Source organism: Pistacia vera, unplaced genomic scaffold (genome assembly GCF_008641045.1).
Source record: "Pistacia vera cultivar Batoury unplaced genomic scaffold, PisVer_v2 Contig77, whole genome shotgun sequence".
Lineage (NCBI taxonomy): Eukaryota > Viridiplantae > Streptophyta > Magnoliopsida > Sapindales > Anacardiaceae > Pistacia > Pistacia vera.
Genome location: NW_022196634.1, coordinates 1117521 through 1189201, shown reverse-complemented (window position 1 = coordinate 1189201; position 71681 = coordinate 1117521). Strand labels below are relative to the sequence as shown.

Here is a 71681-nt window from a genome sequence, read left to right as displayed (position 1 = left end):
GACAAAGTCATAGGCATCATCTTGGATTTGGGGCCAATAGTACCCCTGACGAACAACTTTGTTCGCAAGAGATCGTGCGGCGGTGTGATTACCGCAGATCCCTTCATGTATCTCCCTCATGATGTAATCCGTTTCTTTGCTGGTCACACATCGGAGGAGAGGGGCACTAAACCCTTGCCTGTACAGCTGGTCTCTGATAAGGGTGTAGCGAGCAGATCTCGTTCGTAGAACCCTTGCCTCGACCTTATCGTCAGGCAAGATCTCATCCTTGAGATACCGAGTAATAGGGGTCATCCATGAGTCCGAACCCGTTACATTCACGGCCTGTTCGATTCGACTGATACTGGGGATTTCGATGAATCGAACAGGAATGTTCTCCGGTGCATCCGAGTCTAATGATGAGGCTATCCTTGCCAAGGTGTCTGCCACATAATTGTTCTCTCTAGGGATCTGAGTGATCGCAAAGTGCTTGAACGGCTCGAGTGTGGCCTTAGCTTTCTTCAGATAATTGATCATGTTATCTTCCTTGGCTTGATACTCTTCCAAAATCTGGTTAACGACCAGCATGGAGTCACTGTGGACGATGATCGTGGTTGTGCCCATTTCCCTGACCAACCTGAGTCCAGCGAGCAGAGCTTCATACTCGGCCTCATTATTAGTTGCTTTGAAACCGAACTGGAGAATGCTATGAATGCGGGCCCCTTCGGGACTCAACAAGAGAAGGCCCGCTCCGGCCCTCTTTCTGTTCGATGATCCATCGACATAGAGGGTCCAATTCAAGAGATTTTGAATAGTTTCCTGGATGACTTCGTTGGGCTGTTCTAACTCGCTCGCTGGATGATACGAGAACTCTGAGATGAAGTTGACAACAACCTGCCCTTTAATAGCTGCTCTTGGTTTGTAATGGAGATCGAACGGGCTGAGTTCCATGGCCCATTTGACCAATTTTCCCGATACCTTCAGTTTTTAGAGGACATGCATGAGCGGGTAATTAGTCAATACGTGAACTGTATGGGCATGGAAGTAAGGTCGCAACTTCCGGGAAGCGATCAGCAAGGCATAGGCTAATCGTTCCATTTTCGGATACCACATCTCGGCATCCAACAGACGCTTGCTCGTGTAATATACTGGCCATTGCGTTCTATTCTCTTCCCGAACCAGAGCTGCACTAACTGCGAACTACGAGACGGACAAGTACAAAAGGAGGATCTCTTGTGGGAGAGGTTTGGACAGAAGTGATGGCTTCCCGAAGTGTTCCTTTATTCTCTGGAAGGCTTGTTCACACTCGGGAGTCCATTCGAACTTCTTATTGGCCCTGAGTACATTGAAGAATGGCAAGCAGCTATCTGTTAGCCTCGATATGAAGCAACTTAGCGCCGCTATACGCCCGTTTAGGCTCATAACTTGTTTTTTGTTGGTCGGGCTCTTCATATCGAGGAGAGCTTGGATCTTTTCGGGGTTGATCTCAATTCCTTGCTGGTTAACCATGTACCCTACGAATTTTCCCGAGGATACTCTGAATGAACATTTGAGGGAGTTCAACTTCATTTGGTACTACCGGAGGATGCCGAACATCTCAGTGAGATGTGCTACATGATCTGTAGCTACATGGGACTTCACCAGCATGTCATCTACGTAGACCTCCATCGATCTGCCTATCTATTTAGAGAACATCCAGTTAACCAGTTGCTGGTAAGTTGCACCAACGTTCTTGAGGCTGAAGGGCATAACTTTGTAGCAATACAGTCCCTGATCTATAATAAAAGATGTATGCTCTTCGTCTGGCCCGTGCATCAGAATTTGATTATACCCCGAGTACGAGTCCATAAAACTTAATAGCTCATGCCTCGAGGTGGCATCCACAAGCTGGTCAATTCTTGGTAGGGGGAAACTATCTTTCGGACACGCCTTGTTGAGGTCGGTGAAGTCAATGCAGGTCTGCCATTTTTCGTTAGGCTTCTTTACTAGAACTGGATTGGCAACCCACGTCGAATAAAGTGCTTCTTGGATGGACCCATTTTGGAGGAGGTTATCCACCTCAAGCTTCAGGTCCATCGCTCTACTCTTTTGGTGAACTGGCTTGGCTTCACTGTCGATGTTTAATACATGGCAAATAACATTCGGGCTGATCCCAACCATATGTGCTTGCGACCATGCGAACACATTGATGTTTTCCCTAAGGAAGCTGGTCAGGTCGATAGCGAGCTAGGGATTGAGATTTTTACCGATCCTTAACACCCTACTTGGTTCGGTCTGGTCGACCAGTACTTCAGTCAGATCCTCAACTGGCCCATTGGAAGGGCAGTCTTGAGTGCGAGGATCTATATTATCCTCCGCCGGGCTAAGCTGTGGCTCTATCTGACTGATCGCCATTGTCTGGTTGTGATCACCGTGCGAGGTGCCTTTGCCTTTGCACGCCATCTAAACTGCTTTCACATAACAGTCCTGAGTTACGCGCTAAGACCCGCTAACTTCCCCAATCCCCGTCGGGGTGGGAAACTTCATCTTCAAATGGTATATTGAAGTGACTGCCTTGAAGTGTCTCGGCAGAGGTCGCCCCAGAATTCCATTAAAGGCGGATGGGCAATCCACTACCAAGAACTCAATTACTCTGGTCACCTCGTCGAAGTCACCCAACGTGACTGGGAGTGAGATCGTGCCCTTAGGGAGTAGGTGGTCCCCTGTGAAGCCATATAGAGGGAACGAGCTAGGCTTCAGGTCTGTCTCGTCCAAATTCATTCTTTCAAAAGTTGAAGCGAATAGGATGTTCACAGCACTTCCGTTATCCACTAACATTCTTTGGACATTATGGCACCCTATGAGGGGCGTTATCACAAGGGCATCTTCGTGAGGATGATGTAGCTGGGCTGCATCTTTTTCGGAGAAGGAAATTTCCTCCTCCTGTCGAACCTTCTGTGGTCGCTGTGCCACGCTCATCGCTCTGATGGGCTCGTGATGTGCCTCACGCGCATACCTTTCTTGGGCACCTCGCAAGTTTCCCGCGAAGTGCGGTCCCCCGAAAATTAAATTGAGGGTGCACACTCCTTTCTGATCGCGGTGCTTCTTACTTGACTTTCCCTGATTTTTCTCTTGTGAGGGAGTAGAGTCATCAATATACTCCTTGAAATGTCCCTGCTTGATAAGGTTTTCAATCGCCTGCTTGAGAGTTCGGCATTCATCGGTATGGTGCCCATTGTCCCGATGATAGCGACAATATTTTTTATTATTTCTGGTTGTCGCTGGAGTTTTCATAGGCTCGGGCTCTTCGAGCAGGCTGGCCTCCTCGGATTTATCGAGAATAGCTGATACAGATGCATTCAGTGGAGTATATTGGTCTCTGTCGCGATGGCGACGAGGGACGGGGGCATAGGACTTTTTGGGCTCATAACGAGGTTTCTTCCCTCTTTGCTGATCGTCTGCGTCCCCCCTGCGATCAGCTCTTCTACTATCTCGTCGACTAGGTGCACTGCCCGAAGCGCCGTGGTCGCGATGGTGGAGTGCCGCCATTGAATTTTCTATTCGAAGGTACTTCTCTGCGAGATTATAGAATTCAGTGAGGGAAACATCGTCCTCAGCCTGTAATTCTTTCCACGGGTCAGTCTGTGGACGGACTCCGGCTATGATGAGAGTCCAAACAGACTCTTCAGGAGCATGAGCCACCTTGTTGAGTTCTCTGTGGAAACGGTCAATGTAGGACTAGAGGGATTCATCCCTTTCTTGCCTTATATTGCTGATGTAGCTCAAAGGCATCGAGAACTTTCGATTTGCTTGAAAATGCCTTAGGAACGTCGCGCTCATCTGAGGCCATGAACTAATCGATCCCGCTGGGAGCGACCTGAACCATCGTTTGACATGGGAGGTCAAAGTCACTGCCAAACAATGACATTTTGCTAGATCTGAGACCTGGTAAAGCTCTATCAGGTTGTCAAATTCATACAAATGATCCTGCGGATCGGAGTTCCCATCAAACGCCCATATATCGGGCATTCTGAATCCTAGTGGGAGAGGAGCGGCTAACACTTCGGTAGAGAAGAGGGACGCAGATGCGACCTACCCCTACTTTTTTGTTGAGCTCGCAGTCTGTCTAGAGCTCGCTACAGCTCCTCAATTTGCGGCAATGGAGCCGCTTGGGGATTGCTTTCACCCATGCGAGTTTGACCCTCGCGATTACGGTTGAGAAAAGTTTCGAGGTCGGGTTCCTCTTCGCCTCGGCTAGCAGTTCTGGCCACTCTCGACACACACCGGCTAAAGGCGTGTGATGGCGATGAAAGGTTCGAGGTATTTTCACGACCTTCCCATTGGTAAGAACCGGCCCGCGAAGTGTGGGACCCTCTCATATGGTGACGATCAGGATCGTTTTGCTAGCAGTGATAGGAATCGCCCTGTCCAGCACTTTTATGGGTATACGCTTGCGACATGGCATGGCACAGCTCGGGCTGCGTCCTTTCACCGAGTCTCAACGAGACTGGTATTCTGCTCGAGACGCAGTCAGAGTTTGCTGGCACTTTGGAGCCCGTGGGCTTGCTTTTTGCCACTTGTTTACCCTTTTGTCTATGCGCTGCAGTGCTCGCGGCACGAGCTATTTCCCTTTGCCTCGCTTTCGCATGACTTGCAGACGTTTTCGGCGGTTGCACCGCCGTAGCTGACTTGGATGGTAAGCCTTGGTCCAAACGGTCTAGCCTTCGGTTGACCGTCTTAAGAGTATTGTCAAACCTCTCTAGGTAGCTTCTAATAACAAGGTCAAGCTGTGAACTTGATGTGATGTCTCCTGCAAAATTTTGCGGGGCCGAAGGTTTTTTGGAAGAAGTGTCCCCCTAAACTTGGGGGACCCCTCAGCGCCCTACTTGGTTTGCTCAGGTTCTGGTTGGCGGGCCATTTGTTACTATAGGACCGGTAGGTTGGAGATTATCCTGATGAATGATGAACACTAAACCAAGCCGCCCTCATTCTATCGCCAAACTGTTGATGCATGATTTTGACACCAACAAAATGCACGTATGAAATGTTGAGTTGGCCCAAAAGACACACGTGAATGGAAAGTAAAACGACACTAAATGCAGTGAGAGAGGAGTTTTAAAGTGGTTCGGATGCTAGGGAAGCAAATCCTACATCCACTGATGTTTTTATTAATGATACTGGTCAGGTCACTTTAGACGACTGACTTTACACTGATGATACAAGGTATCAAAGACTGTCTTTTCTAGAGAGAGAGAGAGAGTTTTGTCAAGAGTAAAATGTGCGAATCCCCTTAATGAGAGAGGAGCTCCCATTTTATAATGGGACCTTGAGGTAATGATCACTGAATCTGTAAGTTGGTGGGATGATCCGTGCAAATCTTTCTTTTAAAGCAATTCACATGATTTGCTGCAGGGATTGGACACACGGGATCATCACAACTCCTTGCTGGCCTGACGTGCACCCATTATTCTGACGGAAGCAAGCTGTGGGGTGCAACCATGATCACACGACGTAGCCGCGCCAGAATGGCAGTAGACTCTTCCTGAGGTCTGACCTTTCGCACTTAACCGGGTGCCACGTCAGCCCTATGTTCCCAGGCATAACATATATTATTTGAATCAATTTCTAATCAAAACAGCTCATCCATTATCTTTTCTAATTTGCTGGGTACAAATAAACAAGAATTAAGAAAAATCGAATGGATGTTACATATTTATTGACAGACAAGGGACAATTTAATACCAAATACTTACTACACTTTTTTTTAATTAAAACAGATAACTCAAGAGGCTTCATCAACTCTTGCCACGTTGTCCACACAATAAAATACCTCTTTCTATGTATATTAATATAGAGTAATGCTACAGTCACCAAAAATAGTGTATCGAATGACGTAGCACAATCTTGACCGTTGATTAATATTAATTCATAATTAATCAACGGTCAGTATTTCACCACGTCATTCAGTGCATGAATTCAGTGCACTGCTTTCGGTGACTGTATTATTTTCCATTAATATAAAGAGTACACAACATTTTCCCCGCCAAATAATAGTTTAATGATATTTTCTCATCTATAGACTTTTAAAATACTATTTTACTATACAAATTTATATCATGTTTCCGATTCTGACATTGTTGCTACCCCACACCACCGACATTCTCTTCCCTGATCATCATTCACCAAAACCTCTCAAACTTTACTCATGTCGACTCTGCCAATCGCTGAAAATCGAGCGATTAAGGTTTGCATAACTGCCCCTCCCAAGTCAAATTCCGATCAATCTCAACCACCAAAAGACTCATCGGCCTCTCCTCTTTAAAAGCTCCAACAGCTTAAACTAAGTTTGTTTTATGGTTGCCGCCGAAATATAAATTTGGATAGTAAAGTGATATTTTAAAAGTTTGTGGGTAAAAAAGTGTCATTAAACCATTATTTAGGTGAGAAAAGGTCCTTAACTCTTATAAATTAGGAAATGATATAATTTGAATCAATTTCTAATAAAATCAGCTAATTCATCATCTTTTCCAATTTGCTGGGTATAAATGAACAATAATTAAGAAAAATTGAATGGATGTTACCTATTTATTTTTAATTAAAACAGATAACTCAAGAGGCGTCATCAACTCTTGCCACGTTTTCCACTTAATAAAATAGGAAATTATTTATTTAATTCATAAATATTGTTTTCTTCTTCGCTATGTAAAAGGGATAATGAGCAAAGAAATTAGGATAATTTTAAATAAAAAAAAAAAATTAAATTAAATAAAAATATATGAATGTCTATGAAAATGAAAAGAGAAAATTAAATTGGAAAAATATGGTTTTGGTTGATGAAAATATTTATTTATTTAACGAAAACAAGAAATTTTTTTTTAAATAAATAACTTATTTTTTTCAATGAAATCTTAATTACGTACTTGAAAAAAGAATTATAAAAATTAATATTAAGAAAAAAGAGTAGTGGGCTTAAAATATGAGCTTCATGATATCGTAAGTGGGCTGTAATAGTAAGAAACAAAACTAGTAGGTCTAAAATACGGGTTTCATTTTCATAATAGTGTAAATGGGTTCAAATATCGAGAAACACTATTTAATGGGCTTTACGTATAAGCTTCATAATATTGTAACAGGAAATGATTTTTGAACCTCATCTATTTTATCTTTGGAAAATGGTACAGTTACCGAAAGTAGCGCATTGAATTTATGCACCGAATAATATGGGATAATCATGACCGTCGATTAATTATAAGTTAATATTAATCGACGGTCAGGATTGCACCACGTCATTCGGTGCATGAATTCGATGCGCTACTTTCGGTAACTGTAGCATTACTCTTTATCTTTAGCCCCCACTTCCTTTTTACGTAAGGATAAAATTGTAAAGTAAGGATAAAATTACAAATTTATAATTCGTCATGATTAATATCAATAAAACTACACTTACAACTTTTTCATACAACTTCTTTATACAACCCTAATGTGGCAGCTCACATTTGGGCAGACGGACCTATTATGAAATAACCAATCATGAGCTGCCACATCAAGGTTGTATGAAAATGTTGTAAGAAATAATTTTAAGTGTAGTACTGTTCGATTAATATATGAGTTTACGGGAGTTGTAGTGGTTTGTGATTTTTAGATAATTGGGAAGAAGTAAGTTGTAATTGGAGTCTTGAGAGAAAAGAAGTCGTTGAAGGAGATTCAAATTGTAAATTTGAGGGAGATAGAGTTCAAAATAGAAAGGAAAGTCATTGGTTTTACTAGGATTACTTTAACTGGTTTTTATTAATTTGAAGTTTTGAACTTCCCTTTGTTATTTATTGTAGAGTTGTTAAAGATTATTTTTAATCATAAACAATTTTCTACCATCTTTCAGTTTGGAGAAAGGTTAGATAAGGGGATCCGATAAAGTGTGAGTCAGATATCTTGGATTCCAGTTTGAGGTGGAAGTACGGTTTTTTAAAGAAGAATCATTGATTAACTTTATTTATTTATTTTATTTGTGTTACCGTGGGTATTCGGGTCAGCTTACGCGCACCTTGACTAATCTTCCGACCCCAAACAAGGTTTCCAAAACAAGGGAAGCCCTACAGTCCGTGGGCAATCGTTAATTACTTTGTTTCTTCTTCTTTTTTCTCCTCAACATATTTTCAATAGAAAATTATTTTATGCGGTCCAAAAATTACTAAACGGCTTAGGGGTAATTAGGTAATTTCCCACTCTACCAACACCAACTATCACCACCACAAATTCTTCTCAGAAAAATGCAACCATCGCGACCCAAACACCACAAGTACATCACCACAACAAATTCAGGAAAAATTCGACCATCAAATCATACATTTACTCATAAAGCAAATTGATTTGTTTTTCCAAATTGAAAAAAAAAATTAATAAACACCCAAATAAACAAAATCTCGTGCGTACAAATAAACCCACCTATAAACAAGTGATGAAAAAGTAAACAAAAATTAACCCAAATTTAATCACTTTTCATAACCTATAACACCCACCCCAACAAGCAATTAAACCAATTGTGTACCACCTCAACAAAAAAAAAACAAATCGCGATGGGGTTGGGGAGGTTAGATCGAGATGCGAAGGGGTACGAGGGGTGGGCTGTTGTCGAACGAAAGAGAAGAAGAAGTTGTGCGACGACTTGGGGAGGGCAAAGGAGTGATTTCCTTAATTGCATTTAGGATATTATAGTCATTACTGTTTTCCTACCATCATAAAGGCTAAAATAATAAAATAGTACTTATAAATTGTTACTATTTCTTTGACGACATCACGCGTAAGAGAAGTGTTAATTTTTAGATAATTTTGGGTAGTAAGTGATGGACTTGTAACGCAGGGTTATGATTTGAATAGTTATACATAAAAAAGTGACGTCGTATCGTATCTAAAAACGCCAGCTTTTACAAAATTTTCAGAGCAAAGCGGTAAAATACTATAAGTCCCCAAAAGTTTATAATATTGATAGTAAGCCTTGTAAATATTAATTTTAACTTTTAGATTAAAAGAGCTTTAATTAAGAGAAGAAAAATTAAATAGAACCATGAATAATTGGCATTGCATGTGGCAACAAAATAATTTGAACAATACTAAATATATATGATTTTATAAGTTACGATATAAAACTTTTTTATTAAATTAATCATGTACAAAATGAACGGGAAAAGTATGTATATAAAAACCAACTTTAAATTATTTCAATAAATGAGAATGAATGATATCGCATCGATATAATATATTTATATATGTCACCTCAATTTGTACCTTCTAAGTTTTGATTATATTTTAGTTTTCATATCTTATCTAACTGCTATGACTAGGGGCGGATGGTACTCTAATTTTGGCCCACCCTAAAATATTTTTAAAAAAAATATTAATACATAAAAATTTTAGATTTTGGTATATCCTAATAAAAATATTAATATGTAATTAATTTTTATTTTAGTCAAACCTAATAACAACTTTTGGATCCCTATAACTATTCTCTAGTCTCATTCAAACATTTTTTTGACATTTTTTACTATTATATAATAACTCTATCAAATCAAGTTAATATTGTGATCACTCTAACTCTAATCCATATCGTAATTGACTAATATCCATCTCTCAAAATTTTAGATTTTTTTTTTTATTAGCATTATGGAAGAACGACTAAACTTAATTGATTGAAAAGAGGAATTAGCCAGGGGACACAAAGAGCTTTACCCTTGATATCGAATAATTAATACAAATCAAACAAAACAAAATAGACAAAATGCATGAACAAATGAAAAGAATCTTTAGATCATTCTAGCAAAAGAACATTAGATATTAAAAAAGAAGTAAGAATAAATTAAACTTTGTCTCTTAGCCTTACAATAACGACCAATATAATCAACAGTATAAATAAAAACATTCTTTAATGTTGTTGAATATAAAAGACCCCATCAATTTCACCTTATTATCGTTTTTTTTTTCATTTTCTTGGGTATGTAATTTCACCTTATTATCGTTGCTGACCCCACCTCTCGCCGGCCTTATTGCCTTTTGTGATGACCAAAAATGCCATGAAATTCCAAGTCAAGATGCCCCACTTTCCACTTCGGGGACCTTTAATTTGAAGGTTTTATGCAATTTCTCTACCTCCTGCATGCCAATGCTTCAGATTTATCCTAATCTTGACAGGAAAGTTTTTAATTTAAATAGACGAACTACGGCATTGAGACGTATACTAATAAAAGTTTACTTTAATATTTTTGTATTAACTTAATTTTTTTCTCTTTTATTTGTACTGCTCAATTTATTACATAATTGGTATTTTGTTAATTAATCTAACATTTGGCAAAGTCTCAAATGAGACTGGAAAACCATATCATTCGTATACATATTTGATAATATTAGAACATTATACATATTCGATATATATAAACTTTTTATATAAACTGATTCACGCAAACTAATTTGTTTTAATTATATTTGAATGGATTTAAATTAAGGATAAATTAAATGAATTATAGTAGATAATATGTCAATCATATAAGATTGTCCTATCTATTTGCATGGAACAATTCGAATTAAATGAATTATAGTAGATGATATGTCAATTATGTCACCTTACGCATTAATTTTTTTTTTTTTAAAAAAATCATTGTTTTTGTTGGTAATTAGATGAAATCAAAATAATCAAATGACTTGGTACATCCATTTCACCAAAAAGTTTCTTAAACTATGAATGATGTGATATATATGCCACTGAAAAAAATTAATAGAATATAATATATACTATTTGTAGATGTTAAAATCTACGATTGACTCGGAAGGGACGGATGACGGATCTTGTGAAGAATGAGCCATTGACAATCGTGTGGACTTGCAGGGACAAAAAGAACGAATGTGAAGGCTAGGGGGACACCAGTGTGGTGTCTGTTGTAGGCACTCCGACGCTCAAGTCAACATGATTGAAGGTATTTTAGTGAGGGCTAAAAGCGGGAAAGTGTTTACCGTAATAGTGTGGCTAGGGCAAGACTATCATAAAGTGGCTGGAGCACAACTTTACGAAGGCTAAGAGAGGTAAAGTTAGTCAGAACTAAGCTTTATAGTGGGAGAGGCGACATTTCTTGGGAGCAAGAACTTTGAGAACTAAAGCTTTAGGCTATTTGTGAATGAATAATGAGAGGCTTGACCTCTGTTTATATAGTGAGCCTAGAAGGCTTGTGTCCTAGTAGAACTCTGAGTTTGTGAAGTCGGTACTGACTCACCACTTCCCATTCTTCTATCAGACTACCACAACATTTGTGAGCTAATCGGGGTAATGTACTTCTTGGGCCGACCCATTGTTTAACAACTTCTCTACCTCCTCATTGATCTTTTGGTTCTGCTCGAGAGCAAACTTTCTTCTCTTTTGGTTCTGCTCGAGAGCAAACTTTATTCTCTTTTGTTTCATAGGAGGGTAGTCTAATCGACATTCACTAATGAACAATTGCATTGGGGATGATCCCCATCATATCCGAGTGGGACCATACAAAGCAGTCTTGGTTTTGCTTAAGGAAGTCTAAGCTTCACATGAATATCTGGTCTTAGTTGGGCTCCTACTTGGGTCTTTCGGTGTGGATGAATCTGGACCTCATCCAACTCTTCCATGGCCGACTGATCTGACTCATCTCCTCTAGCTGAACGAGTCTATAGTTGCTTTAAAGTCGAAGGCTTTGTTTTAAAGGTGTTCTGGTAGCAATCTCTCGAGACTCTCTGATTACCCCTTATTTCTTTTACTCCTCACTTTGTGGGGAACCGAATGGTTTGATGGAATGTGGAGAGTACAGCTCGTATGCTCTAGATCTATGGGTGGTGAAGGATAACATTCTAAGGCGATGGGTTGTCAATCACCATGAAGGTGGTTTAGAGGTTGACTTCACCCGCATAGATTAGAAGGGTGAATTCCCCGATGATGTACTTTTACTCCGAACTGAACCCAATGAGGATGGTGGACCAACAATTGATGTTTGTTTCATCAATACCCATAACCTTAAGTGCTTCAAGGGATAAGATGTTGGCTGAGGATTTGTTATCCACGAGGATCCTCTTGAAGAGAATGTTGGCAATTTGGAGGGAGATGACAAGAGCGTCATGGTGGGGATTGACAAGGGTCATGGTTTCATTGTCTACAAACTGTATGGTTTGGTCAATTGGTACTTGTGATGGTGGTTAGGATGAGCAGGCTTTTGGGTTAACTGTTGATCGGGCATTTCTCTTAGCAGAGGAGTAGCTTACCTCACTTACTTCCGAGCCGCCAGAGATAACGTTGCACATTCCATTTGGTATGGTATCCTTTACTGGTGGTGTGACTCAGCAATCTTTGTTGGTGAGGGTGTTTTTTCCCTTCTTAGTCAAGAGGTCTCGTAGATGGCCTCTTTTTAATAACTATGTGCCTCTAGTCAGAGAGCAATGCAATCGGCGGTATTATGGTTGTGGTTGCTATAGAACTCACACCACTTGGTAGTGTCCCATTTGGCCCCAGTATATTTTAACTTAGCTAGCCATCTGACGGTGTTCCCCATTCCCTTCATGATGGCTACTACCCCAACCAACTCAATACTTTGATTATAGTCTAGGATTCTAGTGTGGTTGATACGGATGGGTGCTCTCTCGATGAGCCAAGTTGGCTGGTGGTCAAGTGGATGTCTGGTGTCATGATTAGGAACTCATCTTGCTGGGGGGTTATGGCTCGGTAAGGCAAATGTCATAGCATCGGTCGACTGGCTTAGAGTGACGAACATTATAGGATGAGTACATGGCTTGGTTCACTTCATCCTCTTCCCACCTTATCTCAACCAAGGCCCGAGCCAAAATATTTTTCATGGTGGTGCAATTGAACTTGGTGAGTTCCTCCTAGAGCTCACTATCAGGAATGAGTCTTTTTTTAAAGGCATCGATCACCGTCTCTTGGTTACAGTAAGGAATGAAGATCTTCTCCTTGTTAAAACGGTCAACATATTCTTGAAGTGACTCTTTACGGTGCTGATACACTTTGTAGATGTCATAATTTCTCAAGTCTCTTACTACTGGCAAACTGCTCGATGAAGGTGTCCGTGAGCTGAGCGAATAAGGCTATTGAGTTGTTTGGAAGGTTGGTGTACCATTGGAGGGTTGGTCCAATAAGACTTGAGCGAAAGCTCTTACACATACATGCCTCTTTTAATTTGTGGGGAATAGTGGTGATGAACATTCTCTGCTTATAGGAGGCTATGTGGTCTTCCAAGTCAAGGTTCTACTGTAGAGTTTTATGTTTGGGAAGGTGAACTTTCTTGGCATCTCTAAGAGGGCTATGGAGTCAACAAATGGTGAGTTAGCGAAGCTTTGGTGTAGGCTTTTCTTAAGAGGTGTGGGCATTCCAAGGATGCGCTGGATCATGGCCTCTATCTCGGAAAACTGTTTAGCTAAGGCTTGCTCAATGGGGGGTTGCCATGGGGTGAAAAGGCTTGTGTTTTGTAAAGTAGGAATCCCATTCGGGTTGGTGTGCATGGCCAAGCCTAGCAGCGCCAACTGGTACGATGGACTGGCCAATGAGTGTAACATGGGATGTGTTTATGGCAAGGTGAAGGGCATGTTTAGCTGGTACTGTTGGAGTAGGGTCGTTTGGATGAGTGATTCGGTGGCTAAGAGAGGTTGATAAGTTGAGTCGACTCAACTTGTGTTGGCTCGGCTAGGGATGTAATAGTAGTTGTTGTGGCCAAATGGAGATATGATTGGCTTGTTAGGGTTCCATGATCCGAGGTTGTGAATAATTGTCTTGGATGGATGAAGGCGTGAGACCCCAAGGCGTGTTGTTGACCCAAGGGGAAATCTAGGGAGTAGAATTGGTTTACCTTGTCCTGGAGGGCTTGGTTTTCTGCTCGAATGACAGTGTTCTCAGCTTCCAAGGCTTTGCACTTGTCATTGTTCTCTTGCACAAGTGCGGTGAGGGTGGAGATCTGAGTTGCGACATCAGGCAAGGGGGTTTGAGTACTTCCAGTCATGATGGCTAAGCAAACAAAGCGAGAATGAGGAAAGCAAGTCATTAGTAGGTTGATGAGATTCAAGGCCCCACAGTGGGCACCAAATTGCAAAAGGTAAAATCTAAGGTTGATTCAAAAAGGACGAATCTTGTGAGGAATGAACCATTGATAATCGTGTAGACCTATAGAGACAAAAAGAACAAACATGAAGGCTCGGGGGACACCAATGTGGTGTTTGCCGTAAGCACTCTGACACTCAAGTCAGCATGATTGAAGGTATTTTAATGAGGGTTGAGAGCGAGAAAAGGTTTACCGTAATAATGTGGCTAGAACAAGACTATCGTAAAGTGGCCGGAGCACAGCTTTACGACAGCTAAGAGAGGTAAAATTAATCAAAACTAAGCTTTACGGCAGAAGAGGCGGCAGTTCTTGAGAGCAAGAACTTGAGAGATAAAATTTTAGGCTATTTATGAATGAATAATGAGAGGCTTGATCTTTGTTTGTATAGTGCGCCTAGGAAGCTTGAGTCCTAGTAGAACTTTGAGTTCTAGTTTAGGAGTTTGAGTGAACAAGAAAGCCATAATGATTATCCATGTAGAAGAAGGAACACTAAGTCATATAAGATTAGAGATCTTGGATGAATTAGGAAGTAAACAGGATTATGATTCCTATTTTTGAATGAATATAGGCTAATGGGCTGGAGCCTAATGTAGCTTAATCTTGTAGAAAGGCCCATCTCATGGAGTGGCCCAAAGCATAAGTTGGCCCAGTTCATAAGGTAAACTTGATCGTAGAGAGACCCAACTCGTAAAGTATCCTAGCTTGTGGAAAAGGCTAACTCGTGGTGTGATCCAGCTTGTAGAATGGGCCGGCCCATAAAATGAACCTTCTTACAAAGTGGGTCATCCTATATGATGGTCAATCCACAAGATGAAATTAAGCATAGTCCCAATCGGAATTGGGCGTCGTATTTAGTGGATACCTTTTTAGTTGCCCTGACGAGACCTAGTATGATTTTTTGCCCATACACTATTACACATACAAAGTGATATGGTATATAAACACATAAATAAATAGAACTTAAATATAGTTAGTTAGCTAATTAAGCTGACATCATTAATTGATGTATTATCAACCTGCATGCAATAGTGAAATTATTTAAATAAAAGGGTCGGAAAGTAACACACTGAGTGAATCATGTGGAATTGTGAAAAAGTATCCTTCTTTTTAAATCTATATATAACATGAAGGATCCAATATTATCTATAAATAAAAGTTGGCCGAAAGCTAATTAATTTGGAAGAGCCAAGGTAATTCTTCCAATTTAGAAATGGAGAAGCAGACTTCCTCTAATTTTGAACGAGTTAATAGAAATGGCAGTTTCTCTCAAAGGATTCAAAAACGAAAGAGAACAGCCTTGCTCATCAACCGTAATTGTGTTAATCCACGCAGCAACTACGGAAGGTTTCTTTTTTTTTTTTTATCTATAATATTTATTTTCTTGTTAAGTTATTCACAGATTATCTGTAATAGATCATTTTTTTTAAGTTATAACTTAACATTGTCTCAAAGCCAGATGTTGTATCAGTGTTCAAATTTCTCACATATCATTTTAATTTTCATTTTTCGGCTTCATGTTTTATGTCTTCAGAAATTACAAATTTATGTGTCTTCTCTATTATAAGGAAATGTCACAAACTATCTTTCTTTCTTTCTTTTTTTTAATTTCTCTATATTTAGATTTATTTACTAAACCAAAAAACGCTTTTTAAAATTTTATAATTTAATATGAATAAATTTTTTTATTCTTAAAGTTACTGTATTAAGAATTGTAATAAAGGTTTTAGTGATCATATAGTAATTAAAAAAAATATTTATGTTATTTTTAATATACTCTACCATACATGCATGTTTCTCTGTTTTTCAGTTTTTAATATAAAAATTTAATTTCTTGTCTCTTCTATTTCACTTTTCTTTTTTGAAGTAAATTGCAAAAGGAGTAGTATTTTTTTTGCCTGTCATTTTTCTTCTGTTTCACAATTATTTTGCCAAAAACACAAAATATATATGGAAATGAATGTTCATATGATAATTATTTATAACATGTTCAGTGCATGTGAATTAATTAAATCTAACTTTTTTTTTCAGCGTCCAGAACTTAATTTCCTCAATGCCATACCATGCTGCTTTCGGATTCCTGATTCCACTGCTCATCGGCATTCTTGAAGTAAATAATGTTCAAACTAAAACTAAGTCGATGTTCGAAACTCAGCCGGAAAATATGTTAGCTTTCTTGTTGGCTACACTTGTCTACTGCTTTGCATTTGCAGCTGATTTGAAGTCTCAAATCCATCACACAAACTACTCGAAATTCTTCAGTACTATTGCTATTATCTCTGGATATCTTTCTTCTGTCTCACTGGTGGCCATGATTCTCTCAGGCTTGCTTGGACATTTTGTTTTTGTTTTGTGGGCTCTTGTGTTCATTATTATCGTATGCAAACATGCTGTGTTTATTAAGCATACTTGTCATTGGTTTCACCAGAAGATCTTTAGGGGAATTTTCAACAAGTTTAATGGAAGCTGCTTGATGGAGCAGCCACGATTGCCAGTGTAGATTTAGAAATATGTTTGTTTTTTAATTAATGAATTTAATGAGAAATATGATACTTTTTGTTTAATATGAATTAAGAATTATTTAGTATCTAATAATTCTTGGAGGCGAGGTTCTTATGTTATTTTATTTTGTTAGTACACATTAACACAATTCTTTGAAATTACTCGAGTAAAATTAACCTCAATGAGTAAAATATCTTATAAATATTGCCCAATATATATTTCGTCATCCAAGTTATTAAAGAGTCCTTTCCGCATCGAGAGTCTCATGCTGAAATTAGGAAAAAAAAAAATGAAGTTTCATAAATATTATCATACATAAAACGAAACTTACATATCAATATTATGATTTCTCATTATAAATATATCAATACTTGACTAATATTATAGGAGATCAACACTAACCAATAATGAAACGGGGACGATAATTAACTAGAATTGTTATATAAACTCTTAAATCTTAAAAATAAATATTTAGTTATAACATAGGTTAATATATACAAAAAAATAAAGAAATTGTTGGAATATTGTGGCTCATTTTTCTATTTATTCTCATGTGAAATTATATGTCTTCAAAAAAGGCATTTAATAAAGAATACAATTGTAAATAATAATAGAATTTAGGAGTCTTATTAGGTATTGAAATATAAATCCTATTAAAATTAGAATATCTCATATCATACATATAAATATAAGGGTAAAAATCAATTCAAGGTTATGAAAGAACGTGAAACACATGGAATTTAATGTAAGAGTTATTAACCACCATTTGTAGAGTGTCTTATGAACTGAGATTGTTTCCGCTCAAGGTATTAGGTTGAGCATGATTATAAACTAGGATTGTTCTCGTTCTATTAATTATATACCGAGTTTATGGTGTTTTGTTTATAATATTGAAGAAAACTAGAGAGAAAATTGCCCAATTTGAATATTCGTATTTATAGGGAATAGATAAAGAACATATGAAGTAATAAATTACTACGAGTTAAAGCCTAAAGGGTGATCTTGACCAAATGTGGGAAACAACAGATACATAAAAACACTATGAGAAGAATGACTAATGTGATTGTTAGGACCAAAAATCGTCATTGGCCCAAATAGGAAAACAGGACCACCAATGAGGAGGAGACCAGGCCCAATCCCAAAGAGGCCCAAGCCAGATTAGTCCCATTTGATACGAGATACGGCCTGCCTAAACCATCTAGGCACGGGCCTCCCAGTTCCAGCTCACTTCTTGGGCCTATAGGTGAGTTCAGAGCCCACGGCCCCCACTGATCACTTTCCTGTTCCTGATCAATCTCCTATTCAAAGTCACTTTCCTGTTCCTGATCACTTTCCTACTCAAAGTGGCTTTCCTGTTCAGATCACCTTCCTATTCGGACGCTGGTAAGACAGCTCACCACCGCCCTAACTTTTCTAGGGTTTGCATCAGAGTCACACTAGGACTCCTACTCCTACCAGGATTGGGAGACCAGACAGTCGCTATATAAACAGAGGTCAACCCTCTCACAAAGGACACATGACATTACACTTTCACACCCGAAGCTCCTACTTGAGAGCTTCACATCACCGCTGTAGTCACAGTCTCTAACTAGACTTCCGGTAACCTCTCTACTCCCTAGCCCTCACTATAATAGCCTCTTCAGCTTTGATGACTTGAGCATCGGAGTACCTACGGCAAACACCACCCCGATGTTTCCCGTACGCTTCACGCGTTTGTTTCTCTACGTGTGCAGGTGCAACGGATCACTAGTAGCCTCAACCTTATGGGATTAGACCCCCCTTCCGTATAGGTAGATTTTTATGTCTACAGTTTAGCACCCACTGTGGGTCCTCTAGCAATCATTCAGCTCGACAAACCTTGCTACGTAGAGGAATTTTCCATGGCTGACCCTTCGGGCAATGCTAACTCTGGCCTCGAGGCCAGACTGGAGGCTCTAACCGCTCTCATGCAACAAAATTCAGACAAGGTGGCCACACTGGAAGCCGAGAACAATGCAATCCGGACCAAAAATGCATCCATCAGGGCCGAAAACCAGTCTCTTAAAGAGAAGGTGAGTCAATTCTATGATCTGGAGCTTCTACCTTGCCAGGTACCTCCCAATTGATTCCGCGGCCCAGTTCCATCCATACAACCTCTCCAAACCCTAGAGAACAGATCATCGGCCTCCGGTAAAAGGCCACGTCGATTAAGTTCATCGGTGGTCGACGACTCGATCCTAACTCATGGAGGAAAGGATCTGCCAACAGAACCTCATTCATCTAATCCACTCCAGTCTCGAGATCAAGACGCCCAAGAGACAAAGAGCCCACACTCGCAAGACCAACCCATTCTTACCATCCAGCCTCACCTCTAGTCAACCATCCTCGCACAAACACCATTCGGCTCGGCTCGGTTCACCCTTACAGGTTGAATGGCCAACCCAACCAAACTATAGCACTCGAGCCCACCCATCCTGACGGACCGAACAAATATCAAACAACCCCCCTGACCATTAATGTAGGGCGAAACACCAGATCAATTACCATAGGAGTCATTTGACTGGGGGGAATGAACCGAGATACAAGCTACCAGGGTGTGCACGAAGGAATGATCCACCAAACTACATCGCGCGGGATGACCCAACGGAATATGCCAAGGACGAATGCAATGGCTGACCCAGTCAAACGGGATGACCTAGTGGTATCCCCCTCTCCTATGGAATAGGTACTGGCCAAGAGGCTAGCTGATGTAGAGGCTGTGATGAGGCGCATCCCAGGAATGCCAGTCCCGACCAAGAAGAGCAGACCTCACTGTTACGCGGATTCACCCTTTGTGGACGAGATCGCCCTAGCCGACATGCCCTAGAAGTTTACTATTCCCAGCATGAAACCCTACGATGGCACAACCGACCTAGATGATCACATAGCCTCGTACAAGCAGTGAATGTTCACTGTCTCAATACCCCGAGCGCTGAGGGAAGCCTGGATGTGCAAGAGTTTTAGTTCAAGCTTATCCAGTCTAGCACTCCAGTGGTACACAAATCTCCCGAACGGTTCCATCGACTCATTCGCTCAGCTCACCGACACCTTTGTGGAGTAGTTCGCCAGCAGCAAGAAACTCGAGAAGCTATCGGCCGATCTATACAGAGTATACTAGAGGAGGGGAGAGCCACTGAGAGAGTATGTCAGCAGATTCAACAAAGAGAAGATTTCCATCCCTTCTTGTAACCCTGAGACAGTCGTAGACTCCTTCAAAAAAGGTATCCTCCCAGATGGTGAACTATACAAAGAACTGATGAAGCTAGGTTACACCACTATGGAAGACGCCTTGGCTAGAGCAACGATTCAAATAAGGTGGGAGGAAGATGAGATGAATCAGGCAATTCACACTAGGTATGACTGAATGTAGAACGACAAGAGGCCAGAGCTCAAATCGATTGTAGGCCCTATAAGATCACCAAAGAAGCAGGGAATGGTGTCTACCTGCTCCAAACTCCCAAAGGCAAAGACATCAGCAACAGTTGGAACGCAATCCATCCCACACGCTACTACTTTTAGGTGAAATCAATCTAAATATTTGTTGTCTTTTCATTTTTTATTTAAACAGGATGAATGGGCCCATCCACCGCCTTCATAGACAGTCGGTCTCACGGCCTGAATTCAATGAAGTATTATTCAGCAACTGACACCTTCGAATCAGCCATGCCCAATTCATGAGTTTTCACACTTCAGATCGACCTTGCTCGATCCACGGAATTACACCTTCGGATCGACCCTACTTGATCCACGGATATACATCTTTGAAATTGACCCTGCTCTATCAAATGTTAATTACACCTTCAGATCGACCCTGCTCGATCCACGGATATACATCTTCGAGATCGACCCTACTCGATCAAATGTTAATTACACATTCGGATCGACCCTACTCGATCAAATGTTTGTTACACCTTCGGATCGACCCTGCTCGATCCACGGACTTACTCCTTCGGATCGACCCTGCTTGATCCATGGATTTACACCTCCAGATCAACCTTGCTTGATTCACGGATTTTTTACACCTTCGGGTCGACCCTGCTAGACCCACAGATTTACACCTTCGGATCGACCCTGGTCAATTCACAATAACACCTTCAGATCGGCCCTGCTCGATTGGTCAATAACACCTTCGAATCGACCCTACTCGATTCACGAAAACACCTTCGAATCGACCTCGCTCGATTCAAGAAAAAACCTTCAAATGGACCCCGCTTGATTCATGAAAACACCTTCGAATCAACCTTGCTCGGTTCACGAAAACGCCTTCGAATCGACCCCGCTTAGTTCACGGAATCACCTTCGATCAGCATTGCTCGGTTCACGAAAACACCTTTGAATCGACCCCGCTCGGTTCAAGGAATCACCTTCGATCAGCCCTGCCCGATCCACGAAGTTACACCATCAAATCGACTCAGCCCGATCTACGATTCACACCTTCGAGTCGGCCCTGTCCTACCCAAGAATTTACACCTCCGGATTGACTTCATTCAATCCTCTTCAAGAGACTTCGTACTCGGTCGGCCAAATCGAGCGAATGGTTCTTACACCTACAATAAACAAAGCACCAACCTAGCCCAGCATAAGGCCTACATGCCTTGGCCACTGGGCCACACTAAAGTAACAAACACAACTTGGTCCATCTACAAGAAACAATGAACTCACTCATCCATGAAGAAAGCATCAGAAGTTGGAACAATCGAGTATAATACATATAGCCCCAAAATGGCTCAGTTCAGAATACAAAAATGGCACATAAGCCAGGAAAAAGGGCATCGCAGGCCCTAAAATGCATAAACAAAGAAAAACTAAGATCCTTGATATGAGTCGTCTCCTCCATCTCCAACTCGGTCGTCCTCCCCGCACCACTAGCAGCCTGGTCGCTCACATCCCTAACACCTGTCGTTCCTGGCTGACTAGCAAGGTCAACCATCTGCTCCTCGATCGGCCCCTCCGGGTGACCGCCTCCCTCCTCCAGCAGCTCCCGTATGAGCTAGATATCTTCGTCTGGGTCCCAATGAGAGGTCCTCCCTTCCTTGAACTCAAGCATGAGTTCACCCCGAGCCTTGATGATAGCATCATCAACAATGGAAATACACTGCTCTCTGAGAGACTCGATCTCTGAGGTCTTCTAGGCCAACTCATGTCTCAACCTCTCCAGCTCACTGTGGCTATCCCTCTGACACTGCTGACTCTCTTGCTTGGCCTTCCGGGCTGCTGCCTCTCTCTGAAGCAAGCTAGTGTTTGCCTTGGACACATCTTATATCCTCTTCTCCTACGCCACCATAAATTTCCTGAGGTGAAGACTGCTCATGAGTGCCTGCACAACGAAGTATTGTCATCAGTACGAAAGTAAGGAGCTAAATAGAACAAACTACTGTCATACCTGTAAAGCGCGGGATACTCCCCAATCAGCAGCAGCAACTGCACCCATCTGGTTCAGACGCGCCTCATCTGTTGAGAACAAGAACGAGTCGGCCAGCTTGCTCATAGATGTCGCGTTAGAGTAGGTCGACGTGGTAGTCAGAATCCTGAATGTAATCGTCCTGGCATCATCATCCATGATCGCGGTCTAGGACGATCCAGCTCCGGTCGTAGGCTGCTGACTCGGCGGCGTTGCTAACACGTCCTCTACCCTCCTGTCCTCCCTGGCCAAAGACTCCCTCCTCCTCTTCTCCCGATGCCGGGCGATGGACTCGCTCGCACTCGAGACAGTCAACTTCTTCATCAATGATTCAGCAAGTGAAAACTCTCCAACGGTTAGTGGGTTCAGCTCAGACTCACCAAAAATGATATGATTGCAGTATCGACTCAGAAGCACATCCCAAGTCTACTTTAGCGGGGAGAAGGGAGTACTTCGTTGGATCGCCTCTACTCTAGCCCAAAGAATTTTGGACCTCAGGTTAGACTCTGCTAGCACTACTTGCCAGTCCCTCTACTCCGACGGGATGGCTAACACTTTCTGGGTCGCAACGTCCAAGCTATCTCCGCTCTGCCCAGCCCGACTGTACTCAAGCTCTGCAAACAAAAAACACAATAAAGATTTAGTAATCAAAGTACAAAAGAAACAACTAAGTTCTCACCAGTAGCTCTCTAGTCGCTCGGGATCTCGCCCTGTCCCCTCTCTCCAAAGACAGCCTGACCCCTCAAGAAGAAGTATTAGTCCTTCCAGTTCTTATCGCTGGATCGCAGGTCGATCACCAGGTGAGAACAATCATGCCTCAAGTTCAACAGTGCCTGACCTTTCTCCTTATCATTCTCCTTCAGGAAGTATGAGTATAACAGCTCGTGTAGCCCGATCCTCACCTGGTTTCGAACACATAGATCTTTCAAAGCCATCAGCAATCTCCAACCATTTAGCATGAGCTGAGACGGGGTAATCATGAAGTGGTTCAACACCTCCCAGACTAGGCGAGGAATAGGTAGCCTCAATCCATCATGGAACCACTTCTCATAAACACTAACCCAGCCCGATGCCTCCCAGTCAACCCGGTCGTATGACCGCGGTGCCCGGATCTCAACCAAATTCGGAATGTGATATAGAGCCTGGATGCGCCACACATCATTGTCCTTTAGCATGGGTGGATAATCCCTGCTCAAAATCCCACTGCCCTGTTGGCTCAGGTCTTCCTCAGAGCTACTACTGGACGAGGATGGACTACCGATCCCTTCGGAGTCTTCCCTACTTCTCCCATGCCTGCCCGAGCCACTCGTTCTAGCCTCACTCGCCCCTGGGGCAGTTACACTAACTCTAGTCGGTACGCCCATCGGAACGCCCCACTCAGGCATCATCACTATGGTAGGGGCACGCTCATACTCATCCCCTACATCCGCCATAATCCCGCTCGAACTAGCTAATTTAGAGTCTGACATGTTGGCTTGATCGCCCAACCCGATCGACTGACCGACTCAAGCCTTGCTCCTAAACTCTCAAAAATTCTAAGTGTCAAGCGACCACTCGGCTTGAGCTACCAACCGAACAAAGCCACAAACACCCAGTTATCACTCGCCCCTCAGCACCGGTCGACCTACCCGGCAACGAATTCACTCCTAAATCCTGGTCGACCCTCCCTGCCGACCGAGCCGATCCTAGATTCAAGTCTTTCTTCACTCGCCCCAAGTGGCCGACTCGCCTTCAAATTCAACACGGTCTACTCGCCCTTGCTCACCAATTCACCAACTCAAAATCACCCACTCGGTCTGGATCACTGATCACCTATTCAATCCACTCCGCACGCTCCCTCACCACTCGGTCAGATAGACCAACCGAACCAAACAATACTTAATTCGACTTCGTCTTCCTGATTCCGTCCAAAACGCCTAGAAAAACACCAAAAAACCAGCCAACTTGTCGGAAACACACTGGAAATCCAAAAATCTGAGCCTATTCTAGAAAACCAAAATGCCAACACTTCTAAACTCCTCAAAACCAGTCAAAACTACTCAAATTTTCAAAAACTTCACCCTATCATCCAAAAACCCAGCAAACAGCAAAAACAAACTAAAAATTAGTCCAAAGGAAAGAAGATTTACTGTAAAACGATACACTACAGAGAGAAGGCCGCAGCCGCTCAAAGAAACCGAAAAGAAAAGAAGAAAGGAAGACGAAGAGTCTACAACTCGTTTTTATAAAAGTGATCTGATGCAGGCCGACACGTAGTGACCCATGAGTGGCCGAGGATCAGAAAGACTCTTCATTTTCCTGCCTCCAGAACAAAGATGGATCAGGACCGTACGCGTGGCAGGGATCCAGGAAACCTAGGAAACTACAGTGCCGTACGGAAGACACGTTCGATCGCCCAAGCACCCCGACTGAGCCAGCATGCGATAACCAGATTGGACCCCACATGCATCCAATCTTCACAAGCCCAGGAGGTCCTCCCGACTGGCCGATCAGCTTGGAACGGCCCGACCCGTGCTCGTTCTCTAGACGACCAAACCAAGATGCTCCGCTCATTCGTTCTTCCGCAGTGGATGAGTAGTCAATCCTTGGTCAAGACCTGCACTTTACATCCACTCGATCGCCCATGTACTCCGACCGAGCAAACCTTCAATTTAATATGGTCCCTAACTCAGAAGACCTAGCATGCCGAGCGAACACCCCAGCTATAGTATTACAACTCACCTCTCTAGTCGGTCGAACGTACCGAACGAGCGCGTGAGCCCCCGAAGCCTGGTTGTCTCTTTCCCTTCGGCCTCTCACACCGATCAGGCACACCACTTTGCAATGATGGCATACTCCGGATCAGGAATGGATACCAAATGACACCCGACCAAGAGTCACCTGCAACAATCGGATTATCCACGCCGACAATCGTTGGTCGAGGAAGGAAGATCGAGCGCGCCTCGATCGCTACTTACTCTATGACTTAAGAAAATTTTAACTTAAAGAGTGGGGGATAAACTGTTACAGCCAAAAATCATCCTTGGCCCAAATAGGAAAACAGGACCACCAATGAGGAAGAGACCAGGCCCAATCCCAAAGAGGCCCAAGCTAGATTAGTCCCATTTGATATGAGATACGGCCTGCCAAAACCATCTGGGCACGGGCCTCCCCGTTCCAGCTCACTTCCTGGGCCTATAGGCGAGTTCAGAGCCCATGTCCCCCACTGATCACTTTCCTATTCCTGATCAATCTCCTATTCGAAGTCACTTTCCTATTCCTGATCAATCTCCTATTCGAAGTCACTTTCCTATTCCTGATCACTTTCCTACTCAAAGTGGCTTTCCTATTCAGATCACCTTCCTATTCAGACGCTAGTAAGACAACTCACCACCGTCCTAACTCTTCTAGGGTTTGCATCAGAGTCACACCAGGACTCCTACTCCCACCAGGATTAGGAGACCAGATAGTCGCTATATAAATAGAGGCTAGCCTTCTCACAAAGGACACATGACATTACAACTTCACACCCGAAGCTCCTACTTGAGAGCTTCACATCACCGTCGTAGTCATAGTCTTCGACTAGACTTCCGGTAACCTCTCTACTCCCTAGCCCTCACTATACTAGCCTCTTCAGCCTTGCTGACTTGAGCGTCGGAGTGCCTATGGTAAACACCACCCCGATGTTTCTCGTACACTTCACACGTTTGTTTCTCTACGTGTGTAGGTGCAGCGGATCGCTAGCGGTCTCAACTTCATGGGATCAGACCCCCCTTCCGTACAGGTAGATTTTTACGTCTACAGTGATAATATCAAGGTCTAAGATTCGTGAATAATGAGGTGCTGGTGTGGAAGAATCCCAGAAAGCTATATAGATGCATATATATACCCACAAACACGTAATAAAGCACACTACTAAGATACAAAATTAAATGATAAAAAAAGATTGGAAAAAAATAGTAATCTATTTAGTTTCAATGATAATTTAATTTTAAAGCAATATATGAGGTAATCATTTTATAAAGAACTCTATATTTTAATAGTGTGCTTTATTACGTGTTATGGGTTATATATATATATATATATATATATATATATATAATATATATATATAATATATATTATATATATATATATATATAATATATATATAGATACATAATACATCCATACAGCTTTCTGGGAACTTCCACACCAGCACTGCTTATTTCCTTTTGAGTAATACTAGCCTTACAAAGAGGCATACAAAGAAGCATACAAAGAAGCATACAAAGAGACAAATCCAACCCTTAAAAGAAGGGAAAAAAGAGAGGAGAGAGAGGAGAGAGGCCAATCATGAATTTTAAGGGCTAAATTTGTTTCTTTGTATGCCTCTTTGTATGCTTCTTTGTAAGGCTAGTATTACTCTTTCCTTTTATATATTAATATGTATCAAAATTTTCTTTAAGGGTGTGTTTGCTTAGGGGTAATAAGAGATTATTGAGGTAATGTCATTTTTATATTACTAGAGCAACATATTTAGTTATTAAGTAATATAAGATTTTGGTAATTTTCTAAAACCAATAGTAGTTTATATTGGTAATACTAGGCCCGTTTGGATAGGGGTAATATTAGATAACTGGGGTAATATTTTTTAAATTGAGTAGATGACGATGTTTGGTTGATTTGTAAAAAATTATTCCCAAAATCTTTTATGACAAACAGTAGCCTTTGGGGGGCAAGTTACCAAGAATATTATTACCTTGGTGGGGGGGTGTGTTTCAGGGCTGTTATTAAAACTTACCCCAAGTAATAAATTTTGTGTCCCATATTGCCCCCAAATAGTAGAGCATTTCGTCCAAATTAGGCTTATATTTGTTAAGATTTACAAAACACCCAATACACTCATGTAGACCCTTTTGTCCTCACTTTTTTAATTTTTCGAACAACATTGCCCTTGTTATTGTCATTATTTACAGAAATGTCATTGTACCCAGAACTGGCCACCACCGTCAGCCGCCATTGACTGCCACTGGAGACTACCGAAAGTCACCATTATGGCATAAGACCAATCGTATATGGCCGACCATTCTCTAGTGAGGCCTTTTCTGACCATGGATCTGTTGAAAACAGCAAGATCTGGCCGTTTCATAGCCAAAGACCTGGCCATTTCATGACCAGATCTGTCGCCTGAAACAGTTAGATCTCGTCGTGAAACAGCTAGATTGGTGGCACTGCCGACGTCACGGCCAGATCTGTACCACTACCAGTGGCTGCCGATGGTGGTGACTGGCTGTTGACAGTGGCTTTGGGTAGGTAGGGGTTCTGGGCTATCATTAAAACTTACCCTAGGTAATACAATTTTGTGTCCATTTGCCCCCTAACAGTAGAGCATTTGGTCCAAATTAGTCTTATATTTGTTAAGATTTACAAAACACCCAATTCACTCATGCAGACCCTTTTGTCCTCACTTTTTTAATTTTTCGAACAACATTGCCCTTGTTATTGTCATTATTTACAGAAATGTCATTGTACCCAGAACTGGCCACCACTACCAGTCGCCATTGACCGCCACTGGAGGCTACCAAAAGTCATCATAATGGCGTAAGACCAGCCGTATATGGCTGGCCATGCTCTGGTGAGGCATTTTCTGGCCATGGATTAGTGATCCATGATCGAAAACAGTGAGATCTGACTGTTTCACAACTAAAGACCTAGCCATTTCACGAACAGATTAGTGGCATTGCCGACGTCACGACCAGATTTGCACCACTACTGGTGGCTGTCGATGGTGGTGACTGGTTGTTGACAGTGGCTTTGGGTAGGCAAGGGTGTTTTTGTTAAGTTTAAAACATATTATTCACCAATTTATTCGAACCAACAAAATATATTTTCTAAACATTCTTAATAATCTTCAAAGTGATCTTTCTTTCCGTTAATATAATATCCCCCTATAATAAAATATTATATGATTCAAACGCCCCCATAGGAGGTAATTTGATTACCTCAATTTTCTTAGATATTTTAAGATTACTTGGAAATCTTATTTTTGTTACAATTTTACCCCTTAGGGGGCGTTTGGATTATATAATGTTTTATTATATAGGTATATTATACTAACGGAAAAAAAGATTACATTACCTTGAAAATTACTGGGAATGTTTAGAAAATATGTTTAGTTGGGAGGATTAATGGGTGGGTATGTTATGTAGATTACTAAATTGCCCTCCTTTTTAAATATTAATATAATAGTATTTTTTATTATTGTTTTTTCAATAATTTCTTTTAACCGCCTACATTTGAAATTTTGCTAAAACACCCCAACCATATAAAACTTTAATTTATAGCAAAATCACCCCCACCCACCCTAAGCCATTGCCGGTAGCCAGCCACTACCGCCACTAGCAGTCGACGAAATGGCGGACGATTGGTCGTATATGGCCGGCAAAGCCAGAAATGGCCATGGATCACAAATTCATGGCCCAAAAACGACCATATCTATAGCCATTTCACGTCCAAAGATGTGGTCGTGCCATTTTACAGCCAAAGATATGGCCTTTCCATGGCCGTGAAATGGCCATAGAAACGCTAGATTTGGCCATGAATCTGTGATCCATGGCCAAAAAAGGCCTTATCAACATACGACCAACCAGATCCCATCGGTTGTACACCATTATGGCAACTGACGTGATGGTAAGTCACGGCTAGCGGTGGTCTTGGGTGACTAGGGCTATTTTGTTAACTTTTAAACTTTTTTGTAGCTAGGGTATTTTAGCTAATTTCTCAAATGTAGGGGGGCTAGGTAATTGTTATTTGATAGACATTTGAGGGTAATTGAGTCCGAAATGGTTTTTAATTAAGGGCAAAATTGGTAGAAAAATTAGATTACTTCAATAATGTTTTAATAACATCCCCTAGTAAGGTAATAAGATTACCCCCCACATTATCAACAGTAAACACTATTTGCAATAAAAAATTACCGTTATTACTTGCAAACCAAAAACAGGGATCTTGCAAAATAAACAAAGATTACAAACGGCCTTTTATTAATAAATTTTTAGGACAATAATGCCCTTGTTTTAAAAATAATTTACAAAAATACTAATGGACTATTTTATCCTTTGACATAAAACGTCTAGTATATGAATTCATGGAGCGGACTGAACGTTAGAAGTCCATACATAAAGCTCAAAGGTCCTAAATGAGCATGTCTCATTCAAACGGTCATAACTTTTGATCCGGGAAGAGTTGTGGAGCCTGTAAGATACCGTTAGAAAACTCATTTCGAGCTTGTCGACTTAGAAAATTGGCTTCAACTAGTTGGAGGTCATTTTTGAGGTCATTTTCGAGGTCAAAATCCACTATTTTGGCGTGTTTTGGGGTTGTTTTAGTTGTTTGCGCCTTTTTTCCTATTTTATTTCGTGTTTTCTTGTTTTAATTAATTTAGTTTTTGTTTCCTTTTGTTATTAGGAGTCTTATTATGGTTGGTTGTCACTCTATATAAACTTATTTTTTGTTTTGGATGTTATTCAATAAATTATTTAGATTTTACAGTTTAAGTTTCTGGATTGAGACTTGTATTATCAGCTCTAAAGGTGTAGTCGAGTGCTAGCCTTGTTTATCACGCTAACTCGCTGCATCATCCTTAAATACAAAGTTTTTAGGACATAAATACCCCTGGAATTAAAAAAAAAAATTACCCAAAGGTGGTGGCCGAATCTGGACACGACCGCCGGCGGTGACAAAATGGGGCACGACCGACCGAATTTGGCCAATCGTGCGTCACTAAGGTCGTTTCTTACCAAAAACAGCTAGATCTGGTCATTTCACAGCTAAAGATGTGACTGTGAAACAACCGTCATTTTATGGCCAAATATCTGGCCTTTTCACGGCCAGATCTCCACTGTCGACCCTACCGAGAGTGGTGGTAGGCCACCGATAGTGGCTTGGGGTGGGTGGGGGTGTTTTTGTTAAGTTTTAATTTTTGTTGGTTGTTGGGGTGTTTTAGCTGGCGACAGTGGTGGCAGGCCGCCGGTAGTGGCTTGGGGTGAGTGGGGATGTTTTTGTTAAGTTTTAAATTTTTTTTGTTGTTGGGGTGTTTTAGCTAAATCTGAATTGAGAGGGTTAAAAGAATAATAATAAAAATAATATTATATTAATATTTAAAGAGGAGGGCAATTTAGTAATTTATATAACATACTCACCAATTTATTTCTCTCAATCAAACATATTAATATAATATACCCACTTTCAATCAACCAGACACATTTCCCTGCATATTCCTAATAATCTTCAAGATAATCTATCTTTTCATTAATATAACATTCCCTGAGTCAAACACACCAAGATGCTACACTATACCTATGATCATGACATAATCGATATCACAAGACAATGCTAGCTTAACTAGCACATAAATCTCACTATATATTAAAATGGGATGAACCTTGCTATGCAATTTACTAATTATAACAGAGAAATGGAAAGGTGCAAATAAACAAGAGTTTAGATTGTGAGAAAAGGATAGCTGCAAGATCCTCAAAATAGGAATTAGAGTTGGTTGCTGTTAGGGCCAAAAATCGTCTTGGGCTTGACGAGGCCCAATAACGAAATAAACATGTCATGACCCAAGGCCTCAACCCAATTCCGATTAGGCCTATGCTTAAAATCACCTTGTGAACTACCCACTCTATGAGTTGGGCTATCCTATGAGTTAAGCTAAACTAGGTTTCAGCCCATTAGCCTACAACAATCTAAAAATAGGAAATCAGAATCTCATTATATTTCCTGTTCTACTAAGATTCCAAATCTTACTCAAACTATTAAACTTAATCTGATAAGGTTAATAAATCATATCTCTTTGAGGATAAGGATTATCTCCCAAAATAGGACTTAGTGTTCTACTAAGATTCCAACCCCTTGGGTTCACTATAAAAACAGAGGCTTGCCCTCTCATTAGGCATGCAATCTCCCATAGTCAATTGACACTACTCAAAACCATCTATTTGCTCCTAAAGTTCTTGCTCCCAAGAACCCGACGCCTCCGCCGTAGTCCTAGCTTCCGAGAAAACTCCTGGTAATTCTTCATCTCCTTAATTCTTATCAAATAATCTCTTTCAACCTTGCTGACTTGAGCGTCGGAGTGCCTACGGCAAACACCACTTCGGTGTTTTCCGGAAGCTTCACGCTTGCCCTTTCATGTGTGTAGGTCTAGCGGATTGTCAGTAGCCTCAACCTCATGGGATCAGACCCTATTTTCATGACGGTAGATTTTTTGCATCTACAGTTGCTTTTTCTTTTTATTTCCGAGGTGATATATGGACAAAATAAACATGAAAAATCCAACGTCGATTAGCATACAATTGATATCCGCCATCTCGGCCACTAAGACAAATAATAAACACCTATGTTGCCGTCTGTGGCCGACTTTTTTGTGACCCTTTCCTGAGTTGTCATCCGACGACCTTGCCTATGCACTTCATTTTACTGCGGGATTCGACGGCTTTGCCTAGATAGTTTTTGTCACAGTTTCAACCACTTTGCCTAGGCACACGATCAACGACCTTGGCGGCTTGGCAATTGGCAAGAAGCTTATATAAATAAGCGATTCACAGTGGTTCTTTTTAATGAACAAAAAAAGAAAAAAAAAATTGTAAGCAAACTGGGGGAAGCAGGTGATTACGAAGAAACTAAGGATCGAGATGCAAAGCTATGAATGTCATCTTCATCAACACAACTCTACAAGGTTTAGATTCTCATAACTCTGAATTTTTCATTTAATTTATATTTATTGTGACTTTGATTCAAAAATGTGAGCAGATAAAAATTTTCTCCTACTCTTGTGTTTTAATGTTTTATTTTATATATTAGCAAAACATCATTAGAGCTCCAAAATGATTTAGGCTCCGTTTGGTTCATTATTGGGTAGTTTTTAGAATAATGTTTTGAAAAAGTTTAATTGGGTGGGCATTACGATGTAGAAGTTTGAAAATTAACATAAATACCCCCTATATTTATTTATTTACTAAAAACCCATATAATAAAATATTCAAAGTTAACAAAAACACCCCCAACCCACTCATAAACGAACAGCTGACCACCACCGTTGGAGGGTGGTCGGAGTTGCCGTATCGACAAATGACCGGCTCGATATTGCCAGTCGTGCGTCGATATGGTCTTTTCCGACCAAATCCACCGTGGATCTGGCCAGAAAAGGTCAGATCCACGGCTAGATCTGGCTGCATTTGGTCATCAACGACGACCCTATCCCGTGAATCTGGCCGAAAAAGGCCAGATCCATGGCTAGATCTGGCTGTATTTGGTCGTCAACAATGGCTGATGGTCAACGACGACCCTATCCTGGCCGTCATTGATGACTGTCAACAGCCAAAGATCTAACCATCCGTAGATCTGGCCGAAAAAGGCTAGATCGACGTACTACCGGCCAGATTTAGCCGGTAGTGCACCATTACACCAGATTTCGACAGTGGTAGCCACAATCTGGTAAATTTGGGTTACTGGGGTGTTTTTGTCAGTTTTTTAAAAAAATGGGGTTGTTTAATTAAATTAACAAATTTAGGGGGTTTAAAGGAAATTAAAAAAATTAGAATTATATTTTGGAAAATAGGTGAAACAAACTTAACTTTTTTGGGAAAATTAGAAAATTTTTCCCAATATGTGAACCAAATGAAGCCTTAAAAAGCACTTTTGGCTAGTTGTATTCCAGTAAAAGTACTTATCAATTCTGCAACAAAATCACTTGTGCACGGAAATGTAAGGGAAGCCACACATAATTAAAATACTGAATGTTGTGAAAATCTTTAGAATTGGGATAACAAGTCCGCCCATTTTGTCAAATTAGCCAAGATGTAATCAATCATAACTCGTTTTACATTTACAATTTAATCTCACAAATTTTTTCTCACAATCTCGATGTGACAACTCACATTGGATCTCATCTGTTCAATTACGAACTGTCACGTCAGGGTTTTAAAAAAAGGTTTATAAGATTGAGTTGTGAACCAATCTTTATTGTAATTATAAACACATATGAGATATAGATGAAAATTTTACGAAATTTCAAGTGTAGTGAGGTCTTTTTACCTTCGTGCTGCCTTTGGAGTATCCTTGAATTTTTTTTCAAAATTATAGAAGGATAGATATATAATTATTACAAACAAGAAAATTAATTTCAAACAATAGTAATAGATAATTAGATAGAAAAGAGAAAGGATATTAAATTTAAAATTAATTGCAACTTTAAGTGCTGATAATAAGGTATTTAAATATATATTTTTTTATTCTAGTTAATGCTTTCTCTATATCTTCAAAACAATATTTTTATTAAAATAGCTAGAACTATTATATTGGCAGAGTGGATGACTGAAAATTATGGAAGAAGAGAAAAAAAGGGAAATAAAATAAAATAAAACTTCGACAACAAATTTTCAATAAACCTATTTAATTTTGCGTAGAGATATAAAATTAGAATGAAAAGAATAAATGATCAACAAAATGTTACTGGAAACATTTTCTTGAATTTATTGGTAGAGATTCATTTTGAAACTAAATTTTATGGAAGTCATCACTGTCAAAAGTTTCTAACAAAAATAAAAATATAATAATACCTCAATTAAAAGAATTTTCTACTCATGATAATCAAACAAAATAAAGTCAATTTGAAATTTCCACCAAATGTAATTTCTACCTCTTCACTATATTAGCAAATACAAAGCCGAGTAAGTATTTATAAATTTGATAAAAGTATAAATAAGTCTTAAACACACAATAAATAACAATAACATGTGTGTTAAAACTATTTTTAAATTATTCTCATAAACTCGTGTAAAATTTCTTTAAAAAAAAAAAAAAAAACCAATACACACAACTACAAAACTTACAAAGCTGTGGATTTTTTTTTAATTCCATTAAAAATGTTTCTAATTTTCATGACAAAAATTGATGTTCAAGTTTAAAAATAAATAAATAGATAAGANAGGGAATAGATAAAGAACAGATGAAGTAATAAATTACTACGAGTTAAAGCCTAAAGGGTGATATTGACCAAATGTGGGAAACAACAGATACATAAAAACACTATGAGAAGAATGACTGAAGTTAGGCTCAGGTAGCCCTTTGGCACATAGACGCCCTCTCGTTGTGTTGTTTGATGTCACCTCAATTCCCGAAATTAGGTAAAAAACTTAGGTTATATATTAGAACATTTATCTTGTAAAAAAATGATTTTTAACATTTCTTTTTTATCGTTGTGCAGTGTACAAGAATTTTCTCCATGGATTTCATATTATGCAATATTAGTATTTCTCATTCCATTGTTTATTGACATTCTAGAGTTGAATGTTCAAGGCTCAAACAAGTCCTTATTCGAAACACACTCACCAAATATATGGACTTTTCTGGTGGCTACATTGATTTATATTTTTGCATGGCAGCTCATGGGAGATCACAGGTTGATCTTGACTAGATAAATTCTTCTAAATTCTTGAGTGATATTATCGTTATCTCAAGATCTCTTTCTATAGCTTCATTGGTCTCCATGATTCTCCCACTCGAGTTAGGCCATCTCAGTTTTATTGCAAAGCTTCTTGTGCCTCTTAGAATCGCCTATCAACATGCTGTTACTTGCCATTGGCTTCGTGTCTTTCTCTCGGGGGACGGATGATTAAAACCCGTCCACATAATGTCATGCATGATGTTAAAATTATGCGAGTAATATTTAAAATTTCATTTTGCATGATTTAAAATTATGCAAAATTCAAAATTGAGTAATACTACACTTACAAACATTTCTCATTAACTTTCTCTTACAAACACAACGTATCAGCTCGTAATTAATCAGCTCGCATGAATTCCGTCTGCTCAATAATAAGTCCTGCTTGACAAAACCAATTACCAGTTGCCACATGGGGTTAATGAGAGATGTTTGTGAGGCTAGTATTATTGTTTAAAATAATGATTAATACCCCTCTAAATAGTTTCATGCATGATTTAAAATTATGTTAGTATTGAAGCTTCACCTAGCCTAATGACTAAGGAGCTAACCTTATGGCCTATTAGACCCGTAACTACACAATCTAACTCAACCCGTATGACATCACAATTATCAAGTCCAACATTTCACTCTTTACCCCGCAAGCACTTCATAAATGTAAAACAGGAACACTAAAACCCAAACGTTAAAAAAGCAACATTTTCCCCTTACGCTAATGGAGGAATTAAACATTTGTTAATAGACAGCCAGGGATATCTGTGAAAATTTATTGCCAATTTGACTTATTTTCCAGGGCTCAATCTTGGGAAGGCACAAAGATGGAGGCCACCTTCTATTTGTAGAGTCATGGCTGATCTGTAGTTGACCTTTTTCTTTTCATCACTGAGCTTGAATTTGTAGCTTCCTAAAAGGATCATACTGAAGATCTTCATCTGCCTGTAAGCAAATTCCTTTCCTAGACAGATTCTTGGACCCGCCTGTTCAACACAAATCATCCAATTCATCACTCTTAAAGCTCTTCACGATTCAATTACAATTTGCATCTGTTTGGTTTCACTGTAAATAAACAGCATTACTTTTACTTGAGTCTCTCTTACCTGGAAAGTTGTGAAAATAAAAGGGCTTGCTGGCTGGAAAAAGCCATTTTCATTGAGCCATCTTTCCGGCCGAAATTCCTCCACATCATTGCCCCATAAAGCTTTCATCCTGCCCATCGCATAAGGTAAATATGCTACCATATCTCCTTTCTTCACACTGAAACCATCAGGCAAAGTATCATCTGAAAAACAAATCTTCCCATCCTGAAACACCACAGCACCCAAGAAAACAAGTATATTAATTTACAAAACCCAATGAACATTGATAATCTTGCTAACTAGCGCCTGCCCTCACTTACATAATGAATAAATGTAATTGATACTTACCACAGGAGCTGCGGGATAAAGCCTGAGTGTCTCAGTCAAAACTGCATGGAGATAGTGCATCTTGTCAATGGTTTCTTCAGTTATGCCGGCTGCAAGTTCTTCAATGCTTGCACCATCACTCATTTGAGTTGCTTGTATCACTTCCTTTGCAATCCTTTCCTGTATATGAGGGTGCTTGCAGATCATGTACAAAAACCAGGAAAGACTTGAAGCCGTTGTGTCTTTGCCAGCGGTCACAAAACTCAGAATTATGTCTCTTAAGTATTTTGGATCCGTCTCTTTCAGTTCCACAAACCTTGACACAATATCTTCTTTCTTCACCTGTCATTCATATGTTTCTCTAATTATATAAAACATTTACTAAACTTTAAACTACTTAAGACAAATGGTTGAAGAAGATATTATTTGAACTCACTGGTTGTAAATCAGCATGTGAACTGTTGAGTTGCTCGATTTTGCTTTTAATTAATTTGTATACAAATTCATCAATCACTTTTATACTCTTTCTCAAAACAGCCTCTGATCCAATGTTGAAGAACCGCTTAATCTTCCAGAAAACATCAACATATCGGTAAACCATAATTGCACTTGCTTTATCAAAAGCATCAGAGAATCTAGTGCCTTCTTCAAATGTTCCACACAAACCATCTAATTCTATACCCAATAAGATTTTAAATACAGAGTCTAAGGTTGCTTTCATCAAAAGGTCCTGCATATGTAAATTTAATTGATCAACTATCAAGTAAAAGGAATTAATACCTGCTCTTCTGATATCTAAACAAATAAATTAAGAAGCTCATACTTGAATTTCTATAGACTGATTTGATGCAGAAGCTTTAGATACTATTCCAGCAAGCTTTACAGCTGTGGCTTTAAAGACTCCACTGCTGAAGTCCCTCAGTATCTTGGTGGAGAATTCATAACTTGCTATTTTCCTCTGACGTCGCCACTTTTCTCCATCCACAGTGAAGATCCCATCACCCAATAGATCTGTCAAAATGTCGTAATTGTAGGATCCCTGTTTCCATTAAACTATGTTTATCAAATGATTCTTTAATCCTGTATTATGCAATTTCAATATTGTGAATAAATTACTAAACATGTTGGAACAATTTTCTTTCGCAGTTTCAGTAGTTAACATATTTGAGTATGTGTAACATTAAATGTAATTTAGCTAAGATTGAACATAAACACACACTAAACTAATTTAAATTAATAGAATTTTTTGTTTAAAACGATATTACCTTGCCATAGTTTCCGAAATTAGTTTTGAGGATGTACTCAATATTTGGAGGGTGTGTAGTGTAAACGTCACTTCTGAAAAAACTAAGCAATCTGAAACTTGTATGTTTGAATGCAAGGTCAGCCATGGCATCGTGGAGCCTGTGAAAATTGAATGCTAGGTGGAAGACGGTGCAGCCAACTGGGTGATATATTTTTCTCTTCTCAGTACCTGTTATCTTGGCATGGATCCTGTGAATGAATATGCCTAAAATTAGTGCTAAAGTTGCTGCTGTGAGAGGAATGGAAATGGAGAAAATTTCCTTCAGGTTCATTATGTTGATAAGTGCTAATCTATTGATTGATGATGAGGATGATAAAATGAAAAATTGACTTAATTTATGAGACACAGATCAATGGTATCTGTCAAATTCATTGACTTTACCTTAATTTAAAGGAGACTTGTATCCGCTACTGTCTCTAAAAATAAAATATCTGATGTATCACTTTCATCAAATTTGTAAATTTTAATCTTTTTTAGAAATAAAATAAAATAAATTTTTAAATGAATTATTACATGCATAATATGAGTAGACTATGCAGGTGGTTTGACCCTTTTGTGTGGGTAGGTAGCTTGCATACAAAATCAAATATGAGAGCAGCAGCGAATCCATGACACGGTTTTAATCACAAGCCATGTCTATCATTGGATGCAAGATTACATTATAATTAATTATTATCTCAGAGAAAAATTTCAAACCCTCCCAAAATAAAATCCTGGTTTTCGTTAGATGAAAAAGAATCATTGGTATATTGAGTAACAGAGAGGAAATAATGTCAAAACTGGAAGTTTTGTCTGTAAGTTTAAGTTTTAGTCTCTGAGATTACCTGCGAAAGGTTGTTTTGAGCTTGACATTAAGCCTCAAATGATGTATGGGTTTCTCTGACTTTATTCTACTGGTAAAATTTTGAGAATGCAAATAGTACTGTTTAAACAAAGGAATTCTTTTAAAATAACAGCTGATGAGTAGCATTTGGAGTATTTATGAAATACAAAGACGACAGGAATCTGATTTATTAGTCATGCTTCAATAAAAAATTTACTCACCATGTTGATGTACAAAAGAGTACTGGTAAGAAGCTGAGCTTCATACTTAGTTTAGAAGGTAGCATAAGAGATTAGCAGTTGAGGTTGAAAGAACATACACTCAATGCTCCAATTTAAAGTCGTAATAGGAAGGATCGTTTTACCTCCATTAGGCAAATTATCGCGGAATTGTGTCCCCATTTACTCCATGTCCTAGAAGAGAATCGATTGCCTCTTAGTACAGCTCCATGAGCATCTTCCAACAAAAAATTTCTTACTGGTATTATGCTTAAATATTGCATGCATTAGTGTCATAACTTTTCTCAAGAGGAAGTTGATGTTCCCCCATAAAAGGACCTGTCTGCTTTGAAGTGGAACAGATATCTACATTATCATGACATCTGAGCCTCCATAGATAAGTCTCTAACATAATGCACACTACCTTCATTCTTCATCATTTTACTTATTTGATTCAAGAGCCATACTAGTTCCTCTGTCACAACATCAGGTGATCCTCTCACACAGAATTCATGAACTACTCCATCTACTTCAACCAAGCTACAGCCTGGGATTTCCTTTCTTATACTTCTTTCTTTCATCAAGACTCTAATTCTCTTTACATCATCATATCTACCAGCTTTTGCATATATATCACACAAGTTCATATAGAAAGCATGGTTCAGAGGATCCAAATCAATTAAATATAGAGCTACCTTTTCTCCTAACTCCACATTTCCATGCATTTGACAGCCCCCGAGTAACGCACCCCAAACAAACACATCTGGCTCCATTGGCATGACTCTAATAAGCCCTTCTGCATCATCAAAGAGCCCGGCTCGGCTGAGAATGTCAACCATACAAGCATAATGATGGACCTGTGGTTCCATCAAGTAAACATGTCTCATCATCTCAAAACACCAGCGACCTTTCTCTACAAAACCAGAATGAGCACAAGCCGACAACAGCCCCACGAATGTCACATGGTTTGGCGCCACCCCTTCCGATTCCATCTCTTCAAAAGTATCAAAAGCCTCCTTACCATACCCATGAAGCGCAAACACTGAAATCATTGCCGTCCATGCCAAAGTATCCTTCTTAGGCATTTCCTTAAAGACAGCATAAGCTCTTTCCACACAACCACATTTACCATACATGTTGACCAAAGCTGTCCCAATAACCACATCACACTCAAGTCCACTTCTCCTCAAGTAATTATGCACCCAATTCCCATGATCAATGGCACCAAGATTAGCACAAGCTGAAAGTACACTAGCAATGGTAATCTTATCAGGTCTAACCACATCATCACCACTCAAACTTAGCATTTCTTCAAAAAATTCCACAGCCTCTTTCGTGCGCCCACCTTGAACAAAACCCGTTATAATCGAATTCCAAGAAAAAATATTCCTTTTCTTCATCCTCCGGAACAAATCCAATGCCGCATCAAGATCCCCACTTCTCAAATACCCAATTATCATCGCATTCCAAGAAACCACATCCCTATTAAACATTTTATCAAACAACTTCCCTGCACTACTGACAAACCCACAGGTCATAAACAAACTTATCATAGAATTTTGGACAAACAAGTCACTACAAAACCCAAATCTGATGACATGGCCATAAATGCCACCTCCTACACGAACATCAAGCCTCCTTGTACATTCCTTTAAAAGGAATGGAAATGTGAGGCAATCAGGTGTAATGCCACTACAAAGCATTTGTTTATACAGTTTCAAAGACTGACACGAATCCGAATAATTTGTTTCAGTGGTTTTAGACGCGTATGCTCTGATCATGATGTTATATACATAAAGATCAGGGTTCTTTATGAGACGAAAAAGATTTGTAGCGTAACTAAGAGAGCCAGAATCTGATAAGGCGGAGAAGAAGAGGATGCGAGTGATGATGAAATTATGATGGTTTCTGCTAATATTAGGAGACGTTATAATTTGGGTATGGATTTGTTTAAGCTCTTTCATGTTCTTGCATTCTTCTATTGCATTTCTGAGAGTGAAAGTGAGCTCAGAGAATCGCCTGTTGGGCGTTGAAATTTTGGCGGGAAAACTCATCAACGAAAAACGTACTGTTGCTGATTTTAGCTTTTTTTGACATCGACTCCACTGGAGTGAAACATTTTTTTAGTCGTAGATCGAACTTTTAGGACTGAATAATAGGATTAAGACTATGGTGAAGACTTCATTAAATCATTAATTATTACGCGACTGGTCATTCTTCCTAGTTCCTAATCAAAGAACTGAGATTTTCCATTTTAGATTCTCAAAATGAAAGAAAGAGAAAGTTAAGTAAGCTAACCACTTACAAACAACGAATAAAATTTACCACTAATAGCAAATCAGTAATGATAAACTTACAATATTTTCTCATAAACTTTTTTTACAACTTGATATAGCAATTGAATTGACATTGTCACGTCAGATCCATCACACCGAAGACACAAAATGATTTTGATTAAACTAAAAAATAAGTCGTTCTTTCATAAAGAACAATCATTCCTTATGAAAGGAGGATCGTTTCTCACGAAAGAAGTGACCATTCCTTTTTAAAGAATAATCATTCTTTTGATTGTTCTTTATAAAAGAATTATTCCTTCACCGTTCGTTTTTAGTAATGTCTTAGATGTAATGGGAACTAACGTGACAATATCAATTTGCTATCACGTTAAAATTGTAAAAGAAAGTTGTAAAATTAAATTAGAAACATAGCATTTTTCATGACAAATATCACATACAAGCATTTGCAGCTTTAAAATTCACCCATTCAATAATGTCACTTACAAATCCTGTACACAAAATCTTTCCTTCAAACTTGAGTAACATGCTACACATACAAAATCTTAAGAGTGTTGCATTATTTTCATACGAATTTACTCTTTTTTTTTTTTGTTGCCATCGCGTGATGGTACAGCGGTTTGTATGTGTAGAACCATTGTTCCTCTGTTAAACATATGAAATAATGAAAGAACGGTATATTACAAGTTTTTGTTCAACAAAGTTGGTACATATCCGAGCTTCAAGGTCTTAACTTTCTGACCTCGATCGGAAAGATGCTGTTGAAAGTGTTGATAGAGAATCTGGGTTCCGGGCAGACATGGTTTATGCTGCCCTAAAGAAAACCTTCAACTCCATATCCTGACCTTACATCTCTGTAGATAGTGAGTGCTTCTTCCATGACTTTAGCTTGAGCCAGCAACTGTGCTCTCTTCTTACCAGATGGATGGGTGGAAAGATAATCTCTCAGCTTTGAGTCACCTGAAATTTGCCCCAACTTCTCATATACCCTTGGTGCCACTCGAGGATCGTAGCCCGCAGATGCAACCAACAGCAGTCCAATGTAATCTGCCTCCATTTCCATCCTACCAGAACAGATAAATAAGTATATTTAAGTTCAGCAATTGCCAGGACAACAGTTTCGTTTTCATAAAGCATTTCATGGTATTGAAAAACTAAATAAGCAAATACAATGAGAAAGAGCTGATAATGATGATGAATGCAGTTCCTCATCAGCATTGGCATTGACAATAAAATTTATTGGGTGATTAGTAATATAGTAAAGATTAACAAATGATTAATCATATCAATATCTACACAAGTAAAAAGAACTTAAATTTTTACCAATCAGAAAGTTTGTGCTAATATAGAGGAAAGAAGAGAGGGAGGAAGATCCTCAAGCAGCCAATCAATCTTTACCCAAAAAAGGGCATAGGGATTGGAACTACTGGCCTTTAGAGAATATAAAGTTGAAAATAAACTTTACACTTTACACGTTAGCCCACCACAGCACATCAGGACAATCAAAAGATGAGTGGACAGAGGAGACCTATTGCATTAATTACTGGAATAGGATATTGAACTTTAACAAAAATATATTTCAATTTTCACCCAGAGAATCAAAAAGCAAGATTAGGCAGAGTAATTCATACAGGAAGTTTCCACTTATTTTGGGGATTGACAAATAACTCGCATAATTAGTGATCCAAACAAACTAAGCTTTTACCAAACTTTTTTATTTTGGGCTCAATAGGAGTTTGATTTCCATTGATTCGTGTAACAGTCTACCACGTGTAGCATACAAGAGAGCATTTATAGATTCTACTGAAAAGTATAAAGAATGGTGTAGACAATAAATACAAGGATTATATCCAAATCCAAAAAAAGGATATGCCATTAGATACAAACAAGTTATCGAATTTTACCTGAGCAAATTTACACCTATGAAAGAAGGTTAGCATATTAATAAAGTGAACCCCTACCCAGTCAACAGTACAATAAAATAGATGCTTAACCACTATCTGATCTTACAAAACAAAGAAATTTCAGAGAGAAGGGAAAAAACGAGAACAAAAATAATAACCTTCCTCTAAAAGCATATGGGACTGAGCTGCTAGAGAACACACAAACATCATATGTCACCAGATATAGAAAGGCCTTCTTGTCAGTGTTAAGCAAATGCTAAGAGTAATTGCTCTGATTGTTTTTGGATATTCAACAAATATGAGACAGATTTGAGCATTTGTATGTTTATACAACTTCATTTTTATTGCAGTTTCAATAGCTTAGGTTCCTGATCAAATCATAAAATCTGTTAATTCAAGGAAGAACACCCAAAAGCCACAAGAGAAACAACTCTCCTCGCAGCTATCTAAGCACTTGCCTTAATACCTTCAAAAGATTCCAGGATGTTTGGAATTGGGAAACAATATGGCATTTATATAAAGGCATAAACTTCATGCACATAATGCATAAGGCATATCTATGCCATTCTAATCAACTGCAGAAGACTAAGCACCCAAAAGCTACAAGAGAAACAATTCTCCTCACAGCTACCTAAGCACTTCCCTCAATACCTTCAAAAGATTTCAGGATATTTGGAATTAGGAAGCAATATGGTGTCTTTATGATAAAAATTGGATTTAGCATTTTGGGATTTGGAATAAAATGGCAAAAACAGCTTTGATGAGATTTTAGATAACACCCCAACCAACAGTATTTCTCCAGATTAATTGTGTCCCTTGTTTCAAAAAGGAAAAAAAAATCATATCAAGAATGCAAATCAAGTAGACCACCTATTCCTATCCCAGAAATGAACCAAAAAATCAAAAATAAGAGAGAAGAAGATATACCCTAGAAGAACCCCTCTGATGGAAACTATCCATAACCATGAACCAACTGAGACAAAATGTTTTACCTTAAAAAACCCACAACTAGGAATACATTATGCCTGGTAAGATATGATGTATTACATTACACTATAAAATTTAAGAATCCCATATTTCCAAATAACTAGACTCTTTTTTTTTAAAGTTGGGGCAGGAATACTAGAATAAGAAGCTAAATTTAAAACACAGGGCCATGAGACAAGGGTAAAACAAAAAAGCATCAATGATAGAGGTGCAGAAGCATATGCCTAGCTTATATAATATGTTCCCAGACAAGTAGCACCTCCCAAGATTCCATAATTTATAGACAATATAACATAATTAGATCTTGCAAACATGCAACAAGATGTTTACGCAAAAGTCAACAGTTTCTAAAGAAAATAAACCCAGGGAACATACTTCCGCGAGAAAGGAAGCTTCAAGAAAAGAGTTGACATTGTATTGACAACATCAGGCATTACGAACTGATAGAGTATCAGTTGCAGGATGGCAAACCACAGATTTTTTGTAATCCCTTCAGCAGCATGTCGAGCCACAGCATGTCCAACCTAATTAGAAAAGAAAACATAAGCCATCGGCATATCCCTCCAAAATCCAATGTAAAGCCACTTCCAGCCTAGTAAACAATTCAAGAATCAACATAAGTATACCTCATGCCCAATAATGGTTGCTATCTCTGCATCAGTTCTAAAATGCTCAAGCAGCCCAGTAAACACCACTATCTTTCCGCCAGGTAAGCAAAAGGCATTAACAACAGGTTCATTGACCACCAAAACCTCCCAATTCAATCCATCCAAATGAGAAGTCGCAGCTTGTAATCCTCTCTCTTGACCCTTCTTCCTAGTGTGCTGAACCCACTTATCATCAAGAAATTCATCTTCTTTACGCCAATCTCCCTCAAGACTCCTCCCTTCAACAGTCTCACTCAAGGCCCTTAATGTTTCATGAGCTCTTCCCTCATGTTCTTCATCACTCTCAGGAGAGGCATACCCCATATCACTCCACACAGTCTCATGTTTTAACCCCTTTTGTAAAGCCCGAATTATATCATTTGATATCAATCTAACCCTCACGCTATCTGGGTGTATAGCAGGCAAAATCTTGCCCTTAAAAGCCGCTTTCATTTGCTGAAATTGGGTCTCTCCGATCTTTTTCTCAACAGCTTTTGATAAAAGCACAAAATGGGTTCTTTTAGTATATGGAACCGTCTCTAAATTCCCAAAATACAAAGTGATCACAATCCCAGAACCAACCAACACAACAATTAACACATTCGTTTGATTTTCAAACCACTTTCTTGGACCTCGTGGCCTAAAATGTTGTACATGATAACGGTCTACATAATAATATCTCTTAGTATTGTTGTAAATAGAATTGCAAAGATTCTTGTTAATACGAGTAGAAAAAACTACTCTCTGAGAAACAGAAAAAAATGAATTGAAGCCGGAAAACTTAGCTGTAGTTGCAGAGGTGTTTTGATAAATTCTTGAAGACGAGTCCTGGATTGGAGATTTCGGTAGAAAGGAAAGTTTTGAAGAGAGATTGCGAAAGGAATCGAGAACGAGTTTCGCTCTTCTGTAACATGCCATGACTGTGAAGGTTGAACAACATTCAAATGAACTAATGTATGAAAGAGGTCAATAGAAAAATTTCAAAAGAAGGAAAATAGTGAAAGAGAAAGAAGAGGTTGAGGGTGTGGATGTGGATGTGTATAGAAGTGGCAGACGGTGGAAGTAGAAATCTTACAGGGGTGTTTGTCCGAGCTTTAAGTTGCTGACTTAGTTTAAAAATTCTAAAATTAAGTTGCTAGGATGGGCCGTAACTTTTGTGGGTTTATAGGCTAAAATAAATAAGGTGGAGAGATTTTTTTTTTTTTTCTTATAAATTAGTTTGAAAAAGTATATTATTACATTATTTTTATTTAATTTTAAAATTTTATATTATACCCTTATTTTTATATTTCAAACAGATCATTTTACTATAGTACCTTTTTTAGTTATTTTAATAATAAAATATACGTATAAGCTACATTTTACCGAACGCGTCAACAACTTATCAGTCACTTTAACCAAACACGTAACTGCTTAAATTTTAAATGCTTATAAATTCAAATTAGCTGATTTGCATAAGTTTAAACACACCCTTAAGTCTTACCTATGTTATGCTTAACAGTTATGGTGACAAGTGCGTGGATTCTTTCACTGGGTCGAGCATTAGCATTATTTAGGCTATGTTAATTAAAGAGTTAACAACTTTTTCTCAATCGAATAATGGTTTAATGACATTTTTTCATGCATAAATTTTTAAAATACCATTTTATTATCTAAATTTATATTTTAATTATGAACAGAGAGTAAACTCGATCTAAGTTGTTAGGGTTTTTAAAAAGAACAGGTTACTGAGTCTTTTGATGGTAGAATATTAGATTTTAGTAATTGGGATTGATCAAAATTTGACTTGAAAGAGGCGACAGCGTAAACCCTAATTGTTCGATTGTCAACAATTAATAAAATTGACGATTGACGAAAGTAGGGTTTGAGAGATTTTTGTAAGTGATGATCGGAAAAAAGAATAATAGTAGTGTGAGATTGCACCGACGTCCAAAACAAAAAAGAAATACAAATTTGAATGGTAAAATATTATTTTAAAAATCTAGGTAAGACTGCCATTAAACCATTATTTGGAAGGAAAAAAGTCTTACATCTGTTTTATTTTTAGTGACTTTGTCTTTTCATAAATTGATCATATAATTAATTATATTTATCTTTATTTTAAGCCATTAAATCACAAAATAAATATATAACACGTTAATTTATATGATAAATTTGTAAGTATTTTTTTTCTTTTTTTTCATTAAAAATATACACAACAATAAATTTATGTTAATAAAATGTAATTCACATTACAATACATCTGCTCATGAAATTTTGTCCTCATTCGATTGACAAAATATGCCTATTCAATGGATTTCTTAATATCTTTGGTAGAGACCGGTCGACAGTCGCTCAAATTCAAACGAGTTCAAGATACAGCTATCTCAGACATTGTATAGTAGACACATCACACATCAGATAAAATCCCAACTTTCCGTTCCTTTTAAAAGGATTCAGAAATCTGAACCCCACTGCTTACACTTGTCCACGTACTGCTACAAACGTAATATTGCTGAATAAAATTGAACAAATATTTAAATATAATCTTCTTACATTTTTTTTAAATTTGTTTATTTTTGGGTTTTCTAAAAATCCCTTTTTTTTAAATATTAAAAATAAAAAACATAAAAACACATAGGAATATAATACTATAACTAGCCAATCAATGGTTGAAATTCCTAAGATATTGAATAATTTCATCATCATCAGAATTAACTCTGGCTTTAAATTATAAATTGTTCCACTTACGGGATTTTCAGATTGGTGGTAACTTCCAACACTTACCATCTCCTACCGTTATTACCACCTCTACCCCCACCAGAAAATCTGTTATTTCTTCTATCAGAAAACCCACCACCTCTGCCACCAGAAAATCTACTACCACCACCAAAGCCACCACGACCACCACCACCAAATCTTCCCCTCGGCTGTTCTCTTTCTTGTAAGCGTGGTAATTCTTTCAAAACCTCTATGCTCACATTAGCCGCATTTTCCTGACCTGCAACAAGAAAAAACATGAGCAACCAAATGAAGACCAGATATTATGCTTCTAGAGATCTTATTTAATAGATATATCCACTCATGACTGCTATGAAAAAGCCACAAAGCAGAAACATACCAGAAAGAAACAAGTCCAAATCTTCCACTGCCACATCAAACACAGCACCCTTTCCATCAGCTGTGAGAGTCATACCCTGCACTGACTCTACTTTCTCCTCAGGCACGAATCTCCTCAATACACCGTAAGCGAAGCTACAATATCATTTCATGAAATCCGGGAGTCAAGACAAAGTTAAACGGCTAAATTGACAGGGAATGAAGCAGTACAAAAAGACATAAGCCTTGAACTTCAAAACTCCTATTCGTACAACTACATCAAAGTACACAACCCTCCATGTTGATCAGACAAAACAAATACCAAGAAAATGGATGAATAAGAAATCAAACATGTCAGAAACACTCCCAGTCAATGAAATCCTAGCAATGGGGGTATGATACTAAAACCTACGAATGTGATATCCTAGATAAAATATCAATTTTGCCATCTTTCTTAGAACTCAGGACAAGAGGTACAAGAGCCTATAGAACAGATCCTGATCATTTTTGCCTGCTTCTTCAATTGAATAAAAGTCAACACCACTCTTTTCATTTCCTCCCTTTTCACTCTTTAATTTCACTGTTACAGACAATCAGACACACGAAGCCATAGCTCATAAGTACACAGAACACTAGTCCAGACATCAAAAGGCTTGTTGAGCCATGAAAACATGTCATCACACTAGTCTCGTATTCTTTGTGAAAGAAGATGCAAACAATTCACCTTTCTTCTTAATGTGGAATGTGGACATCAAAGATCAAAAGTGCAAATTGGTAAAATTTTAGGAGCTTACGATGGTGTGTAGATGGGCTTCCCAGCTTCAAGAAGCACCGAAACATGGTTGTCCAAAGAACCAAGTAGTGATCTGGTCTTTATCTCGGTATAACCCTGCAATCATACAATAAGGTAGGTATTTCAATACAGACAAAAATCAGTGGTTCGATGGAACACACAAATGCAAAAATAGATATAACAACGCAGAAATAGAACCAAAGAACTTACAGCAGTCTTGGCAAGTGCTTTTGAAAGCAATTCCACTGCTGATAGACCGGAAGCGTCCAGTAGCTCCTGGGCAGCAGACTTGAACACAGGAATTACACTGCAATTTAAAATGTAAATATTAAAAAATATAGACTGAAAACACCTTAAGCACCCAGATGAACTCAAACAGAAAGCACACCTGTCAGAAACTTGGGTTATTGTCTCAGCAGCTTCCACACCAACAGCTTTAGCTATATCAGCTGGCTGAGGTGCAGATATGTGCTCAAATTTTACACCAGATTCTCTTTCTATCTTAGATACATTTGACCTTCTAGGATCATAAAGCATAACAGCGACTCCAGAATTGCCTACAAAATTATAGTGCTTATCAGCAACTCATCAAACTTTTGAACATCTGAAAACAAGATATAAAAACAATCCATCCCTTCCAAAAGGTTAATTAAATGCCAACTTTTTAACATATACCTGCTCTTCCTGTACGTCCAGATCGATGAATGTAGGCTTCTACATCACGAGGAGGCTCACACTGAAACATAAACATTAATGTCAGTATTCCAGACATGACAAAATAAAAAGTTTTTCAAAGCACATACAGTGACACAAACCTGGATAATTAACTGCACATCATTGATGTCTAATCCTCGTGCTGCCACATTTGTAGCCACCAACGTCATAAACTTGCCTGACCTGAAACCAGAAAGTGTGACCTACGGGTACAAGATCACAAAATTAAACAAAGGTAAGCAACATAATTAATCTATAAGTACAAGATCACAAATTAAACAAAAGCGAATTAATCAACATGTTGGATGAAACTGAACTTTTTACAAGATTGCTTTTATAGGGTATCTTTCACAAAAGTAAACACAATTTACCTCACGCTGAGACTGCTGTATGTCCCCATGTAAAGCTCGTGCTCCCGGTAACACGTCAGCAAGTTGAGAAGCAGATTCCTTTGTCTCGGTGAAAATAATTGTGCGGCCTCCACTGAAACAGGACGGTACAACAATTAGTCTTGTACAAGGCAATTCAATAGAAGATTCTAATAATATCATAATCACGATTAAACAATAACTTAGCACTACAAACAACTAACCTGCTATAACAACGAATAACATCCGGAATAACTTGAGCTCTTGCTGTACTGGAACAGGGAAGAACAAAATGTCTTACATTTGTACTAGCCTTCATTTTCTCATTGCCAACAAGATCAATAGTTTTCTTATTTGGCTTGAGAAACTTAGAAGCGATCTGGCAATGAATAACACAAAGAATCATTGGCATAAAATCACAATTCATAAATTATTAGAGAAGAGGTTAGCATACTAAAAACCAAATCCAGGAAAGAAAAATAATCCACAATCATTATGTAAAAACGAACATGTTTCACCCAGTCTGGCAAGGTAGCACTAAAGAGAAGTGTCTGAACTTTATTAGCATCCTCAACTTTGCCTGAAAAATTAGTACAGAAGATTAAAAATGCCATAAAAAACTTCCATGCAATCACACAGTACTTTTATGTGAAGGATACATACCAAGAATAAGTTCGACATCATCAACAAAACCCATCCTTAGCATTTCATCAGCCTCATCAAGAACCCGAAACTTCAAAGAAGTAAAATCAATATTTCCCCTCTCTATGTGATCCTGTGGCACAAATACAGCAACAACCATAAGATCCATACATAAAACCAAATTGTCACACCCATCTAATCTCCAAGAAATCTGTAGATTAGAAAAAAGGGCTCAAGTGAAATCAACCTTGACACGGCCTGGGGTTCCGATGACTATATCAACTCCTTTCTTTAATTTAAACTCCTGAGAATGATAGGGAGCACCTCCATATAAACAACATGAGGATAACCCCATTGCCCCACCATAAACATCAAAGTCTTCATGCACCTGAACAAACCCAAAAAGAGTCACANGTTAAAATTCTACATAAGTTTACCAATATCATAACTTTACCAGTGTTTGCAGTGTAATTTTAGTTAACCAATATCATAAATTTCTACATAAATGTATGAGAGGTAAAAAGATAACAATGAACTAAAAAAAATAGTGTCAAAAAACTCAGAACTAACCTTTATGTGAGCTGAAGCCTTGTTAGTTGTTGTGAAGACCCCAGAAGATTCAACAATATACTCAACCCCATAATCGCCCCAAGGGATCTCAACCGGGTCCCTAGGCAGAGAATTAAACGTTAGACCTTAAGTAGAATCAATTACTTATGTTTGTTGAAGTTTGTGATGGAGTTGATTTACAATCCATAGAGTTAAACGTTAGACCTTAAGTAGAACCCATAATGACTCCTAACTGTTATGGATATATATGCACACAGATTTTGGCAGATGGGAGAGGCAAGTTTGATGAACTTCAAATCTAACATTTGGTGCCGTGCCAATATCATACCTGTTTAGCCAATTCTCTAGTCGGTAAAAGTACCAAAACGCTTGGTGCCCTGCCATACCCGGTCTTTCTCAATCCCTTTGTCGACCCATTAACTAGAGACTCTAAAATTGGCAACACAAAGGCCAGTGTTTTGCCCTACATTATTTAAAACATGGCCAAAGCATAAATAAACAAGAGAATCCAGACAGTAATCCTATATTGCGAGGCGATCAATCAACTGCATGAAAAGAATAAGTACACAAATTAACAAATATATTCTACTACACCTCAAAATCGTACTAATAACTCTAGACCCAAAACTCTACTCTTCTCAGAAGATCAGTAATGGAGTTAATCTAAGTAAACTAAAAACATATTTCAGTGCTTTGTCCTAAACGGCATTTTGGTTTTTATTCAATTAAAGCTGGCGGTATTATACAATCAAAAAAATTCAATTATCATGACCTTAAATGCACATCATAAAAGGAGGAAGCCACCCCAGTAATAAACATTCCCAAACACAAATTGTGCATCATTTGTCACTCTCGCATTACAATTCAAATTATTCTGNTTAAAAAACCCACAACTAGGAATACATTATGCCTGGTAAGATATGATGTATTACATTACACTAAAAAATTTAAGAATCCCATATTTCCAAATAACTAGACTCTTTTTTTTTAAAGTTGGGGCAGGAATACTAGAATAAGAAGCTAAATTTAAAACACAGGGCCATGAGACAAGGGTAAAACAAAAAAGCATCAATGATAGAGGTGCAGAAGCATATGCCTAGCTTAGATAATATGTTCCTAGGCAAGTAGCACCTCCCAAGATTCCATAATTTATAGACAATATAACATAATTAGATATCGCAAACATGCAACAAGATGTTTACACAAAAGTCAACAGTTTCTAAAGAAAATAAACCCAGGGAACATACTTCCGCGAGAAAGGAAGCTTCAAGAAAAGAGTTGACATTGTATTGACAACATCAGGCATTACGAACTGATAGAGTATCAGTTGTAGGATGGCGAACCACAGATTTTTTGTAATCCCTTCAGCAGCATGTCGAGCCACAGCATGTCCAACCTAATTAGAAAAGAAAACATAAGCCATCGGCATATCCCTCCAAAATCCAATGTAAAGCCACTTCCAGCCTAGTAAACAAATCAAGAATCAACATCAGTATACCTCATGCCCAATAATGGTTGCTATCTCTGCATCAGTTCTAAAATGCTCAAGCAGCCCGGTAAACACCACTATCTTTCCGCCAGGTAAGCAAAAGGCATTAACAACAGGTTCATTGACAACCAAAACCTCCCAATTCAATCCATCCAAATGAGAAGTCGCAGCCTGTAATCCTCTCTCTTGACCCTTCTTCCTAGTGTGCTGAACCCACTTCTCATCAAGAAATTCATCTTCTTTACGCCAATCTCCCTCAAGATTCCTCCCTTCAACAGTCTCACTCAAGGCCCTTAATGTTTCATGAGCTCTTCCCTCATGTGCTTCATCACTCTCAGGAGAGGCATACCCCATATCACTCCACACAGTCTCATGTTTTAACCCCTTTTGTAAAGCCCGAATTATATCATTTGATATCAATCTAACCCTCACGCTATCTGGGTGTATAGCAGGCAAAATCTTGCCCTTAAAAGCCGCTTTCATTTGCTGAAATTGGGTCTCTCCGATCTTTTTCTCAACAGCTTTTGATAAAAGCACAAAATGGGTTCTTTTAGTATATGGAACCGTCTCTAAATTCCCAAAATACAAAGTGATCACAATCCCAGAACCAACCAACACAACAATTAACACATTCGTTTGATTTTCAAACCACTTTCTTGGACCTCGTGGCCTAAAATGTTGTACATGATAACGGTCTACATAATAATATCTCTTAGTATTGTTGTAAATAGAATTGCAAAGATTCTTGTTAATACGAGTTGAAAAAACTACTCTCTGAGAAACAGAAGAAAACGAATTGAAGCCAGAAAACTTAGCTGTAGTTGCAGAGGTATTTTGATAAATTCTTGAAGACGAGTCCTGGATTGGAGATTTCGGTAGAAAGGAAAGTTTTGAAGAGAGATTGCGAAAGGAATCGAGAACGATTTTCGCTCTTCTGTAACATGCCATGACTGAAGGTTGAACAACATTCAAATGAACTAATGTATGAAAGAGGTAAATAGAAAAATTTCAAAAGAAGGAAAATAGTGGAAGAAAGAAGAGATTGAGGGTGTGGATGTGTGTAGAAGTGGCAGACGGTGGAACTCTTAAAAGGGTATTTGTCAGAGCTTATACGCTGATAAAATTAGTTGGCAAGTTATAAAATTAAGTTGGTATGTTTGGTTAAACTGTTTTAGACTTAAATAAGTTGAGAGAATGTACTGTTTTTTTTTTTTTTTTTTTTCTTATAAATTAATTTGATAAAATATATTACTACGTTATCTTAATTTAATTTTAAAATTTTATATTATACTCTTATTTTTATATTTCAAATAGGTCATTTTACTATAATACCTCTTTTAGTTATTTTAATAATAAAATATACTCATATTTTACCAAACGCATCAACTACTTATCAGTCACTTTAACTAAACACGTAACTATTTAAATTTCAAGTGCTTATAAACTCAAATTAACTTATAAGCTAATTTTCATAAGTTTAGACAAACACCCCCTAATTCTTACCTATGTTATGCTTAACAGTTATGGTGACAAATGTGTAGATTCTTTCACTGGGTTGAGCATTAGCATTATTTAGGTTATGTTAATTAAAGAGTTAACGGCTTTTTCTCACTCGAAAATAGTTTAATGACATTTTTTCACGCATAAATTTTTAAAATACCACGTTATTATCTAAATTTATATTCCAATTATGAACAGAGAGTAAACTCGATCTAAGCCATTAGGGCTTTTAAAGAGGGAAGGTCGATAAGTCTTTTGATGGTAGAATATTGGATTTTGGTAGTTAAGATTGATTAAAATTTGACTTGAGAGAGATAATTGTATAAACCCTTTTGATGGTAGAATATTGGATTTTGGTAGTTAAGATTAATTAAAATTTGACTTGAGAGAGATAATTATACAAACCCTAATCGTTCGATTGTCAACAATTGTTGAGGTTGACGAGAATAGAGTTTAAGAGATTTTTGTTAGTAATGATTAAGAAAGAAAATGGTAATAATATGAGATAGCACGCACCAACGTTAAAATCAAAAACAAAATATAAATTTAAATAATAAAATAATATTTTAAAAGTCTAGGTGATAATCTCATTAAACCATTTTTTGAATGAAAAAAAGTCTTTACGTCTTAATTAAAATATCTGTTTAACTTATAGTAACTTTGTCTTTCCATAAATTAATCATATAATTAATTATATTTATCTTTATTTTAAGCCATTAAATCACAATATAAGTATATAACACGTTAATTTATATGATAAATTTGTAATTATTTTCCTTCTTTTTTTTCATTAAAAATATACACAACAATAAATTTACGTTAATAAATAGTAATTCACGTTACAATACATCTGCTCATGAAATTTTGTCCTCATTCGATTAACAAAATAATGTATATTCAATGGATTTCTTAAGGTCTTTGGTGGAGACCGATCGACACGACAGTCGCTCAGATTCAAACGAGTTCAGGATACAGCTATCTCAGACATTGTATAGTAGACACATCACACATCAGATAAAATCCCAACTTTACGTTCCTTTTAAAAGGATTCAGAAATCAGAACCCCACTACTTACACTTGTCCACGTACTGCTACTACAAACATAATAAAATTGAACAAATATTTAAATATAATCTTCTTACACTTTGATCAAAATTGGAGATTCATGGGGGCACCAAAAAACCCCGTTACGTAAAAAATAAAAATAAAAAACATAAAAACACTTAGGAATGTAATACTATAACTAGCCAATCTATGGTTGAAATTCCTAAGATATTGAATAATTTCATCATCATCAGAATTAACTCTGGCTTTAAATTATAAATTGTTCCACTTACGGGATTTTCAGATTGGTGGTAACTTCCAACACTTACCATCTCCTACCGTTATTACCACCTCTACCCCCACCAGAAAATCTGTTATTTCTTCTATCAGAAAACCCACCACCTCTGCCACCAGAAAATCTACTACCACCACCAAAGCCACCACGACCACCACCACCAAATCTTCCCCTCGGCTGTTCTCTTTCTTGCAAGCGTGGTAATTCTTTCAAAACCTCTATGCTCACATTAGCCGCATTTTCCTGACCTGCAACAAGAAAAAACATGAGCAACCAAATGAAGACCAGATATTATGCTTCTAGAGATCTTATTTAATAGATATATCCACTCATGACTGCTATGAAAAAGCCACAAAGCAGAAACATACCAGAAAGAAACAAGTCCAAATCTTCCACTGCCACATCAAACACAGCACCCTTTCCATCAGCTGTGAGAGTCATACCCTGCACTGACTCTACTTTCTCCTCAGGCACGAATCTCCTCAATACACCGTAAGCGAAGCTACAATATCATTTCATGAAATCCGGGAGTCAAGACAAAGTTAAACGGTTTAATTGACCAATGAATGAAGCAGTACAAAAAGACATAAGCCTTGAACTCAAAACTCCTATTCGTACAACTACATCAAAGTACACAACCTCCGATGTGATCAGGACAAAACAATACCAAGAAAATGGATGTAATAAAAAATCAAACATGTCAGAAACACTCCCAGTTCAATGAATCGCTACACTGGGGGTAGACACTAAAACCTAACGAATGTGATATACTAGATAAACATACAATTTTGCCATCTTTCTTAGAACTCGGACAAAGTACAAGAGCCTATAGAAACAGATCTGACATTTTTGCCTGCTTCTACAATTGAATAAAAGTCAGGACCACTCTTTTCATTTCCTCCTCTTTCAACTCTTTAATTCATTGTTACGACAATCAGACACCGAAGCCATAGCTCATAGTACACAGAAACTAAGTCCAGACATCAAAAGGCTGTTGAGCATGAAAACATGCATCACACGTCTCGTATTCTTTGTGAAAGAAGATGCAAATAATTCACCTTTCTTTAATGTGGAATGTGGACATCAAAGATAAAGTGCATATTGGTAAAATTTTAGGAGCTTCGATGGTGTGTAGATGGGCTTCCCAGCTTCAAGAAGCACCGAACATGGTTGTCCAAAAGACCAAGTAGTGATCTGGTCTTTATCTCGGTAAACCCTGCAATCTACAATAAGGTAGGTTTTCATACAGACAAAAATCAGTGGTTCGAGGAACACAAATGCAAAAATAGATATAACACGCAGAAATAGAACCAAAGAACTTACAGCAGTTCTGGCAAGTGCTTTTGAAGTATTCACCTGCTGATAGACACCGAAGAGTCCAGTAGCTCCTGGGCAGCGAGACTCGAATACGGAATTACACTGCATTTAAATGTAATATATTAAAAAATATAGACGAAAGCACCTTACGCACCCAGATGAAACTCAAAACAGAAAGCACACCTGTCAGACATTGGGTTATTGTCTCAGCAGCTTCCACACCAACAGCTTTAGCTATATCACTGTGAGGTGCAGAATGTGCTCAAATTACACCAGATTCTCTTTCTATTCCTTAATACATTTGACCTTACTAGGATCATAAGCATAACCGACCTCCAGATTGCCTACAAAATATAGTGCTTATCAGCAACTCCTCAAACTTTTGAACATCTGAAAACAGATATAAAAACAATCCAGCCCCTTCCAAAAGGTTAATTAAATGCCACTTTTTAACATATACCTGCTCTGCCGTACGTCCAGATCGATGAATGTATGCTTCTACATCACGAGGAGGCTCACCTGAAACATAAACATTATGTCCAGTATTCCAGACATGACAAAATAAAAAGTTTTCAACACGATACAGTGACACAAACCTGGATAATTAACTGACACATCATTGATGTTCTAATCCCGCGTGCTGCCACATTTGTAGCCACCAACGTCATACATAAACTTGCCTGACCTGAAACCAGAAAGTGTGACCTACGGGTACAAGATCAACAAAATTAAACAAAGGTAAGCAAATAATTATCTATAAGTACAAGATCACAAATTAAACAAAAGCGAATTATCAACATGTTGGATGAAAACTGAACTTTTTACAAGATTGCTTTTATAGGGTATCTTGCACAAAAGGAAACAATTACCTCACGCTGAGATGCTGTATGTCCCCATGTAAAGCTCGTGCTCCCGGTAACACGTCAGCAAGTTGAGAAGCAGATTCCTTTGTCTCGGTGAAAATAATTGTGCGGGCTCCACTGAAACAGGACGGTACAATAATTGTCTTGTACAAGGCCACTTCAATAGAAGATTCTAATAATATCATATCTACGATTAAACAATAACTTACACTACAAACAACTAACCTGCTATAACAACGAATAACATCCGGAATAAACTTGAGCTCTTGGCTGTACTGGAACAGGGAAGAACAAAATGTCTTACATTTGTAACTGAGCCTTCTTTTCCTCATGCCAACAGATCAATAGTTTCTTATTTGGCTTGAGAAACTTAGAACGATCTGGCAATGATAACACAAAGAATCATTGGCTAAAATCACACATTCATAAATTATTAGAGAAGAGGTTAGATACTAAAAACCAAATCCAGGAAGAAAAATAATCCACAATCATATGTAAAAACGAACATGTTTCACCCAGTCTGGCAAGGTAGCACCTAAAGAGAAGTGTCTGAAACTTTATACATCCCAACTTTGCCTGAAAAATTAGTACAGAAGATTAAAAATGCCATAAAAACTTCCATGCAATCACACAGTACTTTTATGTGAAGGATATATACCAAGAATAAGTTCGCATCATCAACAAACCATCCTTAATCATTTCATCAGCCTCATCAAGAACCCGAAACTTCAAAGAAGTAAACAATAATTTCCCCTCTCTAGTGATCCTGTGGCACAAATACAGCAACAACCATAAGATCGATACATAAACCAATTGTCACATCCATATATACTCCAAGAATCTGTAGATTAGAAAAAAGGGCTCAGTGAAATCAACCTTGACACGGCCTGGGTCCTATGACTACATCAACTCCTTTCTTTAATTTAAACTCTGAGAATGATAAGGAGCACCTCCATATAACAACATGAGGAAACCCCATTGCCCCACCATAACATCAAAGTCTTCATGCACCTGAACAACCAACAAAGAGTCAACACAAAATAAAAAAAAAAAAAAAAACCTTCTATAAATTAGACATGTATCACTATCCCATATCATACTGTTTAGCCAATTATCTAGTCGGTAAAAGTACCAAAACGCTTGGTGCCTGCCATATTCCGGTCTTCCTCAATCCCTTTGTCGGCCATTAACTAGAGACCTAAAATTGCAACACAAAGGCCAGGTTTTGCCCTGCATTATTTAAACATGGCCAGAGCATAAATAAACAAGAGAATCCGACAGTAATCCTATATTGCGAGGCGATCAATCAACCACATGAAAAGAATAAGTATACAAATGAACAAATACATCTACTACACCTCAAATCGCACTAATAGCTCTAGCCCAAAACTCTACCTTCCCAGAAGATCAGTTATGGGAGTCATTAAGTAAACTAAAAACATATTTCAGTGCTTTGTCCTAAACGGCATTTTGGTTTTTATTCATTAAAGCTGGCGGTATAATCAATCAAAAAATTCAATTATCATGACTAAAAGCACATCATAAAAAGGAGAGCAGCCCCATAATGAACATTCCAAACACAATTGTGCATCATTTGTCACTCTCGCATTACAATTTATATTTTAGTCTGATGCTAATTCAACTTCCAGATTACAAAATGACTTTGCAAGCTACCAGGATGCAGCATTCTCCCAAACTAAGATATCAAAATTAAAAAAAAAAAATCAATCTAAAAGAGAAATTTACCTGACCAGTGCGTGCACGTCCCAACTAAGTCAGGCCATCAGAACCATTTCAAAAGTGGTGGCCTGAATTGGAAACAGAGACTCAATACCCTTAGACTTGAGTTTCTCTCTCAATGGTTCCGATATTCGAAACCGAGAAAATATCATTCGGATTCTCACTCTTCCTCTCCATTCCACCCTCAGCATCTACTCGTTCGCCTTTGCTTCTTCTTATCCGATTTCAAATCACAGGCTCGCCTAATTTTGTATTCCGAGCTCGTTTCACTTCTTTTCTTCGTCTTCTTCTTCCATAACCTTTCGCTTCTTGCTATCCTTCTTCTTAGACCTTTCAGAGTCATCCGTCTTATTCTTTGAGTCCTTCTTTTTCTTCTTTTCCGCCGAAAAGTCAGTTTCGTCTAAACTTTGAAGAGCTATTTTCTTCTTCATCTTCCTCTCTTCTTTCGTTCCGTTAACGTCAAAGAGTGCTAAAGAAGGCATGTAGAGAGAGGTGCAGAGAGTTTCTTTTCTGGGTAAGTAGGTATAGAGAGTCTCTCCTGCTACACAAATTTGTGGCAGTGAGTCGCAGAAGCAGGAGAGAAAGAGGAAGAATAAGAGTTAGGGTTCGAGCTTTTATTGTTTGGCAGTGGAGCTATTTTGGGACGTTGGATGCGAAACCCTATTTTTGTTTGTATATCTGCCGTTGGATTAAACTGATCTGATTTAGAGGTTATGAAAAGCATCCCACCGTACGGGATTGTGGCGCAAAATGCCAGGCTGGGGCTTAACATAAAATATCGGAAGTACCCCTCTTTCCGTATTAAAGAAAACGGTAAGACTGTGCACGGTATGCCTATGAAAATTACTCCCATAATTTATCTTTTAATTTGGTCATTATCATGTTTAGTTCAATAGTTAACTCAAATAATATAAGAGGTGAGAAGTAATATAAGGGCTGTGTGATTATCGGCTCCAAATGCGGTATTTTAAGATTAATGTGACAATCATATTTTTCTAACAATTTTATCCTTATTTAATAAAAATTTTGTGGTCATGGAAATGCCCTCAGACTACCAAACACATCCCCTCACCTCCCTCATCAAAACCCTTATCATCTCCACCCCTCCACACCACCAAATCGTCGGCGTCACTCACTGTGGAATCGTGCACTTCTTGTCGATTTTTGGCCAATTCTAGCAACAAAAACATATCCAGACACCACCTTTTGATCCACTGGCATCCCTTCTCTAAAACCCCCACCACCCAAGCTCTGATTGCCCATCGGTAGTTGCCCCCCACTCCCCTAACGACTTGCACAATAGTTGAAATTGGTTTTTAAATTGAAGTTTGGTTGAAGGGAAATTGATTATTTATGGTAGTGTTTCTTATTGTTGATTGATTGTATTTTTTTTTCTGGCCGTCTTCCCTATTGTCGGCCACCAAAACCACCTGCCTTTGGACTATGCCCACCACCTACTCGTCCCTTTGCCCCAACCAACACCCATGCACATCTCCCCCTTGTGTGTTGCTCCCACACACATCTCCAGCGTGCACAGCTCACCGCACACTGAGCACACAAGCCCATGTGGCACCCAAAATCTGGCCATTGTGAGGGCCAAGAAACAGCCATTTGGCAGCTACTTTTGTCCCACGCAACAGCCAATATGGCCACCGTGAGAGAATTTTAGAAAGAGGGTGCTTGTTAGAGAAATTTTAGATGTGGAGGGTTATTTTAAAATTTTGATTTTTAATTTTATTTCAGATTTCATGCAATACAAATTACGACTTTACCCTTTGACTGTTACGTTCAATGAATGTGGGAATATGAAATTGGTGAGAACTTACCATTTCACTAAACTGTCATTTGTCACGGGCTGAGAGTTTGTAAACAATAACTAGCACACAAACAACTAACCTGCTATAACAACGAATAACATCCGGAATACTGAGCTCTTGCTGTACTGGAACAGGAAGAACAAAATGTCTTACATTTGTACTAGCCTTCATTTTCTCATTTCCAACAAGACAATAGTTTTCTTATTTGGCTTGAGAAAATTAGAAGCGATCTGGCAGTGAATAACACAAAGAATCATTGGCATAAAATCACAATTCCTAAATTATTAGAGAAGAGGTTAGCATATAAAACCAAATCCAGAAAGAAAAATAATCCACAATCATATGTAAAAACGAACTGTTTCACCCAGTCTGGCAAGGTAGCACTAAAGAGAAGTGTCTGAACTTTAAGCATCCTCAACTTTGCCTGAAAAATTAGTAAGAAGATAAAAATGCCATAAAAAACTTCCAGCAATCACAGTACTTTTATGTGAAGGATACATACCAAGAATAAGTTCGACATCATAACAAAACCCATCCTTAGCATTTCATCAGCCTCATCAAGAACCCGAAACTTCAAAGAAGTAAATCAATATTTCCCCTCTCTATGTGATCCGTGGCACAAATACAGCAACAACCATAAGATCATACATAAACCAAATTGTCACACCATATAATCTCCAAGAAATCTGTAGATTAGAAAAAAGGGCTCAAGTGAAATAACCTTGACACGGCTGGGTTCCATGACTACATCAACTCCTTTCTTAATTTAAACTCCTGAGAATGATAGGAGCACCTCCATATAAACAACCTGAGGATAACCCCATTGTCCCACCATAAACATCAAAGTCTTCATGCACCTGAACAAACCAAAAAAGAGTCACAAAAATAAAAAAAAAAAAAAAAAACCTTCTATATATTAGACATGTATAACTACATCTCAATATCATACCTGTTTAGCCCATTCTCTAGTCCGTAAAAGTACCAAAACGCTTGGGCCTGCCCTATCCGGTCTTCCTCAATCCCTTTGTCGGCCCAACTAGAGACTCTAAAATTGGCAACACAAAGGCCAGTGTTTTGCCCTGCATTATTTAAAACATGGCCAGGCATAAATAAACAAGAGAATCCAGACAGTAATCCTATATTGCGAGGCGATCAATCAACCCATGAAAAGAATAAGTAACAATGAACAAATAATTCTACTACACCTCAAAATCGCACTAATAGCTCTAGACCAAAACTCTACTCTTCCAGAAGATCAGTTAGGAGTCAATCTAAGTAAACTAAAAACATATTTCAGTGCTTGTCCTAAACGGCATTTGGTTTTATTCAATTAAGCTGGCGTATATACAATCAAAAAAATTCAATTATCATGACCTTAAATGCACATCATAAAAGGAGGAAGAGCCCCAGTAATGAACATTCCCAAACCAAAATGTGCATCATTTTCACTCTCGCATTACAATTTATATTATTCTGATGCTAATTCAACTTCCAGATTACAAATATGACTTGCAAGCTACCAGGATGCAGCATTCTCCCAAACTAGATATCAAATTAAAAAAAAAAATCAATTAAAAGAGAATATTATACCTGACCAGTGCGTGCACGTCCAACTAAGTCGAGCCATCAAGAACCATTTCAAAAGTGGTGGTGAATTGGAAACAGAGACTCAAACCCTTAGACTTGAGTTTCTCTCTCAATGGTTCGATATTCGAAACCGAGAAATAGCATTCGGATCTCATCTTCCCTCCTCTTCCACCTCAGCATCTACTTTGCTTTCTTTTGCTTCTTTATCCGATTTCAAATCACAGGCTCGCCTAATTCCGAGCTCGTTTCACTGTTGAAATTCCTAAGATATTGAATAATTTCATCATCATCAGAATTAACTCTGGCTTTAAATTATAAATTGTTCCACTTACGGGATTTTCAGATTGGTGGCAACTTCCAACACTTACCATCTCCTACCGTTATTACCACCTCTACCCCCACCAGAAAATCTGTTATTTCTTCTATCAGAAAACCCACCACCTCTGCCACCAGAAAATCTACTACCACCACCAAAGCCACCACGACCACCACCACCAAATCTTCCCCTCGGCTGTTCTCTTTCTTGTAAGCGTGGTAATTCTTTCAAAACCTCTATGCTCACATTAGCCGCATTTTCCTGACCTGCAACAAGAAAAAACATGAGCAACCAAATGAAGACCAGATATTACGCTTCTAGAGATCTTATTTAATAGATATATCCACTCATGACTGCTATGAGAAAGCCACAAAGCAGAAACATACCAGAAAGAAACAAGTCCAAATCTTCCACTGCCACATCAAACACTGCACCCTTTCCATCAGCTGTGAGAGTCATACCCTGCACTGACTCTACTTTCTCCTCAGGCACGAATCTCCTCAATACACCGTAAGCGAAGCTACAATATCATTTCATGAAATCCGGGAGTCAAGACAAAGTTAAACGGCTAAATTGACAGGGAATGAAGCAGTACAAAAAGACATAAGCCTTGAACTTCAAAACTCCTATTCGTACAACTACATCAAAGTACACAACCCTCCATGTTGATCAGACAAAACAAATACCAAGAAAATGGATGAATAAGAAATCAAACATGTCAGAAACACTCCCAGTCAATGAAATCCTAGCAATGGGGGTATGATACTAAAACCTACGAATGTGATATCCTAGATAAAATATCAATTTTGCCATCTTTCTTAGAACTCAGGACAAGAGGTACAAGAGCCTATAGAACAGATCCTGATCATTTTTGCCTGCTTCTTCAATTGAATAAAAGTCAACACCACTCTTTTCATTTCCTCCCTTTTCACTCTTTAATTTCACTGTTACAGACAATCAGACACACGAAGCCATAGCTCATAAGTACACAGAACACTAGTCCAGACATCAAAAGGCTTGTTGAGCCATGAAAACATGTCATCACACTAGTCTCGTATTCTTTGTGAAAGAAGATGCAAACAATTCACCTTTCTTCTTAATGTGGAATGTGGACATCAAAGATCAAAAGTGCAAATTGGTAAAATTTTAGGAGCTTACGATGGTGTGTAGATGGGCTTCCCAGCTTCAAGAAGCACCGAAACATGGTTGTCCAAAGAACCAAGTAGTGATCTGGTCTTTATCTCGGTATAACCCTGCAATCATACAATAAGGTAGGTATTTCAATACAGACAAAAATCAGTGGTTCGATGGAACACACAAATGCAAAAATAGATATAACAACGCAGAAATAGAACCAAAGAACTTACAGCAGTCTTGGCAAGTGCTTTTGAAAGCAATTCCACTGCTGATAGACCGGAAGCGTCCAGTAGCTCCTGGGCAGCAGACTTGAACACAGGAATTACACTGCAATTTAAAATGTAAATATTAAAAAATATAGACTGAAAACACCTTAAGCACCCAGATGAACTCAAACAGAAAGCACACCTGTCAGAAACTTGGGTTATTGTCTCAGCAGCTTCCACACCAACAGCTTTAGCTATATCAGCTGGCTGAGGTGCAGATATGTGCTCAAATTTTACACCAGATTCTCTTTCTATCTTAGATACATTTGACCTTCTAGGATCATAAAGCATAACAGCGACTCCAGAATTGCCTACAAAATTATAGTGCTTATCAGCAACTCATCAAACTTTTGAACATCTGAAAACAAGATATAAAAACAATCCATCCCTTCCAAAAGGTTAATTAAATGCCAACTTTTTAACATATACCTGCTCTTCCTGTACGTCCAGATCGATGAATGTAGGCTTCTACATCACGAGGAGGCTCACACTGAAACATAAACATTAATGTCAGTATTCCAGACATGACAAAATAAAAAGTTTTTCAAAGCACATACAGTGACACAAACCTGGATAATTAACTGCACATCATTGATGTCTAATCCTCGTGCTGCCACATTTGTAGCCACCAACGTCATAAACTTGCCTGACCTGAAACCAGAAAGTGTGACCTACGGGTACAAGATCACAAAATTAAACAAAGGTAAGCAACATAATTAATCTATAAGTACAAGATCACAAATTAAACAAAAGCGAATTAATCAACATGTTGGATGAAACTGAACTTTTTACAAGATTGCTTTTATAGGGTATCTTTCACAAAAGTAAACACAATTTACCTCACGCTGAGACTGCTGTATGTCCCCATGTAAAGCTCGTGCTCCCGGTAACACGTCAGCAAGTTGAGAAGCAGATTCCTTTGTCTCGGTGAAAATAATTGTGCGGCCTCCACTGAAACAGGACGGTACAACAATTAGTCTTGTACAAGGCAATTCAATAGAAGATTCTAAAAATATCATAATCACGATTAAACAATAACTTAGCACTACAAACAACTAACCTGCTATAACAACGAATAACATCCGGAATAACTTGAGCTCTTGCTGTACTGGAACAGGGAAGAACAAAATGTCTTACATTTGTACTAGCCTTCATTTTCTCATTGCCAACAAGATCAATAGTTTTCTTATTTGGCTTGAGAAACTTAGAAGCGATCTGGCAGTGAATAACACAAGGAATCATTGGCATAAAATCACAATTCATAAATTATTAGAGAAGAGGTTAGCATAATAAAGACCAAATCCAAGAAAGAAAAATAATCCACAATCATTATGTAAAAACGAACATGTTTCACCCAGTCTGGCAAGGTAGCACTGAAGAGAAGTGTCTGAACTTTATTAGCATCCTCAACTTTGCCTGAAAAATTAGTACAGAAGATTAAAAATGCCATAATAAACTTCCATGCAATCACATAGTACTTTTATGTGAAGGATACATACCAAGAATAAGTTCGACATCATCAACAAAACCCATCCTTAGCATTTCATCAGCCTCATCAAGAACCCGAAACTTCAAAGAAGTAAAATCAATATTTCCCCTCTCTATGTGATCCTGTGGCACAAATACAGCAACAACCATAAGATCCATACATAAAACCAAATTGTCACATCCATATAATCTCCAAGAAATCTGTAGATTAGAAAAAAGGGCTCAAGTGAAATCAACCTTGACACGGCCTGGTGTTCCTATGACTACATCAACTCCTTTCTTTAATTTAAACTCCTGAGAATGATAGGGAGCACCTCCATATAAACAACATGAGGATAACCCCATTGCCCCACCATAAACATCAAAGTCTTCATGCACCTGAACAAACCCAAAAAGAGTCACACAAAAATAAAAAAAAAAAAAAAAAACCTTCTATAATATTAGACATGTATAACTACATCTCCAATATCATACCTGTTTAGCCAATTCTCTAGTCGGTAAAAGTACCAAAACGCTTGGTGCCCTGCCATATCCGGTCTTCCTCAATCCCTTTGTCGGCCCATTAACTAGAGACTCTAAAATTGGCAACACAAAGGCCAGTGTTTTGCCCTGCATTATTTAAAACATGGCCAGAGCATAAATAAACAAGAGAATCCAGACAGTAATCCTATATTGCGAGGCGATCAATCAACCACATGAAAAGAATAAGTATACAAATGAACAAATACATTCTACTACACCTCAAAATCGCACTAATAGCTCTAGACCCAAAACTCTACTCTTCCCAGAAGATCAGTTATGGAGTCAATCTAAGTAAACTAAAAACATATTTCAGTGCTTTGTCCTAAACGGCATTTTGGTTTTTATTCAATTAAAGCTGGCGGTATAATACAATCAAAAAAATTCAATTATCATGACCTTAAATGCACATCATAAAAGGAGGAAGCAGCCCCAGTAATGAACATTCCCAAACACAAATTGTGCATCATTTGTCACTCTCGCATTACAATTTATATTATTCTGATGCTAATTCAACTTCCAGATTACAAATATGACTTTGCAAGCTACCAGGATGCAGCATTCTCCCAAACTAAGATATCAAAATTAAAAAAAAAAAATCAATTAAAAGAGAATATTATACCTGACCAGTGCGTGCACGTCCAACTAAGTCAGAGCCATCAAGAACCATTTCAAAAGTGGTGGCCTGAATTGGAAACAGAGACTCAATACCCTTAGACTTGAGTTTCTCTCTCAATGGTTCCGATATTCGAAACCGAGAAATAGCATTCGGATTCTCACTCTTCTCCTCCTCTTCCACCTCAGCATCTACTTTCGCTTTCTTTTGCTTCTTCTTATCCGATTTCAAATTCACAGGCTCGCCTAATTCCGAGCTCGTTTCACTTCTTTCTTCGTCATCTTCTTCCATAACCTTTCGCTTCTTGCTATCCTTCTTCTTAGACCTTTCAGAGTCATCCGCCTTATTCTTTGAGTCCTTCTTTTTCTTCTTTTCCGCCGAAAAGTCAGTTTCGTCTAAACTTTGAAGAGCTATTTTCTTCTTCATCTTCCTCTCTTCTTTCGTTCCGTTAACGTCAAAGGGTGCTAAAGAAGGCATGTGGAGAGAGGTGTAGAGAGTTTCTTTTCTGGGTAAGTAGGTATGGAGAGTTTCTCCTGCTACACAAATTTGTGGCAGTGAGTCGCAGAAGCAGGAGAGAAAGAGGAAGAATAAGAGTTAGGGTTCGAGCTTTTAATGCTTGGCAGTGGAGCTATTGTGGGACGTTGGATGCGAAACCCTATTTTTGTTTGTATATCTGCCGTTGGATTAAACTGGTCTGATTTAAAGGTTGTGAAAAGCATCCCACTGTGCGGGATTGTGGCGCAAGTGCCAGGCTGGGGCTTAACATAAAATAACGGAAGTACCCCTCTTTCCGTATTAGAGAAAACGGTAAGACTCCGCATGTTATGCCTAGGAAAATTACTCCCATAATTTATCTTTTAATTTGTCATTATCATGTTTGGTTCTATAGTTAAATAATATAAGCGGTGAGAAGTAATATAGGGGTTGTATGATTAATGCGGTATTTTAAGATTAATGTAACAATCATATTTTTGTTATAATTTTATCCTTCTTTAATAAAAAATTTGACACCATTGAAATGTCCCAAGACTACCAAACAAATTCCCTCACCTCCCTCATTAAAACCCTTATTATCTCCACCCCTCCACACCACCAAATTGTCGGCGTCACTCATTGTGCAATCGTGCACTTCTTATCGATTTTCGGCCAATTCCAGTGACGAAAACATATCCCAACACCACTTTTTGATCCACTAGCGTCCCCTCTCTAACACCCCTACCACCCCAATTGTGATTGCCCATCAGTAGCCGCCCCCCACTCCCCCAACGACTTGCACAATAGTTGAAATTGGGTTTTAAATTGGAGTTTGTTTTGAAGTTTGGTTGAAGGGAAATTGATTATTTATGGAAGTGCTTCTTGTTGTTGATTGATTGTATTTTTTTTCTGGTCGTCTTCCCTATCGTCGGCCACCAAAACCACCTGCCTTTGGACTATGCCCACCACCTGTTCAACCCTTTGCCCCAACCAACACCCTTGCACATCTCCCTTTTGTGTGTTGCTCCCACACGCATCGTGCACAACTCACCGCACACTGAGCACACAAGCCCGCATGGCGGCCAAAATCTAGCCATTGTGAGGGCCAAGAAGCAGCCTTTTGGCCGCTACTTTTGTCCCACACAATAGCCAATATGGCCACCGTGAGAGAATTTTAGAAAGAGGGTGCTTGTTAGAGAAATTTTAGATGTGGAGGGTTATTTTGAAATTTTTATTTACTTTACCCTTTGAACGAATGTGGGAATATAAAATTGATGAGAACTTGCCATTTCACTAAATTGTCATTTGTCAGGGGTTGAGATTTTCGCATCCAAAAAGCTAACCTATTAGGTGGAAGGAACACCACCTCCCTACCCCCCCCCCCCCCCCCCCCCCCCCCCCCCCCCCCCCCCCCCCCCCCCCCCCCCCCCCCCCACCCACACACACACTCTTTATAAGCCCAGGACCTCTCTAATATGTTTTCGATGTGAGATTTGTTACATTCTCTCCCACCCAATCCTTACAGGTGAGACCCCCTTGCCAACTCGTCCACCTCACTCTCATGTGGACCCACAATCACACGTAAACATCCCTACGTAAATGCTTGACGGGACATCAAAAGACGGATCGGATTTGCTCTGATACCACTTATCATAGGTTGGGAGTTCTATACCCAAAAGGTTAACCTATTAGGTGGAAAAACTCCCCCCATCTATAAGCCAGGAGGTTCTTTCGATGCAGCATTGGTTACAAATTTCACTGCACCTTTAGTGGGAACATGTCATTTGCTCTTTTTAAAAACACTTTTTAATACAAAATCACATGGTAACGTTTCCCCCCATCGAAAAAAGACTTCCAGAAAAGCATCAAGTTTCAAGCAGGCATTCAAATGCAATCCCTCTGTAATTTTCTCAACCAATGAAAAATAAAATAGATTGAAAAAGTGCTTCTGGCTATCAGGAAGCATTTTTTTACCTTGTCAAAAGATATAGAAGCAAAGCAAATCTTTCTTCTGAAATCTGTTATACAGCTGATGAATAATAGCAAATGATAATTACAAAATTACAAAACAAAAGTGATAACAAATCCCAGAATTACATATATAAACCATCTGGAAACAGATTGATGATTTGAAGAAGAAGCGCTTTGACATAAATTGAAGCCATACCAAGTATCACCAGGAATAAAAGTGTTGTAGTTGAATGTAACAGCTCTTGTATTATACCCATAAATCTTCACACTCTCTGGCTTCCACCCATCAGGGCCACTTCGATACAGATACACATAACAAATTTGATAAGCACATGGTCCAGTTAATTGGAATGTATCAGATGAACATCGTTCGAATGCCCTCGTGGATGGATCGTCTAGTCTTGGTACATATATCTGATCATTCAAGTTAAAAAATCATCATAAGAATCAAAATCAAGCTGAATTAAAGCTTTGTTTTTGATTGAAAATATTTTTTCTCTTCTAACAATATAACCTAATACATACATAGGTTGACTTAGCTTTAAAATATAAAAAAAACAATATTGAAAATCAAGAAAATATATATTAAATAACAGATTATTTTCCGGTTAAGCAAACAAAATTCTAAGTCCGAAAAATCAAACCCGTTTTAATCGTGATCAGATTTTCTTGAATTGGACTTTTGACTTAGATGGGTACTTTAAATTTTATTATAAGAATATTTGATTTCGAAAACCTAAAAAAAAAAAAAAAAAGTGGAATTACATTAAATATATAAAAATTGCAAACCTGATTGCCATAAGCATCGCCGAAAGCGATACTAATCTGATCTCGAGTGTATTTGGAAGAGGAACAGCTTGTTGTTATTATCACCGTATAAGAACAGCTCCCCAGATTCTAATTTCACTCAAAAGAGGGGAAAAAATTAAAATCAATCATCACAATCGAAAAATCAAATAAAAGTGAAGATATATTTATTTCTTCAGAATTACCTGAATATAACTGACGTTAAAGGACTCAAAAGCTCGAGGTTGCAACTGGAAGCTCGTGGATTTGGCTTCAGTGAAGAGGATGAAAATTAAGGATAAGAGAAGCAGAAACGAAACTGGCCCTTTCATTTTGTTCAGAAAGCCGAAGGAAGAACGAGGGAGTCAAACTGAAATGGGATAGTACGTGGCATTTTGATAGTTTATCGTCTGGCGTAAATAATGAAGCTTCTTAATGTAGAAAAAAACAAAGAGGGTTCTGGTGTTGTATGTAATGGTATATCGGTCTTTTGAGTCTTTTCAATGGTGCATAGGAGGGACACGTGGTTTTGTTTTGTATGTAAGGGCAAATTTTTTGAAACATTTAAAGTTGAGTGAATTATAAGATGCCTGCACAATACCAAAAAACAAAAACAAAAAAATAATAATAAATGAGGTTAGATTAGCTTAATTTGGACTCTTCATTAGAGATGGACCTAATGTTTTAATCTGGCCCAGATAGGAATCACCCCAAAGAGTTAATAGAAAGAGACTAGAACTCAGCATCTGAGCTTAGAAGCTTCGTTGGGCCTAATTAGACTGCAAGCCTTTTATATCAATATAAAAAATCCACCATTTCTTCTATTTCAAAGGAGCGATGAGAATTATAATAAAATAGTGTTATGCTTACAATCAAATTATATAATCAGACAAAAAATAAAAGGTTAGAGTAGTTATTTTACATAAATTTTATATAATTTTTGTCTAATTGTATGACATAATTATAAATAAAACATTATTGATTATAGTAAAAGATGACAAAGGTATGCTGTTGACTGGGGCAAGGAAAAAAAAAAAAATTTGCTACAACCCCCTTTTAGCAGAGGCTTTAGCTTTTAGGGAAGTGATAGCTTTGGCCTCTAATTTGGGTTTGATTAAGGTCTTATTAGAAACAGACTACTTAAATTTTATTACGGCTTACAAGAAAGAAAAGGTATTATGGGAGATTAACGGAATTGTGAGAAATATCCACAACCTAATCCATAATTGTTCTTCAGTTGGATTTTAGTGGACCAGAAGGAAAACTAATATGTTAATGCATGAGGTTGCAAGGTTAGCATCATTGGATTCTCCGCCTCTGAATTGATTGTCCCTTTGCCCATCGAGTATTTCGAGAATCTGTCTTCAAGATAAGTCAAGTTAATATCCATTTGGATTAAACGGTTTGATTTCTTGACTATGGTTGTCATATGTATTTCGAGAATGTGTCTTCAAAATAAGTCATGTCAATTTTTTTATTTTTGTTCTTTCATACTTTTTTTTCAAAAATTAGACTCAACTACTTAAACGAAGGTCCCAAATGGACTCAGGACATCAGTACCACATTAATTCCTCTCCTACAACAAAAACAGAAAACTTCAAAGCAAAAACATTTGATGGTGCTCTATACGGATCAATGAATCATCCCAAGCATACGAAATCAAGGCAATACAAAAACATTAAATAATTTTTCAAATGTTTTTTTTTTTCTCCAATCAATTGCATAAAAATTTATTCCAGCAAAACACTTAGTTTCCTAATTAAATAACAAAAAGGTGTAAAAGTTGGTTAGACGAAGCCTGTAACATAAACAATTTAATTAAGTTCTACCAAGTTTTGAAACAAAAGTATGGCAAAAGAAAAAAATAAATATATAATTTATTACAATTATTCTCACTTAAACAACTTTGTCAAGGTTGAATGTGCTTTCCCCCGCTAGACCAAACCTTTGAGAGTAATTTGAAGGTATGTCAGTCCATTTATAAAAAAGTGTCAAATTATCTAAAATTTGTGCATTTTCTTTTGGGGTCTTGCATCTTCATTAATTAAGGATAGAGCATTATATGGGAAAACATATAATGCTGTCAAATATTTGGTGCAATCGGTTCCATTTTAGAGTTATAATTCCAACAAAGTAGACATTAAAGTTCATTTGTCGTCGTCGAGGGCCTAATGAACTTTTGTAAAAAGCAGCTTATCATTTATGACGTGGTTCTATCAACCACAACAAGACCACAAAAAGATGAAGATTCCTTCC

The 71681-nt window shown here is 38.3% G+C and overlaps 7 protein-coding genes across 7 annotated transcripts; all 7 read right to left on the bottom strand.

Annotated features, from left to right (window-relative positions):
• Positions 1–34774: 34774 nt before the first annotated feature.
• On the bottom strand, positions 34775–37496 carry LOC116116283 (cytochrome P450 704C1-like). The gene is made up of 6 exons (XM_031402381.1): positions 37122–37496; positions 36680–36895; positions 36293–36586; positions 35878–36198; positions 35551–35754; positions 34775–35430 (listed from the first exon to the last, which is right to left on the bottom strand). Exons 1-6 carry the CDS (start codon positions 37431–37433, stop codon positions 35236–35238), a joined length of 1542 nt encoding a protein of 513 aa, XP_031258241.1. The 5' UTR covers positions 37434–37496; the 3' UTR covers positions 34775–35235.
• A 670-nt stretch (positions 37497–38166) lies between these two features.
• Positions 38167–40257, bottom strand: LOC116116345 (pentatricopeptide repeat-containing protein At5g66520-like). The gene has a single exon (XM_031402434.1). The coding sequence runs from the start codon at positions 40255–40257 to the stop codon at positions 38578–38580; it is 1680 nt and encodes a 559-aa protein (XP_031258294.1). The 3' UTR covers positions 38167–38577.
• An 819-nt stretch (positions 40258–41076) lies between these two features.
• LOC116116378 lies at positions 41077–45127 on the bottom strand. Its single transcript, XM_031402463.1, has 3 exons — positions 44015–45127; positions 43764–43912; positions 41077–41561 (listed from the first exon to the last, which is right to left on the bottom strand). Exons 1-3 carry the CDS (start codon positions 44951–44953, stop codon positions 41312–41314), a joined length of 1338 nt encoding a protein of 445 aa, XP_031258323.1. The 5' UTR covers positions 44954–45127; the 3' UTR covers positions 41077–41311.
• A 1499-nt stretch (positions 45128–46626) lies between these two features.
• On the bottom strand, positions 46627–61882 carry LOC116116344 (DEAD-box ATP-dependent RNA helicase 7-like; the record flags this gene model as incomplete). Its single annotated transcript, XM_031402433.1, has 14 exons — positions 46627–47015; positions 47136–47269; positions 47908–48002; positions 48117–48213; positions 48295–48463; positions 48582–48642; positions 48722–48823; positions 48992–49103; positions 49213–49367; positions 49498–49568; positions 49652–49763; positions 49878–50018; positions 50529–50663; positions 61856–61882. Coding segments are annotated over 14 exons (1629 nt in total), but the record flags the coding sequence as incomplete, so codon positions are not given.
• On the bottom strand, positions 50722–52637 carry LOC116116290. The gene is made up of 3 exons (XM_031402389.1): positions 51699–52637; positions 51435–51596; positions 50722–50745 (listed from the first exon to the last, which is right to left on the bottom strand). The coding sequence occupies exons 1-3, from the start codon at positions 52635–52637 to the stop codon at positions 50722–50724; spliced, it is 1125 nt and encodes a 374-aa protein (XP_031258249.1).
• A 226-nt stretch (positions 61883–62108) lies between the features above and the next one.
• Positions 62109–66671, bottom strand: LOC116116375 (DEAD-box ATP-dependent RNA helicase 7). The gene is made up of 14 exons (XM_031402459.1): positions 66201–66671; positions 65534–65668; positions 65297–65437; positions 65071–65182; positions 64917–64987; positions 64632–64786; positions 64411–64522; positions 64141–64242; positions 64001–64061; positions 63714–63882; positions 63536–63632; positions 63327–63421; positions 62555–62688; positions 62109–62434 (listed from the first exon to the last, which is right to left on the bottom strand). Exons 1-14 carry the CDS (start codon positions 66669–66671, stop codon positions 62217–62219), a joined length of 2073 nt encoding a protein of 690 aa, XP_031258319.1. The 3' UTR covers positions 62109–62216.
• Positions 66672–68654: 1983 nt separating this feature from the next.
• LOC116116365 (embryo-specific protein ATS3B) lies at positions 68655–69846 on the bottom strand. The gene is made up of 3 exons (XM_031402453.1): positions 69632–69846; positions 69429–69536; positions 68655–69053 (listed from the first exon to the last, which is right to left on the bottom strand). The coding sequence occupies exons 1-3, from the start codon at positions 69755–69757 to the stop codon at positions 68730–68732; spliced, it is 558 nt and encodes a 185-aa protein (XP_031258313.1). The 5' UTR covers positions 69758–69846; the 3' UTR covers positions 68655–68729.
• Positions 69847–71681: the final 1835 nt, after the last annotated feature.

Bases quoted from the DNA above. Each gene is read 5' to 3' on its own strand.
- LOC116116290 (XM_031402389.1), bottom strand. From the start codon at position 52,637: ATGGCATGTTACAGAAGAGCGAAAATCGTTCTCGATTCCTTTCGCAAT. The intron at 51,597-51,698 runs GTATACTGATGT...TTTTCTAATTAG, and splicing joins CAACCATTATTGGGCATGAG to GTTGGACATGCTGTGGCTCG. The intron at 50,746-51,434 runs GTTTATTTTCTT...CTTTTCATGCAG, and splicing joins CGCGGAAGTATGTTCCCTGG to TTGATTGATCGCCTCGCAAT.
- LOC116116345 (XM_031402434.1), bottom strand. From the start codon at position 40,257: ATGAGTTTTCCCGCCAAAATTTCAACGCCCAACAGGCGATTCTCTGAG.
- LOC116116365 (XM_031402453.1), bottom strand. From the start codon at position 69,757: ATGAAAGGGCCAGTTTCGTTTCTGCTTCTCTTATCCTTAATTTTCATC. The intron at 69,537-69,631 runs GTAATTCTGAAG...GAGTGAAATTAG, and splicing joins TTAACGTCAGTTATATTCAG to AATCTGGGGAGCTGTTCTTA. The intron at 69,054-69,428 runs GTTTGCAATTTT...TTGAATGATCAG, and splicing joins GCGATGCTTATGGCAATCAG to ATATATGTACCAAGACTAGA.
- LOC116116378 (XM_031402463.1), bottom strand. From the start codon at position 44,953: ATGGCATGTTACAGAAGAGCGAAACTCGTTCTCGATTCCTTTCGCAAT. The intron at 43,913-44,014 runs GTATACTTATGT...TTTTCTAATTAG, and splicing joins CAACCATTATTGGGCATGAG to GTTGGACATGCTGTGGCTCG. The intron at 41,562-43,763 runs GTATGTTCCCTG...CTGTTCTGGTAG, and splicing joins AAGCTTCCTTTCTCGCGGAA to GATGGAAATGGAGGCAGATT.
- LOC116116283 (XM_031402381.1), bottom strand. From the start codon at position 37,433: ATGAACCTGAAGGAAATTTTCTCCATTTCCATTCCTCTCACAGCAGCA. The intron at 36,896-37,121 runs GTAATATCGTTT...TAATGGAAACAG, and splicing joins ATTTCGGAAACTATGGCAAG to GGATCCTACAATTACGACAT. The intron at 35,755-35,877 runs GTAAGTATCAAT...GTGGTGTTTCAG, and splicing joins TTTATCCCGCAGCTCCTGTG to GATGGGAAGATTTGTTTTTC.
- LOC116116375 (XM_031402459.1), bottom strand. From the start codon at position 66,671: ATGCCTTCTTTAGCACCCTTTGACGTTAACGGAACGAAAGAAGAGAGG. The intron at 64,062-64,140 runs GTTTGTGTCACT...TTTATGTTTCAG, and splicing joins ATGTGCAGTTAATTATCCAG to TGTGAGCCTCCTCGTGATGT. The intron at 63,883-64,000 runs GTATATGTTAAA...ATAATTTTGTAG, and splicing joins TGGACGTACAGGAAGAGCAG to GCAATTCTGGAGTCGCTGTT.